This window comes from Dipodomys ordii, unplaced genomic scaffold (assembly GCF_000151885.1).
Source record: "Dipodomys ordii isolate 6190 unplaced genomic scaffold, Dord_2.0 Scaffold58, whole genome shotgun sequence".
NCBI lineage: Eukaryota > Metazoa > Chordata > Mammalia > Rodentia > Heteromyidae > Dipodomys > Dipodomys ordii.
In genome coordinates, this window is record NW_012267274.1 from 7,261,686 (window position 1) to 7,322,641 (window position 60,956).

At 38.0% G+C, this 60,956-nt stretch overlaps 1 protein-coding gene across 8 annotated transcripts; it reads right to left on the bottom strand.

Moving 5' to 3' along the window:
* Positions 1-12,002: 12,002 nt before the first annotated feature.
* Plekha1 (pleckstrin homology domain containing, family A (phosphoinositide binding specific) member 1) lies at positions 12,003-60,711 on the bottom strand. Of its 8 annotated transcripts, none has more exons than XM_013021960.1 (13): positions 60,465-60,638; positions 48,919-49,079; positions 44,757-44,813; positions 42,023-42,068; positions 36,470-36,567; positions 29,558-29,683; positions 25,639-25,782; positions 23,271-23,339; positions 18,822-18,886; positions 18,055-18,118; positions 16,214-16,303; positions 14,879-15,027; positions 12,003-13,593 (listed from the first exon to the last, which is right to left on the bottom strand). In XM_013021960.1, the coding sequence occupies exons 2-12, from the start codon at positions 49,057-49,059 to the stop codon at positions 14,923-14,925; spliced, it is 1,005 nt and encodes a 334-aa protein (XP_012877414.1). In that variant the 5' UTR covers positions 49,060-49,079; positions 60,465-60,638; the 3' UTR covers positions 12,003-13,593; positions 14,879-14,922. The 8 variants fall into 8 exon arrangements, with proteins under 8 accessions (XP_012877414.1, XP_012877407.1, XP_012877408.1 ...); XM_013021957.1 differs by having other exon boundaries at positions 13,288-13,593; positions 14,957-15,027; positions 60,465-60,637; XM_013021958.1 differs by having other exon boundaries at positions 13,288-13,593; positions 14,987-15,027; positions 16,193-16,303; positions 60,465-60,637.
* Between the last annotated feature and the right edge of the window lie 245 nt (positions 60,712-60,956).

Below are 60,956 nucleotides of genomic sequence, written 5' to 3' on the forward strand. Positions count from 1 at the left end.
AAGAGGTGGGCCGCACCTCATCATCACACACCCGTGTCAGCCAGACTCTTACTGTGACAAATACCTGAGAGAATAGTGGAAAGGAATGAAGGTTCCTTGTGGCTCACCAGAGGTTTCAGTCCATGATGGGGTGCTCCCATTGCTGGGGGCCTAGACAACACTGAACATCATGGGCGGGAGGCCTGTTGTGGAAGACATAGAGTACACGTCATGGAATACGGGAACCAGAGAGAAAGAAGGGGCCAGTGATCAGGTATAACACGTGTGTGTGTGTGTGTGTGTGTGTGTGTGTGTGTGTGTGTGTGTGCGCGCGCATGCGCGCCTCTGCCAGGGCTTGAGCTCAAGGCCTTACACTCGCACTTAACTTTTTTGGTTAAGCCTGGGACTCTACCACTTGAGCCATATCTCTACTTCTGGCTTTTTACTGGTTAGTTGAAGCATCTCAGAGATCTGGGCTGACTTTAAACCATTGGTCCTCAGATGTCAGCCTTCTGAGTAGTTAAGATTACAGGTGTGAGCCACCAGCACCTGGCAAAGGTGTAACCTTGAAAAGCAGGCTACCAGTGACCTACTGTCTCCAGCTAAGCCCAACCTCCTAAAGTGTCAATCACTTCTCACCCTAGGACCACCGTGTAGGGAATAAAGTTTCAATACTAGAGCCTGTGGGAAATATTTCAGATTTAAATGTCACAATACTGGACAGGATTCAATAGCGCTAAGTAAACTCAAGAACACAGACAGTTCTAAGAAGTAGTAAAAAAAAAAAAAAAAGGAAGTAATGAGTTGGAGTATTTCTTACCTTTTCTAAAACAAGTTGTTTAAGGATTCAGGTGGACCTGTTGCAACAATGAGAAGTACAAATTGTCATGTCAAAAACAAGCTTTACAATGTCGGTGGGGGGGAGGGGGAAGGATTGGGTGGGGGGTAGGCTGGGAAGGGAGGTAAAGGGTAAACAAAGGAGGAGGTTGCAATGCTTGGTAAGAAATGTATGCATTATCCTGCCCATGTAATTGTAACCCCTCTGTACAGTATGTTCACAAATAAAATAAAAAAAGATAATAGCACCTCGAAAAAAAAAGTGGATAGAATTTAAATTTTGATAATGTGTTCAACAGCCAACCTACACATTTCCTGAAAGTTTAACAATTGGCTGTTCCAAGCCAGTACCTCAATGACTTGGAGTGCCAGGATGTCAGTCCTCGTGGCTCTTGTTCACACCAAGCCCTACCTACAGGGGGTGAACACCCTTCTCTGTGCCCTGCTCTGCCTCTGTGGTCCTCACCAGCCCTACGTCTTGCCACCCTACTTCATTTTATTTTTGGTGCCAGCCTGGGACTTGAACTCAGGGCCCGCATGTTGTCCCTGATCTCTGTTGCTCAAGGCTAATGTTCTACCACTCAAGCCACAGCTCCACTTCAGGCTTTTTGGTGGTTAATCAGAGATAAGAGTTTCACAGGGCTGGGAAGGTGGCTCAGTGGTAGAGCCCTTGCCTTGCATGCCTGAGGTCCTGGGTTCAATTCCTCAGCACCACATAAACAAAAAGAAAAAAGCCGGAAGTGGCACTGTGGCTCCAGTGGTAGAGCGCTAGCCTTGAGCTGAAGAGCTGAGGGACAGCTCCCAGGCCCAGAGTTCAGGAAAGAGTTTCACAGACTTTCCTGCCTGAGCTGGCTTTGAACCACAATCCTCAGATCTCAGCCTCCTAAGTAACTTGGATCATAGGCATGAGCCACCTGAGACTTGTACCACCCCACTTTGAACTGCAGATCATTAACAGCCATGTTCAGAGCCCTGAACCAGTCTTCCTCTCTCACCATGCCCACACCAACTGGAGGAAAACTCCCTGAAAGAAACACCTGGGAGACCCCAAGTTGGGAAAATCATCTGTCTAATCATGAGATGCAGCAAAGGGTTTGATGAGAGAATTCAATCTCCCTCTTACATTGGATTCTTAATATCCACCATGAAGGTACTAAGAGGCAGGGCCCTTGGGAAGTGAGCAAGCTATAATGGCACCATGCTCATGCATGAGATTAGTATATTCTGAAGAGAGGCCCGAGGAAGCTCCTCCTTGACACCTATAGGGACAAAGTAACAATGAGCACAGAGCCAGCCCTTACCAGATGCAATCTGCTGCCAACTTCATCCTGGCCTTTCTGGCCTCCAAAACTGGAAGCAATAAATTCCTGTTGTCTTAAACATTTCCCAGTCTGAAACATTCCATCATAGTAACCTCCAATGAGTAAAAGGCTACAAACAGCACATATAGCATGGGCCTCAATATCTGTTAACTATGTGTCCCCGTGAGCACAGGGACACCCAGAGCAAGGTGATGTAGTGTGAAATTGAGAGGTTTTCATTTTTATGGTTTTGTATGGTGTATGATGTGTGGCTTACTTACAAAGACCAGGACGATCCAAGTTCTGTCTGAACTGATTGTGGTCTGGATGACTTTGTTCTTTGCTTCTTGTGTGTTTGTTTCCTGTAATAATATGTACTTCAAATACAAAAGGGTATTTCAAATCCTGAAAAAAGAGGTGGAGACATTTTTACACACATGCGCGCGCGCGCACACACACACACACACACACACACACACAGAGTTATTTACATTCACATGTACTGAAAGACTTGTGGTAGAGCCACTGTGTGCCAACCCAGGTTACTTTCGGTGATGAGATGACAAGTCATTTTCACTTCTGTTCACATAGATGTTCTGCATTAATGTGTTCACTTTAAAATCAGAAATCAAAATGAGAGTTATTTTTTAAACAAAACAAATATTCTTTCCTTTTTTTCTTTTTCTTTTGACCAGTACTAGGGTTTGAACTCAGGACCTCATGCTTTCTTGACTGGTACACTATTACTAGAACCACACCTCCAGCCTGGCTTTTTGCTCATTATTTTGGAGATGAAACCTCTCAGACTTTTCTGCCCAGGCTAGATTCAAATCATGATCCTCTCGATCTCATGCTCTTCAGTAGCTAAGATTACAGGCGTGAGCCATTGCTGCTGGCCAAAAGAAATATTTTTGTCTGAAGGAACTTAGAGCCTTGCAAAAGAAGAGCACAAATGACACATAAGACAATATGACCACAGCAGTCTGAGGAGCATGGAGTCCTAAGGAAGGAATGGTCAGTCACATGAGCAAGAGGAGGCTTCCCAAAGGATGTCACACGATGTCACACTGAGTCACCTCACCACAGCAAGGTGTTTACAAATGGACAAGAGGGAAGGAATTATGTACAATGAGCTGCTCTTGGCTCTAAAGAATTTTTCCACCAGGCGCCAGTGGCTCACACCTGTAATCCTAGCTACTCAGGAGGCTGGGATCTGAAGATCACGGTTCAAAGCCAGCCCAGGCAAGGAAAGTCCATGAGCTCTTATCTCCAATTAACCACCAGAAAACCAGAAGTGGTGTTGTGGCTCAAGTGGTAGAATGCTTGCCTTGAGCTGAAGAGCTGAGGGACAGTGCCCAGGTCCAGAGTTCAAGTCCCACAACTGACAAAAAAGAAAGATAAGAAAGAAAGAAAGAAAGAAAGAAAGAAAGAAAGAAAGAAAGAAAGAAAGAAAGAAAGAAAGAAAGAAAGAAAGAAAAAAATAAGGAAGGAAGAAATTTTTCATATTCTACAAAGCTGGTCTCTATGTTGCTCCATCTCTTGTAGCCCACACTCTGAGTTTCTAGTTCATGCCTGGAAGATTCCCTGGATTAAAAAGACTAAATCTCCATCAAAAAACAGAGGCCATTACAGAATCCAATGCTTCCCTCCCCCACCTCCATTTGTTTTTTCATCGCCAGGAAGTTCAGAGTCAAACTGATGCTTATAGGTACTAACACACCTTTCCTCAGTTCCTGATAAAAATTCTTTCTATAGGGACTATCAAATAAAGAGCACTCACAAGTTGCACTGGTCAGAGTAGGTCCACACCCAACAGCCTTTCTCCATGGGGTTCCTCCTTTGAATCACAATGATTGGGGTGACTTTTCTGTGCTCTCCTAGGATGCTATAGAACACTGTCATTCTAGATGTGTAGGAAAGAAGCTCAATCATTATGTGCAATATGTACTGGGAAGTCTGCCCTGGGAGGGGAGGGCTGACTCCTCCCTCCTCTTGGTTAAGTCTCTACCCAGTACCTGTGTTACCTAGGTAACTCTTGGAGGCAGTCACCTCTTCCTCCTCCAAGGTCACATCCTGGGCAACCTGTCATGCCTCCCATAGGACCAAGGGAGGGTCCTAGGCCCTGAGGTCACATCTGCATCCAGTGTGGCCACACCTCCCCCCCAACTGGCCACACCTCCCAGCCCCTTCCCTACTTAAACCTGGGTGGGTTTCAGCTTGTCCCTTTCGGCCATGTGGTCTCTACCATGCATGGCGGGGTAGCAGTTCAGTTAATAAAGTGAACTCTTCCTACCTAATTAAACCTACCTATTTAGTTTACCTTACAGCCCCTTAGGTCAGAGGGGTATAAGACTCCACTGAAGGACTTGATAAAATGTCTATTGCTGGCCTCATTTCCAGAAATAGAATAGGGTGGGCCAATAATCTTCAATAGTGAGCTTGTGGGTCACCCTGGAAGGCTTTGAGAAGCACTGCCTTAGGGTATTAGGTATAATTTCCCTCATTGAGGTGACTGGGGACCCTGGAAACTGAAAGCTAAGGGAAAACAGTAAAGGGCGAAAGGGGTGCGTGTGGGGATGCTGCCAGAGGATCTTTCTGGATTCTGCTCCCTATTTTATTTACCTCACCTTTAGGCCAATTTAATTAACAAAGAGCTGGACTTGGGCTGTTTCCATTCTGTAATCTCTTCCAAAGTTTGAAGTCCTTTGGCTTTTAAAAGGGACTGCAGTGGAAAGAGGAAAACGATTCAGTCAGCCCAGAGTTCAAGTGCCAGCTCCCATGAGGTGAACACTGGCTTGGAAACAGCCACGTGACTGGGTGTCCGCAAGGCCTCCAGGAGAAAGCTGTGTTTTGGTCAGAATTGAAGCCTAAGTGGAGTGAGAAGGCAGTGATTTATTAGGAAAGTGGGATTCCAGGCAGAAGGAACAGCAGGGATGGCTGGGAGGGAGGTGGGAAATTAGGAAACAAAGAACAGTTCAGTAGAATGAGGCCAGTATTGGATATACACAGAAGCCCTCCCTGTGGGAGGGAGTGGAATTGGAAGGTCAGGAAATGTAAACTAGAAGTTTAAATGTCAATCAGTAGTGTTTTTCAAGCAGGAGCCTAGAACGTTCTCCAGGGATCACAGGTCCTCTAGGAGAAGTTAGGCCTTTTCACGTGGAACTTCATTGTAAGACAAACTTAGATGGCTTTCTCTGCTGAGCACTACACTGTTACTCCGGTGCCCTGCTGCCGTCATTCTGCAGGGCGTCACCATCTGCCAAGCGAAAAGTCTCCACGGTGGTTTGTATATTCATGCTGAAGACAAAGGAAGGTCTGTGACAAAATGATTCTCTTTCAGTAGGTCTGAATATGTTGCTCGGCTTTGTGCAAATATTTCTGAAAATATAAATAAAATGTTTCATTTTCTAGAAATCATTTATCACAGCATGTCCCCAAAAGAGCCCAGGGGTCCATCGGGTTCCAGAGAAAAAGGGAGGGCCCCCACCTGCAAGAGCAGATGATCTGCTCTGGAACAATGCAGAAAATATCTCCCCAGTGAAGTTGGTAAACTACCACAAAACTGACAAGGACCAGACCCACACAAAAGATACCACACCCAAATCCCCAATAAATAATAACAAACATAATCAAGCAGTATGTTAGTGCTGCTGACCAAATGTCAGAATGTTTTAGAAAGCATATCAATAAAATTCACCAAATTAATTCATCTAAAGAAGGGGGGAAAAGATTATTTTCACAGATACTGAAGATATAGTTGACAAAATTTACTAGTCTGCCTTTAAAACAGCTCATTAAGCCCAGAGTGGAGGTGCACATGTACAGTACCACCTACTCCAGCAGCAGAGGGAGGACTGAGGGACAGGACTTGACCTGGGCAAAAGCCCAGTAACCTAGCTGAAAAATAACCGGAAGCAAAAAATGGTGGAGGGGAGGTGGTGGGTACATAGTTTAAGTAACAGGCATGAGGCTCTGAGTTCAATTCCCAATACTAAAAAACATGTAATAGTTAATTTTTCCAAATCCTCAATAATGGATGTACAGTTTGGATGTTGAACTATTTGGCTTAATCTAAAACCAGAATTGTATGTAACTATAATCCCTCTGTACAATAGCAATTAAAAATTATTAAAGCCAGAATGGTGTCCCGTGCGAAGCCAGCATGACCCCTCCACTGAGCCCACGGGCATGGCAAAAATGACTAACTAGGCTAACCCAACACTAATTCATGACCATGGAGGTCAAGTGGGCTTCTGTGTACCCCAATTTCCCCAATTCTGGAAATTCCTTGTCTTCTCAAACCTTTTCTACCTCGTTCCCTATCTCCGGGGTGGAGAATTCTGCTTCCTAATTCATTGAAATTAAGGCAAATAATACCCCGGACGTTCACCCCCACATCTACTCTCTTATCCAAAGGCTGTGACTAGACTGTGCCTTTTCACCCCAGAGAAACAAATGTGACAGAATAAAGCCATCTTGTTGTACATAACTTTCCATTTTATCTCACTTTCTTCTGTGTCTGACCTCATCAATTTTTCTTTTGCTAGTGGGTAATTCCATTCACCAATGTTAGTTCTCCAACCCCACTTTTGACCCCAGCAATTTTTCCACTGCTCTTCTTGCTGCATAACACTTTTACTTGCCCCCAATATTCTGCCAGCTCTCACTCCTGTCAAGACCATCAGCCCCTGGGCATTTGTCTGTTAACTTGGTCCATATGCAGGGCTGGACACAGCCTGGCTGGACACAGGGCTGGACACAGTTGCTCCTACTTTCTAGATGCATTTCCTTTCCAAATCAGCACATACTGTTGGCAGCCTATGGACTCATGGACTCAGTGGTCAGGTCTTCTCTTCTTTAGAGCTTTTAATGGTGGAACACCTCCGGCTCACTCTGGTTCTTTCTCTTCACTCATCTTCTCCTTCCCCAGTTACAATTTCATCCAGTGTCATAGCGCTGAGTAGAAGCTAATACGTTGAAGACTCTGAATTCCCTGTTTCCAATGATTTCTCACATTCCAGACTGCTTGCTTGACATTCCTACTTAGATCTGAAACAGGCATCTCAAATCTAACACAGTACTATGTTCATCATCCTCCCCCTGAGCTTGCCTACCACAGCTCATGGCTTCCCTATGCATCTCTACGAGTTGGTTGGGGAAAAAACAAAACAACTTTCACCATTCCTGACCCACTAGAAAATCTTCCACCTTCGAAACACAAACAGACAAAAAAAAAAAAAAAGAGGCGGGCAGGAACAAAGACTTCTAATTTCCTAATGGGAAATAATCGTAACTCAGTGTTCACAGGTCACAGATTATATTACTATCACAAAGGTACCAAAGACAGGCAAAGATTAGTGAGGGAGGGGGTGTGCTGGATTGGGCAAGTTCTGGCTCATTGGGCATTCCCCACACCTGCCACCTCACTCTTACTCTACCCCTACAGCCAATTATGGTGAGAGCTGTTAGTACTACGGCTTGAAAGGCCAATAAAATCTTCAAGAGAATGATTTAAATTTTCCGTGCCAGTGTGGAGCCTTCAGATCCCAAATGAACATTTCCAAGAGTGTTGTCAGGTCACTCAGCTGCTACTTATTTTCTGTTAATCTCACCACCATTCTTTGACCACCAGTCTCTGGATGCACAGATTCTCAGGTGACGTCTTCCATGCTAGATTTGATCATGTGTTGCATTTTGTATTTCTTTTGGCAAATTCCTTGTGGATGTTTTCATCATCTTCTTGCTGTGCAGCCTGCTGTACCCTGAAGAGACAGAGTTGTCTTAAGGTAGAGAGGTATTTCACACACACACTCATTCTTCCTTACTGTATTGCAACTGGTTATCTTTATACCCAGTCTGTAACTATTTCCAATCTAAGAATTTGGTATATTAATCTGGTTGTCTTATTTATACTTTATACTGGTAATCTTACTAGTCGTAACATCAAATGTCAGAGCTTGAAATCTTTCGGGGAGGTTTTCATCAGGATACCTATTACTGTTTCTCAAAAGTCAAGTTTAGAGAATGTCTAAAGAAATGTTAACTTGGTAAGTGGTTCTGGAAATGTTGAAAACAAGCTGAAAACTCAGCTCAGTAACTAACTGAAGAGCAGTTTTCCAGATTACTCTCAAGACAGTAAAACCACAGGGGTTAAAGGTTAAACCTTGGTATTAAAAGATTGCACTTTAAAGGTAATGTGACTGAGCAAGTGACTAAAAATGTGACTTTGAGCAAGTGATTAAATCTGTTCCTAAGCAGATGAATGTGACAACCAAGGATCCTTGCAATGATTAAACTGTTCCATATTTTCACAGTTTTCACTATCAATATCCTGGTTAAAATGCTGTATTATTTTTCAAGCTGAGCACTGGTAGCACCCTGGGTTCGATTCCTCAGTACCACATAAACAGAAAAAGCCAGTTCAAGTGGTTGAGTGCTAGCCTTAAGCAAAAGAAGCCCAGGGACAGTGCCCATGTCCTGAGTTCTGAGTTCAGGCATCAGGACTGAGGACTGGCAAAAAAAAAGTAAAGAAAAAAGAAAAAAAAGATATACAAGTTCATGCTCATTTCTTTTCTGAGCAGGAAACTGTCTTGCTCTCTTCCTTTTCTTTTGCCCTCCTTCCCTTTCTTTTCTTAGAAATGCTTTATTCTGTAAGACATAAAGTTAAGAAACACTTTGTTGGAAATGTCCTTCTATACTTAATTTCTCATACATTTTCTTAAAGTATTTATTTTTTAAGTACAAAGGTTCAAACTCTGGGCTTTGCACTTACTAGGTGGGTGTTCTACCACTTGATTCATGCCCCCAGATCTTTTTTGCCTTATTTTTTGAAAAGGATCTCATGTCTATGTGTCAGCCAACCTGGACGGCAAGCCTCCTAATTATGTTTCCAGCATAACCAGAATGCCATGTACATGTGAAGCTACAATCAACTCCAAATAAAAAGTTTAATTGGAAAGTTGTTGCTTTAAAATGGTTTAAGTAAGACATTGAGGTACCAAGCTTGGTGGTACACACCTGTAATCACAACTACTTGATAAGCAGAGACAGGAGTACCACAGCCAGCCTACTGAAAAATAAAAGTGAAAAGGGGGGAGATAGGATCATGATTCAAGTGGAAAACCTTGCCTAGCAAGTGCAAGGCTCTGAGTGCAAGTCCTGGTACTACATGAATATATATGTAAGTATTAATTTCAAAGCTACCCTAGGGAGTCACATACCTAATTTTCTGTTAGATGCAATAGATGTCAAATTACTTTCAGTGTAGCAGAGATATCCAGAAGGTGGCGCTATTATCACACTAACATAAATAGTAAGTCACCTGTGGGTGGGGAAGGAAGAAAAACTAGGAGGAAAGGCAGGACATTGTCAAAAAAAAAAAAAAAATGTACTCATTACCCTCTGTACATCAGATTTATAGTAACAACTAAAAAATAAAAAGTTTAAAAATTGAATAGGATTTCTACAAATAACAATAACCTCAGATCAGATTTTCAATGCATGTCTTTGTTTGGAAAAGTATTATAAACCACTTTAAAATGATTAATTTGTTGTGATTCCCTACAATAAGGAATGTAGCAAATGGAAAACCAACTCATTTAATTAAGTGTACTTTCAATTATGTTCTATATTTGTCAAACCCTTCCAAACAAAAGCAAGTTCTGGTATTGTTGGTATACAAAATCTGGTATTAAGCCACTAGTTTTAAACAGCTGTCAGGTGGTCTTTATATTTTTCTTAACTATTTCCTGTCTCACCACCAATATTTTTGTTGCTGTTGATTTGTTTCTGAGACAGTGTTTCACTATGATCTTTAACTCTTGAGATCAAGTGATCCTGACTCAGCCTCTTGAGTGCATACTACCACACCTAACTTTTGATAATAGTTTGAGTACCACAGAAACAAAATAACTACAACTAAAAGTAGTAGGAAAGCTGAGAGCAAAAATCTTGAGGCTTTCCCTCCTTGGTTTTCTTTAAAGTGGAAACATTTGATAGTGTGTGCAAGCACATGATTATGTATGTGTGTGTGTGTGTGTGTGAGTGACAGAGACAGTTTCTTTGTAAAAACAGTATTCCAGAATTTCAATTGAATGATTTGTATTTAAAAGTTTAAGTATAAGGTTCAATAATTTATTATGAGTGCTCGGTCCTCATTTGCTGAAGAGGTATATTTGAGTTTCATTTGGGTTCTAATAACAGGTTGACAGACTGGCCAGGGTTTCCCATGGCAGTAAAAGAACACTTTCTATCAAAAAGCAAAAGGAGCCTAGAAGGCTTGGCGGGATGTGGGGGAGAGGGGGGAAGAAAGGCTGGGGAATGGAAGCACATGTGCCAGTACTGAGGCTTAAACACAGGGCCTTGAGTTCTCTGTCAGCTTTTTCCATGCATGGCTGGTAAGGCACACCTCCAGTCCCAGCTTAGCTTTTTGCTACTTAATTGGAGATAAATCTCAAATCTGTCTGCCTGGCCTGACTTTAAATCAGGATTCTCAGATCTCAGCCTGCTAAAGAGCCAGGATTATAGCTATGAGCCGTGAGCACCCAGCTTGGATATGGAGACTTACTGGTATACCTCAAGAGCCCAGCCGGAGATCCAGTCCCCTCTAAATTGAGCAGATTCTGCATCTCATCCACCAATAACCAAGCACACAGAAAGCAGCTCAAACAACTGAAATGTGTTCCACAGGTAACACCTTTAACTGTGCTTCTGACAACATGGTTTTTAATTAGCAAAATAACTTTTTTTCCAAGAGAAAAAATTTTCCTTGTACAATTTACATGAAAATGCCTTTAATATATACTCAGACTTGCAGTTTCCTATTCTTTCAGAAATTACCAAATAATTACCACCATTCAGTCTGTAAATTCATGTCAGTCAAGCAAAATTATTCTGTCCTTATTCCATTGACTTTCCCACACAGAGACCAAGTAAAATGAGAAATAAATAGAAGGAATTCTGAGCAGTTTATTCTCAAGTCATTACAGTGTTCAACCAGTTTGACACATACAGGTAACAGAGGTAACAGTGAACATTGGGACGTGCACACTCCCACTGTGAAAGAAGACATGTTATACACACAGGAAAAATGCAGCACATAGTAAGGGATGTCAGATTTTGTGACACTTCAGATGTGACATATTTACAGGAAAAGTGTAAGTTTTAAAATAATTAAATAATTTCCATAGAGTTATAAAAGAATTGAGATAAATATTAAGAGACCCTGACAATCACAAAAACATTTCCCTATGCTATTAAGTAAGGGTAGTTCTATCTAAAAAAGTTCCAAAATAGAGCTAGTATTTTGCCACCATGAAATATATCAAATTACCAATACCAAAATATGCTAGCATGGCATGCAATGTGGAAGCTGTACCAAAGAAAATGCTATGAGGTTCTTAGGTACTACGAAAGGTCTACACAAGATTTTAGATGTGTTCATGAAAAAGAAACTCAAAAGAACCATTACAATGGCTATGTCAGCAGAAAAAGTGGCAATTACCTAAACCTTTTCATTCTACCCTTTCAAATGAAGGTGCAAAAGAGAAAAATCTAAATATAGCTTTTAAAAAATTAGCTTATGAATAAAAAGTTGAGCGGGCATTCTTAGGCATATGGACTTTTAAACCAATAGATACTGTGTAATTCTAGTATAATATATCTTATAACCTCTGGACCCTACTACCTACCACTGTAGTAGCAACTTCTCTCTTAGACAAGAAGTCATCTTAGAAAATAAAAAGAAACAAGTGGTGCTGTGGCTCAAAGTGATAGAGCATTAGCCTTGAGCGTAAAAGCTCAGGGACAGTGCCCAGGCCCTGAGTTCAAGCTCCACGACTGACAGAAAAAAAGAAAGAAAGAAAAAAAAAAGAACAGTGATATGCATGAATTCAAAACAAAACAGTACTGTAAAATGGTAAAATATCATAAAAATAGCAGCATGTGAAATTCAAGACTTCTTTTCTTAAAGCAAATATTCAAGACTGAACCACAAAATGGTACTTGCTCAAACTGGTCTATCATTCAACTCTTGAAACTAAGACTTCTTTAGAGAGGTGCTAATATTTATGATATCCCCAAGATTAAATGTATACTCAAATTTGCTTTTAAAAAACATATATTGCACAGATAGAAGAATACCAGCATTCCGGTATATCTAACATAAAATGCTATCTTATTTAACACATTAAACTATTCTACTGAAAATTAATTTTATCTCAATGTTTAAAGCCAATCATATAGGACTTTTGAGCATACTCCTAGACAAGATGAAAAACACAGGCACTTGAATATAGGTTATTAATGACAGAAAAGTAGAGGCCACACCTTTTTGTGACTGGGGCAGTCCTGACTTTACATATAAACTTGAGGTCTTTCACTGATTCAAATATCAAAATAAGAACTATATAGAAAACTTTGATAAGAAAATCAGATCTCCAAACATTTCTGACCAAGTAATTTTCACTGAATAAAGCACTGACAGCTCCAAGTCCTGACAAATCTTTTCAAACAAGCATCTCGGATACAGTCACTTGAATGTTCATTTTCCCCTCTTCTACAGCTCGCTATCTTTAACCATGGTCTAACCATATCCTATCCTCTATGCAAAACCTAGCAGTCACCTTGAGATCCAGAATATCAAAAATGTATCATTCAAAACAGTCCACCCCGCAGTATACATCTGGCAGCACCACAGACACCATGAGTTTTAGATCTTAATCTGGTGGTATTCCGTTTGATAATAGTAACCAATAAGAAAAATATTGAACATTTAATAGGAAGTCATAGTAGCATTTTTAAATGACCAAAATAATTAGTAAGCATTTTTCATGTTTTAAGTTGTTAAAACATTTAAACTGTCCAAGTCACTAGGAAAAAAATACCACATACAACTTTTTACCACCCAAATGAGAACACAGAAAGCCTCAGACAAATGATACTGAAACCATTAGGCATTTTTCTCTCATTCTTAAAGAAATGACATTCCCTTTGGCTACTCCCTAGATTCTTGGTTTATCAGCTTACATATAGACAGTGCACATCTAGGAGGCAGTCCACCATGAGCACTAACCCATCTCACTATCATCTTTGGCTACAGCCTCATGAAAGGACACTGAGGGATTGGGATGCGTGGGGCCAAGAGGCCCCACACGCCTCCATTTTACACGTCGCTCACTGGAAGGCTTGCGTCATCCAAGTCCACTGGGTCGTGATCTATTTCCTGAGGGCCATTTTTACTTTGATGTTTTAGCAGAGCTTGCTCAGTCACTTTGGAAGCTGGTTCTCTTGAAGAGACAGTCTGGACCTTGAAGTTCCCTGGCTTGACCTTGGCAAGAGATTCGTAAAATCCTCGCTTCTCCATGGTAAAGCTTGAGACCAGAGAGTGGCTGCGACAGGCTGCGGAATGTGAGGTGGCTGCTGCTGCACCGGCAGGGCGGGGAGTGTACTTGGATTCGGAAGGACAGCTGGAATGCTCCTGGAAAGAGTAGCGGTGGTCAAACCCAGTCAATCATTAATAATAAAGTTAGTAACTCAGTAAGACTTGATTCTCTGAAAAACAAACACACATAGACACACACACTCAAAGCAGAAGCATGAACCATGCAGCATAAACGTGCCAAGCTCTTTCCCAAAGCAATGCATTTTTAGAAGTGAGTTCAAAGCAATGACAGCCAACAACCATTTCCACTAAGAAGCTAGTTCTGTCACCAAAGCTGAATTCAGTACTTTATGACCCTGTAAGACAGCTTATACTGGGAAACAGTGTTCCAACTGCAACCGGACTATGTTTAAAAGTAGGCTACCAGCTTCACCCTTTGATCTACGAGTATATTCTCAACTGACAATGGGAATTGATGCGTTTTAAAAAGATAAAAATAAAATGAACATCAATAATGGAATACGTGTTTTGGAGTACTGAGGTTCGAACTCAAGGCTGGTACTTTACCAATTGAGCCACACCTCCAGCCCTAGTTTTTACTGATTATTTTCAAGACAGGTTCTCTGTCTAGGCTGGCTTCAAATGTTTCATCAATAAGAATCAAGATTTTTCAAACATTATTTTGTCTAGCAGTTTTTTGCTTTCTTGAATTTCACTGCAGTCAAAAATAGCAAAGTCTTTTCACTTTTTAATTTAGTGTATTTAGTTGTACGCATGTGGTTTATTCACAGGGTCTAAGATTTTAAAGGTAAGGGTGCAATTGAGTCTTTACTTTGGTGAGTATCAGTTGTGAATATTCTAATATGCTTCTAACTAGATCAAATCTGAAGATACCATTAAATATGACCATTCTAAATGCACTGCACTATGCAGTTCCAAGCAGAGTATGTTGATTTATGATACTAGTAGCTTTGAAAACAAAGTGCTTGAAAACACTATGAAGTCTTATTACATGGCTAAATTTCACTAGAGATTTAAAATGTCATGCAAAACATAACAATATACAGCCTATGCAATATATCTGCATGCAAAGTTTGCATGTAATTTCCTTAAATTGCACGCGTTTCCTTAAAATAAAGGTGCATTTAAAATGTTATCTAAAATATCTCAAAGTATATAAACTATAAAAACCAAAACACTCTTGCAGCAATTTGGTCAATTAATTTTTAGAAGCTACTTTAATGTCTCTTTCCATTAGTAAAGTTGTATTTCTTTAATTTTAAGTGCACATACTCAACTTGATGTCTCTAATGAAGTAGTTTGTGTTAGTGTTGACAAAGTCAGTTATGACAACTGCGAAAGGCAGTTTGGTTAACTCAACTTTCTAAGATCAGTTGTCAGTAGTAAGTAAGTCCGGGCCCTCTACTAAGAAGGCACGTTTGCGTGAGCGCCCACATACGTGCTGCATTCACCAGTTCTTGATGTATACCTCTGTATACAAGGGTTCGACAGCCTTCTGGCCTGCCGCATCTGGAACACAGTGCAAAGCTACGATTAGAGTTAACCTATACTCAGGAGAGGGAGGGAGAGAGAAAGTTCCGCTGATAGTCATAGCTAGTCCAATTTGCCCCACCACAAAGCACAAAACACAAACACCCTTCTCCACCTTTTCCTCTTCCCAACAGACACTGTTTTTGCAGAGAATCTCATACTTGATTACTGAAAAAGTCACATGAAATAGGTGCAGTTACAAAATTAACACCTAGGAAGGTGGCTTCTTAGATATCCCAAAAGATAAATAGGTAGAATTAAGAACTGAGAAAACAATTAAGAAATGAGAAAAACTACTATCTATAGATAGTACTATCAGGAAAAGACAATACTATCCAGGGAAACCTACAATGCATGGAATAGCTAGCACATATAGTGAATCTAGATAATAAAGGCTATTATATTACATGTTAGACCAGTTCTGCTGGTGATACCATACATTTTCATTTTTCATCAGGATTTGCATTTTTAGATCAAAGTTGCTAGAGTTGCTAAAGTATTCCAAGCAAAACCTAATTCTATAAGCCTCAACATAATAGAAAATATTTTCTTACTATTTCTAAGTAGAACATTTCTTTTCAATTTTATTATTATCATACATGCACAAAGATAATCACAGTAGTTTTCAGAAGCAAACTTTTATATTAACATACTAAATTAGAATAAAAGCATGAAATAGAAAATACTAAACAAGAGCACAAAACTACATTTAAGACTCCTACTTGGTCAGGAGCCTTTGGTACTATTAAGCCAAATAAAACTTAACTGAAATTAAGGAAGTAAAGAGGAAATGGGATGTCACAAAAGTGTAACACTAGAATTGAAGGTCGTTTGCATAATTAGGCCACATACTATACTAAGTGTCAAACTACTAAGGAGTAAGTAAGAATTGCTAAAACAAAGCAAGGAAACATTTATTCCTTAGTTGTCCTGCTTGTGCATTTAACACAATACAGTGCACACAGAAAGTTATGTATATGGAACACTACAAGGAAGCATTACATTAGAAATGCATTATTTTTTGCAAGTCCAATTTGTATGAAAGTCAACATGCAAATAAATTTCAACAAAGGAAGAAAAGAGGGATTAAGGGTCAAAGGAAGGAAAACAATTCAACAGGATGGAGGACCCTCGGGAGTCTCACCCCAGAGAGCAGGAAACCTACAGAAGAGGCTGATCGGCCAGGTCCCCGCTGTGCTACAATGGCACCAGAGATGGCTTTGATCCAACTGTGCATCTCTTCAGGACTATCAGCCTAAAAGAAAGAAAGGGCTCATTCAGTCAACGTTTCCTCAAAACTACCTTGTACGTCTATAAATCCAATGTATGTATTTTGGTAACATACCGTTACTGACAAAATTATTCTAGGGCAATGGTATACAAACAATATTGTAGAAGCATTTTCTCAGTAAGTTACTATACTAAGACACAAGTTCGGCACTTAATATTTCAAGATCAGACACATCAAAAAATGTTAATAATGCACACTTCTGGAAAGAAAATGAGAGAGGAAGAAATAAAGCCATTTTTTGTTCTACCGGTTACACCACTGAATCAACTACAAACACACACACACACACACACACACACCTCGTTATATATTTAAAACTATGATTAAAAAAACATTTTGACATCTTTTTTATTTCTTGAAATAACTTCCTGAACTATTAAAAAACTACTGATGACCATATACCAAAGAACTCTATTTCCAGAAAAGGACAGGCTACCAACATGAATTTAAAATCTTATGAAATTACTCTAATTAAAAAAGGGCCTGAAAGGGTGCAGATACAACTTCTTGCTTCTAAAAGTTCTTGTATCTAAAAGTTCAAAAATGTTAAAGATACAGAATGTTTATTGAATCAATGACATTGTAACAAAGACATTTTAAAGGAAAAATTTAAGAAGCACAATTCTAGAAATCAATCTGACAAAATTAAGACTCTTGCTGATGGTTAAAACTTCACCTAGAAACATATCCTTTAAAAAAAATTGGAAAAAAATTCAGGCATATTGTCCAAAGATACAATATATATGGTAGAAGATATATGAAACAATGTACATGAACAGTTCAGACACAGAATATGGAGAAACAATTTACTTGTAGAACATCCATACACTCAAGTATGGTTTTCAGGCCATTTTTAACATATGGGAAAAAGATAACAATATGCAAAACAGGATTTAACTCTACAGCTAGTATCACCTTACTAGCTCAGATTTGTAATCCTAGCTACTCAGGAGGCTGAGATCTGAGGACCACAGTTCAAAGCCATACTGAGTAGGAAAGTCTGTGAAACTCTAATTTCCAATAAGCTACTCTGAAAAGGCTGGAAGTGGCGCTGTGGCTCAAGTGGTAAAGCGCCAGCTTTGAGCAAAAAAGCTCAGGGACAGCGCCTAGGCCCTTAGTTCAAGGCCCAGGACAGGCAAAAAAAAAATAGAAAGCAGGAAAAAAAAAAAGGTTCTCAAGATGGAATTGTGTATGAACTACCACTTTCTTCATTTCTCTGTAATAATAAGCATAGGTAACGTTCATGAAACAATTAACTGACCTTTTAAATATTCTATTTAAATAATTCAAACAAAAACCACATTTTAAATTTAAATACAGATGCCTACTAACAGAATATAATAATATCTACCAACTATTTTGATAGTGGGTACTGAGCCTCTCATTTTATAAAATGACCAAAAATGACATAATTGAAAAACAAAGTTCCAAAACATGTAAAGATAATCTAATCTGAAGGTATACACTTAAAATGTGAGTTAAAATATCATTTCCTTTCCTCCATATACCATTTAGTTCCATTTCATTAATTCATCATAGATAACCCATTCCTGAGCATATAACCTACCAATAACCCTTCATGCACAATGATCTTAATTAAGTTAATGAACTGTAGTTTCTTTTAATATCAAAAGCTACACGCTTTATTTACATTTATTTCACTTCTAAAGTTGTAGATTCCTTATGAGAAGATCTAGTCTCCAATTAAGTCTTACCTGAACATAGAAAGTTCGAGATGTTGTTACAATTTCAAATAAGTTGTCCCTCATCATTATGTCACTGTTGAAAAAAAAATTATCCAATTGCACTTAAACAGCAGTTGTTTGATTAGTCTTTCACTTGTTTACTCAGTGCCAAGTTATGAATCAAGTAAAATATTGACTTAATTTACCAAAAACCCAATTACTTTCCCATTTTTTTGGTATTAAAATGTATCTATTATGTGTAGTTAACTGGTTTTAGAAAAGGTTCATAAGGCAACTTTGAAGTCCAAAGCTTCTAAATGTAAAAAACTAGTTTATTCAAGTCAACCACAGCCCAGCAAATATAGTTTTTCTTCCTTTTTTTTTTTTTTTTGTCTGAGAACAAGATTTGAACTCCTGATCTGATACTTTTGCCAACTGGCTGACACTCTACCACCTAAACCACACCTGCAACTTCTTTTAATTTTATATTTTTTGCTAATTTATTTTTTATAATGCTCTATTCTGCAACATATTTTACGCACAAAAATTAGTACAAAATCTGATAGGGTCATTCCATTAAATTTTTCCTTTTCATTTCTGAGTTTTGTCTTCATTTTTACAAACAAAATATTTGAATAATGGTTTTGAAAATTTTAACATATCCCAACTATGAGGAACTAAAGATAACACTAAAACCAAAATGGAAAATACATGCTATAACAAGCACATAAATGAAATTAAGGCATGGTTCTGTATTACTGAGTGTGCCAAATGTATAGTCAAGAGCAGTTCCTTACCTTTGTTTACATTCCTGGACTTTATGAACCTCTTTAAGTGGTATTACTCGGAGAGGTTCCTTTTCCTGGCCAGAAAAAAAATAAAAGTAAACAGATTCAGGACTTTTATTCTTAAAATCCTTTCAAGGGTTAGCTGTCCTATCTGGAATTGCATCCTCTCTTGAAGTACATCTAAAACTTAACCATTTGAACCATTCAGATTTAAAACAGCTCAAATTCTATTCTCTTAGCAGCACTGTTGTTCCAAGAGTTTTGTGCAGCTTAGTAACACCAATTAATTAGCCAGCAAGCTAGGTCCTAGGTGAACTGGGTGACTCAGTTACTACAAACACTTCCTCTCTCGGAATGCCATTTTGGCATCTGTGATCCAGCTTGACTCAAATCTGTCACATTACAAACACATCACTTTCTTATGAAAACAAGCACCACTTATCAAATGCATGTTTAATAAATGCTGAGACACCTACTACACTTTAAATGTTTTAATCTCCTACCTTCCACAGCCTACAATCTAGGTTTATGTTGCAACTTAACTTATTCTCATAAAGAAACTGATGATTTGACATTAAACATAATTAAATATAAGAAACAAATATAGCCAGACGCCGGTGGCTCACACCTGAGATCCTAGCTACTCAGGAGGCTGAGATCTGAGGATCACGGTTCAAAGCCAGCCTGGGCAGGAAAGTTCGTGAGACTCATCTCCAATTAACCACTAGAAAACCAGAAGTGATGCTGTGGCTCAAGTGGTAGAGCACCCCCCTTGAGCTGAAGAGCTGAGGGACAGTGCCCAGGCCCAGTAGTTCAAGCCCCACAACCAATAACAACAACAAAAAAGAAATATAAAACACATTTATTCTTAGTAGCATAGCAATAATTTTCAAAAATCCATTAAACACTAATTTGTATTTCACTAAAACTGCTCTCATGAGATTAAGATATGCCTCATTTTATGCAGCACCAAGGGGAAAAAAAGTAAACCATGACAGAACATTTGTTCTTTTAATCGTAAGTTTTTAGAGCTTTACAAAGTAAGTTTTATTCTGAACTTCTGACCACAAGTGACTTACAAAAGTAGTACAAATTATTTCTACATACCTTGCAATTGTTTTATGTCAGTACACCTATGCATTTGTGTATAAAATATATTTGTGGGTATATAGATTTTTTTCCTGAAATGTCTTAAGACAGGTTGTAGATAATGGTACATCTTACTACTAACTACTTGGTTATACATCGTCTAAAACATACACATACTCTTATGTGATCATGGTACAATTAGGGAACCCAGAAACTTGACAGTCACAATACTGTTATCTAATTACTATATTCTGATTTCACTAATTACCTGACAAATATCCTTTTATAGCAAAAGAAAAATGACCTCTTTTCTGTCCAAGGTTCAATACAGGCTTATATCTTATTTTTGGCTGTCATGTCTCTTAACTCTCCTTTACTGTGGAATAGTTCTTTGGTCTTTTTTCTTTTCTTTTTAGTTTTAAAATTTCTAGGCCAGTTATTTCACAGAATGTCTCCCAATTGGGTTTGTCTGATTATTCACTCAGATTCAAGTAATACATTTTGACAGGAAACCACAGATATGACGCTATGTTCTCAGCATATCACATTAGCAGGCGCATGTATGGGGGCTGGCCAGATATTGGTGTGTTACAAATGATCTCATGCTTACTGATAGTAACTGTTGTCAGTTGCTGTAAAGTTACTTTTTCCTCTCATCACTGTTATGTTTTGGGCAAATAACTGGAGTTCATGTAGTACACAGTTTCTCACTATAATTTTGCCCACAAGTTTCATCAAACATGGAACAAATCTTTATTGGTGTAGTAGCTTCCAAATGGTGGTTTCTCTAGCCCTGAAAATCCATGCAACATGTTTTAAGATGGAACTGGGCTCTGAGGAGACACCTTTCTTTCTGCATATATTTATTCACGGCTCATGGATTCTCTGGGTTATAATCCATAGTTATATTTACTTTGCTGCTCAAATCTGAGTGCAGTCACTCGGAGCACCTCCATGTTGGCTACCATGTCTTTCTAACTCACAGCCGTCAGTATCTGAGACTCTAATTTCTGGCACCACTAGTTGTTCTGGGCTCAGCATGTACTTTTTTTGTCCAAGCACTGAAACCAGACAGTTCTCTAGGGATCCTGGTTCTTCTGCTTACACAATGGCATTTGTAATTGTTTGTGGAAGACAGTTTATGGAGCTCTTCGAGCAGTCACAACCTTCTCATGACAGATGAAAAGTAATAGTGCTGTTTTAATTGCATTTCTTTCATTATGAGTGATGTTGACTATCTTTTCACAATTTTTTTTTGGCCCAGGATTTGAACTCAGAGCCTAGGCACTATCCCTGAGCATCTCTGTGCTCAAGGTTAGTGCTCTACCACTTGAGCCACAGTGCCATTTCCAACTTAGTTTCTTAGCAATTTATTGGAGTTAAGAGTCTCGTGGACTTTCCTGCCTGGGCTGACTTCAAACAGCAACTCAGAGCTCAGCCTCCTGATGAGCTAGGATATACAGGTATGAGCCACCAGCACCTGGCTTCTTTTCACGTTTGTAAGACCATTTTACTTTTATTTTTTAGTACTAAGGGTTGCACCAAAGGCTTTGCACTAAGTGTTCTACCACTGAATTACATCCTCAGCCCAGTTCCTTCTTAAATAAATTCTTCTTTGTTCATTCTTCTCCTACATATTTGTCCTTCTATCCCTGCTTAAAACTTCGAAACATAGGCTAAATACTAATATTAAGAAACTAATTTAGCGGGGCCACTGGAGAGTGAGTTGCTGACCTGGTCACACAATCCCTGAATACTTCAGTGTGCTTTTCCTGTAAAGCCATCCTTTCACACGATCACAACCACCAGTCAGCAAACTACCCCCAAACTGTCTTTTATTAAGGCAAACAGATTCAGCTAGTCACAGGTTCCATTCCTTCCATTAGTATAGGAGAGTTGCCCACCCGTTCCTCAACTAATAATCTTGAAGACACAACAAGATACCTTGTTTGGTAGTATGTCCCTCATTTTCTGTGTCTGATGTTCCTTTAGGATTAAACTCAGATTATGTACCTTCAGCCAGTGAAGGGACTGAAGTAATGTTGCACTTAGTGCCATAATTCCTGTCAGGTGGCTTTAATTTCTCACCATCAATGAAGTTCTTCTGAAAAGGCTGACTGCCTGCCAAGGAAGTGACTACCAGCCAAGTCACTGAATGTTACTTTTTGTGCTCAGTTTTCGACTTTGTCTGTAGGTATTTTGTAACTATGTAAACAGCTCTTCCCTCAACATATACATACATACATTCACCATTCTACTATTTACTTACACTGGTTTGGGCTCCTGAAGTCCTATTTCATTTAGAGGGCTATAATCTGTATTATAGAATTTTGTATTTTGATGCTCTGCTCCTAATTTGGTGAGGGGAATGTTTTCAAAGTGACCTTATCATTCCATAAAGATCACAGTCCAGGCCATTCTGAGAAAAAAGCAAGACCCTATCTCAAAAATAACCAGAGAAAAATGATTGAGGGCATGGATGAAGCAATAGAAAATCTACCTAGCAAGATGGAAGCCCTCAGCAAAAAGCCCTACTAGACAATGTCACCTTGATCCCTTCATTTAAATAATGTACATGGTTCTTCTCTCAATACCATGTAACTACATTAATTTATAGAACCATCTATTATTGAAATCATGTCACCTGACAATTTTTACAATTTTTTTTTTTGTCAGTCATGGGGCTTGAACTCTGGTCTTGGACGCTGTCCCTCAGCTCTTCAGCTCAAGGCAAGCACTCTACCACTTGAGCTACAGCGCCACTTCCGGTTTTCTGGTGGTTTATTGGAGATAAAGAGTTTCATGGGCTTTCCTGCCCAGGCTGGCTTTGAACCGCGATCCTCAGATCTCAGCCTCCTGATTAGCTAAGATTACAGGTGTGAGCCACTGGAGCCCGGCTCACCTGACAATTTTTAATAATGCTACTTGGACCAGTGGAAGAGAATTCTTATTTTCTGAGTCTACCTTCAGATAGGTCAAACCGTCTCATGTAATCCAATTTAGGAGTCAATCTGATCTAGGAAAAGAAAATATCAAGAGAGGGCTGAGAAGAAAAGCAGAAATACAAAGGTTTAAATACTGACCTTCCAACTATGCTTCCAATACCCCTACAGAGGAAATTTACAGATGAGGAGGTACTAGTAATTTTAGATCTTTCAAGACAGAATGCTTCTTTGAAATCAAAACAGTTTTATGTAAGATATGTTTAAGAATATTCTATTAGCCAAAGAAATCACAACAAAGTAAAATGAACTATCAGTGCCTCAAAACCAGAATTGGATTATTCTAAAAATAGAGAATGGCATAAATCATACAATTACTACATTTCTTAAACATTTGTAAAGCAATATTTGAGACACAGCAACATACCAGTTCTGATTTGAAGTAGCCTATTGTATTTTCATCCAACTGAAAGTATCTTCTTTTCCAGTTTTTCATCTACCAGAGATGAATACAGATGTGAGACTTCTAAGAATGCCAAATGTTAATGACTACTTAGTTCCATTATGAACCCACAGTCAGAAGTGCCAAGTTCTCAGAAGCCTTGCAATCTTCCCTTTGTGAGGTGGTAAATAAAACAGTTTCCTTTGGTAATGAGGCCTTCAAACTTTTGGTTATTGGTTTTCATATTTGATTAATGGCACTATGATATTTCATAATTTTTTGGATTTTTTTTTTTGCCAATCCTGAAGTTTGAACTCAGGGTGTGTTCACTGTCCCTGAGCTTCTTTTGCTCAAGGCTACCACTCTACCACTTGAGCCACGGAGCAAGGCTACCACTCTACCACTTGAGCCACAGAGCCACTCTGAGCTTTTTCTGTTCATGTGGTACTGAGGAATCGAACCCGGGAGTTCATGTATGCTAGGCAAGCACTCTACCACTGAGCCACATTCCTAGCCCAATATTTCATAGTTTTAATGCTCAGGTAAAAAAAGATAAAAGTATTTCCTTTCCTTCCTACCACCTAACCCCCACAAAGCAAAGAGCAAGCACAGGAAATGTTATTTAACCACATCAGGTTTTTCCATTTATAAAACTTACAAATCTTTCTTCAAGTAGTTTATACATAGGAATAAAGCAGTAAGTACATAATAAAATGAATCTAGAAAGGAAACATTTAAGGAACATCTTACACAAGTTTTTTTGTCACTGAACTAAAATATCTCAAAGTTACTGATATTGTAGACTTGGTAAACAAAAGGGGCTATCTCCCTAAAAACTCCAATTAGCATACACACAGTGTGCATCAAAGAATTTTGTGAGAGAATTCTGACTCTAGTGCCCCGTAAATACTCCACAGTGAAAATCCTCAGGTGCTTGCCTTCAATTTCTGAGACTGGAAGCATCACTTTTTGGACTGCCAGACATTGATGAGCAGCCAAATAGGAGAGTTTGATGCATTTTACTCATGACATTTGAAAGATTTAGTTCACATAGAAAAAATAAATTTTTAAGTACTTTTTTTTTTTCTAAGACAAGGTCTTCCTATTCAGTCTAAGCTGGTCTGGAACTCGTGAATCTCCCAAGTGCTGAAGAATGTGCTACAATACTAGATTACAGGCATATACTCTACCAGGCAGAAAAGTACCTTAGGTCTTTAATAACTTCGTCATAGAGCTGTCTGTGTAGGAATAGCTAGGCTAACTTGTAGCACTCTCACTAGGGAGTACCAGGTACTATCTCAATGTATACACTGGTCATTTACATCTTTCAAAAAACACTAGGCTGTAGGTTTTATAAAATAGTTTTCTTTTCAACTGGACATCAGTTATCCTAGCTACTCAAGGAGGCTGAGAGCTGAGGACTGTGGTTCAAAGCCAGCTCTGACAGGAAAGTCTATGAGTCTCTTATTTCTAATTAACCACCCCTCCCCCAAAAGGCCAGAAGTAGCACTATGGCTCAAGTGATAGAGCCCTGGCATTGAGCAAAAAAAAGGCTCAGGGACAAGTGCCCAGGCCCTGAGTTCAAGCCCCAGAACCAGCACCAAAATTTTAAATATATATATAAATATTTATATATTATATAATAGATAACATATTATACATAATATCAAATAGTATATTATATTGAATATTATCTCATATAATATATAACATATATATTTAAAATGTATAATTTCTTGTAATTATAATTTCTATATTATATTCATATGTGTAAATATATTTAAATTGTTTAAAATATACAAATATATTATATATGTGTGTTACATATACATATTATATATGTATATAATTATAAATACATATAAATTTGTTGTATATTATATATACATATATGTATATATGCATATATATGTGTATATATATTTGTTTTTTTTCTTCTCAAAAGAATCTAGAAGCCTACAAGTTTAAGAAGTTTAAGTAACACCACTCACAACAGCTTTCCATGGAACTCAGTCAAACAATAGCAGGTCCTGAGCCCTGGGCCTACCATCTTCCCTACTGTAGGCACAGTGAGCTCTTTCCCTGACCTATTATTGGGGAATGGTAATGGTGGTGTGAAATCAACAGAAAAACTTTCTGAAAGCTGTTAAGAAAGCTCAGTGGAAACAGGAAAGAAGAGCACTGCATTCATTACAAACACAGAACAAGACCCTCCCTATGTCCCAACTCTTTCTGGCATTCTAGTCTCCACTGTAGGTGTTTCATAAAATAAAGCAAACACTTTAATGTTAACTTGCAAGCTTCCCTGGCATGTGCTCATCTGTGATCCCTTCACATTTGTTCAGCTACTCACCACTGCTCCTTGTTTTACACAATATCCAGCTTTGATAACAGCACTGTCTGGAGGTGGTTTAGGAGGAAAGTAGGTAAGATGGCTTTGTGACCGCTTCAAATTATTTCTGTCAATACTTTCACCACATTCATTTACATCTTCTTTCTAAAATAAAACACAACAAAAAGATTATTGTCTTGCTTATTTAGCATTCAAAACCTTCTTTCACTTCATGTTAACCTGGCAGAAAATCTCTCTCAGGGAAGTAAGGAACAGAGATTTTAAAGTAAGAATTTTTTTAATTAACTGGAAATACTTCATAACCTTTCTGCCATTCATCAGTGCAAATTTCTACTTCTTTGCTTCTACTAATTCCTACATCTAGTACTTTTTCTTGAAGGGAGGGGCTTTTTATTTTGAAATAATTATAAAAGATTCATAAGAAGCACCAAAAAGTGGGGGAAACCATTAAACTAGCCAGGTGCTGGTAGCTCACGCCTGTAATCCTAGCTACTTGGGAGGCTGAGATCTGAGGATCACTGGTTCAACGCCAGCCCAGGCAGGAAAGTCCCTGAGACTCTTATCTCCAATTAACCACCAGAAAATTGGAAGTGGTGCTGTGGCTCAAGTGGGAGAGCACTAGCCTTAAGCAAAAGAGTTCAAGGACAGCATCCAGGCCATAAGTTCAAATGCCATGACTGACAATTTTTTTTTTTAAATCATAAAACTACACCAAACTAAACAACCATATCAGAGTCCTTCAATCAGAGTCCCCCAACAGGAACATTATATCTACAGAACACATTACCAAAACCAAGAAGCTGCTATTGGTACATTCCACAAACTGCATTCAGATTTTAATAGTTTACAAGGACTTATTTGTTGTGGGTACATGTACAGATCTGTGCCACCATTACCACAATCAAGACACAGAACTGTTTACCATCACCAGGTTTTCTTATGCAACCTTACCCCTAATTCTTCAAAACCATTCATTCTCTAGTTCTGTAATTCTGATGTAAGTAGAACCATATAAAAGGCAATCTTTTGAGTCTTTTTTTTGCCATTCAACATGACTCATTCAGGTTGTTCCTTCTACCAATCACTATTTCTTTTTAGTGCCACATCTCATGTAAGGACATACACACACCATTAAAGGGCACGGGAATTGTTTCCAGCTTTTGACTACTAGGAATAAAGCTTCTATGAACATTCATGTACAAGGTTTCACATGGATATAATTAGCCATTTCTTTAAGATGATGGATTAGGAATGCAAATGTTGGGTTGACAACTGCAAATTTACTTTAATAAAAATATATTTACCAAACCTTTATAGAGTAGCTGAACTATTTTACATTTCCCCCAGCAACAAATGGGAGATAAGGTTTCTCTTCGTCTTTGTTAGTACTTGCACTGATTTCTGACAGGTTGTGTTTTATGTTTTATGTCCCAAAAAGTACTGGCTTCCTGTTTGTTTATACCAGCCAATAATCTAGAATCCTACAAATAAAGCAAATGAATATTTTTTTTTGGCAAATGAATATTTTTAAGAAGTCCTAAAACTCAAGAGAAAAGTTAAGTGTTAGCTGTCATACACATCTTGAGGAATTTTTAACCTGTTTTATACTTAGGTGAACAATAGTAGGTACTTAACTTTTAATCCCAGTACTGAACTATTTACCCAATACTTGACAAATAAATTAATCATGCAAATGATAGTTAACATTTTTTGATTCTAAATTACCTAAATGCTTTCAGAATGAGCAAATAAAACTTTATGATTTTTTTTTTTTTTTGGTTGTGGGGCCTGAACTCTGGGCCTGGGCGCTATCCCTCAGCTCTTCTGCTCAAGGCTAGCGCCCTACCACTTGAGCCACAGTGTCACTTCCGGCTTTTCCTGCTTATGTGGTGCTAAGGAATCGAACCCAAGGTCTCATGCACACAAGGCAAACACTCTACCACTGAGCCACCTTCTTAGCCCAAAACTTTATAATTTTTAAAAATTGTATTATAAAATAAGAAAGCAATAAATTTGTTTGTAATTCTTTAAGGCTATCTCCCAAAGAATCCAAATTATTAAACAACATTAACTACTGTAGTATCTTAATACAAGTACAGATAAACAGAATTATCCTTAATATTAATGCAATATAACATAGGGAATGCTTAATTTAGCTATATATCAACAGGTTAAAACCATTACCTTTGGAAAAAGCAAACATCCATTTTATTTTTTAAAAATCTAAGATTGGTAATAACTAAAAGTTCTTGCTAGAGCAAGGATTTTTATTAATATGTCCCTTGCCAAATATAAAAAAAGCTTTTCATAATTAATGTAAGATTTCTTTCCATTAATCATTTTTCCCTGGCAAAAGACCTGGAAGATAAAATATATAACTTTAAGGTCTACAATATTAGTCTTTAAAGTTCAAGAGACATAAAAATAATAAAAATACCCAATGATTTCTTTTAAAATGTTGATTTCTCAACTACTAAGAATATAATTTGCATTACAAATTCTCACACAAACATTAAATTCATAGAAATTTGAATTTCACTTAAGAAAGTATATATTAGTATTTTGTTCCTACTACCTGAGCAATACTTAATTTAGCTATAGGTACTTCTGAGATAAAATTAAGTCAAAGTTCCACTTCTCTGTTTGTTTGGCTTATGACTTCAGGTTGTAGGAAAAAACAGGCTTTAAAAAATGGCATGTATTTACAAACTGTAATTCAGCAATTTCATTTCCAGGAACTTATTCTTTAGAAAAATCATCTGTAGCTAGGTGCCAGGGACTTATGTCTATAATCCTTGCTACTTGTAGGCTGATCACAGTTTGAGCTAACCTCAGCAGACTTCGCCTCAATGAAGAGAAGTTGGATGGTACCACCTGACATCCCAGATGACAGGAATCCTAAAATGGGCAAAGAGAGGTGCAGGCATGCACTTGGACAGGAAGTGAGACTACCTTAAAAATAACAAGTATACAAAAGAGGTGGAGCTGTGGCTCAGCGGCAGAGCACCTGTCTACCAAGTGCAATGCTCTGAGTTCAAACACAATACCACCATCAAAACAAGACAAAACAACAACAAAAAACTAACCTGTGTCTCTAAAATTTAAGACATCAAGAATGTTCATTGAAGTATTATTTATATAAGAAAAATGAAAGAAAAAGAGGGGAATAAACTTCTACATTTCTAATCACAGAAGATTTGTAAATTATGTAACTCCATGGCAGAACTAATTCTTGGAGGCCTGGCACTCACACCTGTAATTGTAGCTACTCAGGAAGCTGAGATCTAAGGATCGCAGTTCATAGTCAGCCTGGGCAAGAAAATCCCAGAGCTTATCTCCAATTAACTACCAGAAAACCAGAAGTGGCACTGTGGCTCGAAAGAGCTAAAGGTACAGCTTCCAAGGCCCAAGGCAGGCCCCAGGACTGACAAAATAAATAAATAAATAAATAAATGATGCAGAATAACTTGATCACTAGGAACTTGTTCGTAATGTAAGTGAAAAACACCAAAAAAATTTACAATCAACATACGTTTTTGAAAATAAAAGACTTTTTAGTAATTTAGTAATGAACTAACTAGGTAAAATCCATCGATTTAGGGTTTTGTATTGTTTGTCAGTTGTTTGGCTTGACCTCAGGACACCTGGGAGCTATTCCTGAGCAATTTTGCTCAAAGCTAGTGCTCTACCATTTTAAGCAACAACTCTACCTCTGGTTATCTGATAGATAACTGAAGACAAGACTTTCAGGGACTTTGCTGCCTGGGCTGGCTTTAAACTGTGATCATCAGATCTTAGCTTCCTGAGTAGCTAGGATTACAGGCTTTAGCCATCGGAGCCTGGCTGTTTTAGTTTTGATGACAATATAAACATCAATGTGCAATGAGCCCCTCACATAATAGGAGAATGAATTTATTACCTGAGTTGGAGTAATGATGGGTACACCACCAACAATATCAGTTCTATAAGACACCTGCTTCTTCCCACCTTCACCCTGGCGATTCAGGTTGTCAGAATTAGGCTGTGAGTCTGACTGCTTTGGTACCTGAAATAGTAACATGATTCATTTTGTAAACAGAATTATTTATGAAACTGTCTTTTTCTGTTCTTAACTGTTTATATATAACTGATAGGTATGTATAAGACATTTACAATGTTGTACATGTGCTTCAAGCTCTCCCATGTTATTTTCTGCTCCAGTCTGCTTTACAATAGTACAGCATCCCTCATCAAATGCTTACTTGTACAGGTACCATTCCAAACATGTTCTCATTCCTCCAGTTGCTAACCCTATGCACAGGGCAATACATCCATTTGAGAAATAAGGAAACAGTTAGGCACGGTGGCTCAAATCTACAATCCCAGATACTTAGGAGACAGATGCTGAGAGAATCATGGTTTAAGGCTAGCCTGGACAAAAATTTGCAATGCCCAATCAACAAATAAGCTGGATGTGGTGATACACAGGAAGGATAGGTAGAAGAATTGTGGTCTAGGGTTGACCGCAGCAAAAAATTATCCCAATCTAAAAGATAACCTAAAGGATTGGAAGCGTGTCTCAAATGACAGAGCACTTGCCCAGCAAATGAAGGGCCATGAGTCAGTCCAACACTGTACTGCCAATAACTAATTAATCAATTAATTACATGGAAGCTGAGAGCCATTAGGAAATACAGGTCTCCCAAGTTGTGAAAACTTGTTCAAAACTCAAACACCATCATCTAGATCCTGCTGATTAGAGCACTTAACTTTGGGTCACAGAATATATTAAAAAAAATCAGTGAGGGGAAAAAACCAAAAATCTTTAACATATATCAAAAATCAAAATGTTTTAACTAGCAAAAAACCATTTAAGAATTTAAAGGGAGTTCCAATACTTTAGATGATAAATCATTCAATATAAACCAATTACGACTATGATAATAGTAGGATATGAATAGCTCACTAAACATGAATCAAAGAATCAAGAGTTTCATTAAGTATTTAAAATAACATTTTAGATTAATAAAGTGACTTATAGGGAACACAATACTTATAAGTACCAGCCAATCAGTATTTTTTGTCTATAGACTGTTAACCATGAAGACTGCATTTGAGTAGTTTTTGCTGTTCACTTACTTTGTTTTGTTTGAGACAGGGCCTTGCTATGTAGCCCAGGCTGGCCTTAAATTGGCTATGTAGGTTTCAGGCTAGCCTCAAAGTTTTGATCCTCTGTCTCAGTTGCCTGGGTGCTAGGATTCCAGGCATGAACCACAATGCCCAGCCTGAATGACAAATTGTCAAGGTAAGTAAGAGTGAGTAAGGTAAGAGGTAAAAAAACACAATTCGGTACCAATTATGATGTTGAACATGATTTAGTTTCTCTCCAGTGAAGTCTTTCAGAAACACTATGAACACTACTACTGGCAATCACCATAATGGCACAAAATATTTTATTTAAAGTAAAATACAGGTTACTCAAAGAACTACAGAGGACATCACTCATACAGTATCCAAAGATCCTCCCATTTTACTAGGTCATTCCAAAACACAGTGTGTTCTCAAAGCTGTAATGTGCATCAAGTGTCACCAGGAACATTGTTAAAATCCATAGACTCCCAGGCTACACATCCAGAAACTCTGATTCCACAAATCTATAGAATAGCCCTCCCAATTTGCACTTTAAAGTAGAACAACAGGTATTTTTTAATAAGGTAGTTCACAAAACATACTTTAAGCAACACTGTTCTAAAACCTGAACTCCTACTTTATGAACCTTTATAAAGGTCTATGGATAAGAATGGTTTATTTTTTGCATGAATTCTAAGTCGTAGTCTTCCCCTTCCTTTCCCTGCCCCCCACTAGTGATGCTTCCTTGCAGGCCTCTGACAGAGCCCTCCAAACTCTCAGGCATACTTAAGCTGCACTGTCAGTCACGACTAGGGAGACAGGGAGAAGGAAGAAGAAAAACCACTAGTAAGGAAGAAGTGACTCCTTAATGCCCTGGAGCTCTTCTCAGAAGTTATATATTTTGGAGTATTTTTAAAAGAGTACAATAATGGACAACATTTTACTTGGTAAGTAATATTAATATATCATACCCTGGGACAATTTGCTGAGGAAGCCTACTATATTTTCTAACAAACAGCATCCTGTATTTAAATTATTTTGACAATGAAAAATGTGGTGCTATTATGTCAATAAATAGAAACTTGGAAGTGGTGCTGTGGCTCAAGTGGTAGAGTGCGCTCCTTGAGCTGAAGAGCTAAGGGACAGCGCCCAGGCCCAGAGTTCAAACCCCATGACCAACAACAACAACAACAAAAAATAGAAACTAGCATTAAGACAACTTGGAAACAGAGTGAATAATTATTTGACTACATTATAGGAGAGGTCTTAAGAAAAGTAGCATTCTTTTAGCTATACATGGGAATTTCAGGGAAAATTATTTAATATAACCCTAAAAGTACACTGAAATTTCTATTAGTTTTTCCACTTTTTTTCTGGGAGCAACAGTATATTTAAAACCCTGCCTATGCTATTAAACCAAATGCTTCCACTTTATCATTATAATAAAATCATATTAAATATCACATATCAATGTTAAAGTTCAATATTCACTTAGAATTACATTTTTACAATAAAAATTATCTAAATTGTAATCATCTCACTCCTTAAAAAAGGAGAACATTCAAGCAAGATATCATAAATACAGTCAACTCCCTCAAAAACTATAAACAACTGAATGAAAAGTTAACTAAATTTAGATGTGTAATCATTTTCAGCACAACCACACATGCACAGTGCCCGTAAATCAGCCAACTGTTAATGAGAATCCGAAAAGTAATACATCCCCCATGGCAGAAACCATGTCAGGAACTGAATAGGCTTGGTTTTTTCTGACTGTTGTCTTTCCTAGTTTTCTATCTTTTTTTTTTAACAAGACTGTTTCTCATAAGAGATCCAAATGTATTTTTAGCAGGTATTTGTTTGTTTGTTTGTTTTTCTTTTTTTTGCTTATATGGTGCTGAGGAATCAAACCCAGGGCCTCATGCATGCAAGGCAAGCGCTCTACCATTGAGCCACTTTCCTAGCCCTAGCAGGTATTTGTATACAGTAGAAAATTCTAATACTAAAAAAAAGGCTGAAATGACTAAAGAATATGGAGATGACTTTAACAAGACTTCAATATTTATGACCAAAAAAAGTTAAAATGCTGCAGATTTCTCAAAAATTAAAGGGGAAATTAGTGTTCATTTCATCAAGAATAATGAGAGTAAATAAAGATGGAAACTGAAAATGGTTAGATACAAACTCCCAGCTAATAAGATCTTTTAATGTCATATCCTACACCTAACCAGATCGGCTAACACTTTTGCGCAGGTAGGGCATCTTGTTAAAACCAAACTCTTATATTTAGCTTAACTCTTCTACTTGTTCCCCATTACTATTTTTTAAAAAAAGAAAGAAAAAGGTTCATGAGTTTTGTCCCAATTTCAAAAAAACTAATTTTTACATTAAAATTTGTATCCTTTTTTATTTTTTTGGTCAGTCATGGGGCTTGAACTCTGGGTCTGAATGCTCGCTGTCCCTCAGCTCTTCAGCTCAAGGCTAGCGCTCTACCACTTGAGCCACTGCACCACTTCTGGTTTTCTGAGTGGTTTATTGAAGATAGAGTCTCACAGACTTTCCTGCTGGGCTGGCTTTGAACCGTGATCCTCAGATCGAGTAGCTAGGTTCAGTAGCTAGAAGCCTGGCTGGAAAAATACACTTTAGAAACAATGGAAGGCTGAGTGCCAGTTCATGCCTATAAGCCTAGCTACTCAGGAAGCTAGGATCAAAGTCAGTCTGTGCCAGAAAGTTGAGATTCTTATCTCCAATTAACCACCAAAAAGCCAGAAGTAGAGCTGTGGTTCACATGGTATAGCACTAGCTTTGATCTCACCCTACATAAAAATAACTAACTAAAACCTATGGATTTCTGTTTAGGATTAATCATAAGCCATCTTGAATATTCTTTTTTTTTTTGGGGGGGGGTCCGGTCATGGGGCCTGAACTCGGGGCCTGGGCACTGTCCCTCAGCTCTTCAGCTCAAGGCTAGCGCTCTGCCACTTGTGCCACAGCGCCACTTCCAGCTTTTTTCTTTTTGCTTATGTGGTACTGAGGAATCGAACCCAGGGCCTCACACATGCAAGGCAAGCGCCCTACCACTGAGCCACCTTCCCAGCCCTTGAATATTCCTTAATATCAAAACAGGACCTAACACTCTGAGAACAAATAAACAGATGCAAATATACCTTAAATATTGTTTTTTCCAGACTTCAGTCACAGATACTCCCTTTAGGACGAGTTCCTCTAAGCCTGGCACTGGTGGCTCACACCTGTAATCCTAGCTACTCAGGAGGTTGAGATCTGAGGATTGTGGTTCAAAGCCAGCCTGAGCAGGAAAGTCCGTCAGATTCTTCTCTCCAATAAACCACCAGAAAACTGGAAGTGGCACTATGGCTCAAATGGCAGTGTGCTAGCCTTGAGCTGAAGAGCTGAGGGACAGGGCAGGCCCAGAGTTCAAGCTCAACGACCAACCAAAAAAAAAAAGATTGGTTCCTCTATTTTTGCTCCTTTTTTATAATAATAGGAATAGGAAAAGAATTTAAAATGCTGATCCACATTCACACAGACTTTGGTAAAGTAAGGAAATGCAGGCCGTGGTGCTGGAGGACAGTTCACTAAGATGACAATAACTACTGGAAGTACAAGGTAATAGCTAACCACCATTCTCTCACCCATTCCCCTCTAACAATCTCTATGTTGAAACCACTAATTCTCAAACTCTAATTTTGGATTTCTAAAAATTTTCACTCAACAGACCACCAATTACAGTTGACCAAAATGTTATTTGGAGTGATTCCATAGGAAAGCAAGCTGCACATGTATTAAAATAGAAACTAATTTTTCAAAGAATTTAAATATAAACCATCAGCCATTGGTTAAAAAAAAGGTGATCACTACTTTTTTCTTAGAATACTAAGAAACCATTGTTTATTATTACAAATTATAAAAACTGGATTTAATAAAGTTACTACATACTATCTTTCTACAGAAATTTTCCAAGTAGCGAATAGTTATTAAGAGAGTTAAGGATCAACTAAAATTTTTGAAGAATATATACTTCTGAACCATTTCAAAACATTGCTTTCCTGAAACTGCACAAACCCAAAATAACTTCTGCTTCATGTACAGATCAGATGTGGTGTGTGGGCGTTTTCTGTCATGTGGTAACAAGCTGTTCTGCTGCAAGACAGAAAACTCAACCTAACTCTGAAAACAGATTTAATTATATTAACCCTTTATTGTGTTATACAAACAGGGACTCATACATTTCAGATAGACACTAGCCGTGACTAATATATGCTGAATTTCAAGGCACAGGTTTAGGGACAGTAAATACGTACATTTTAGTAAACACACATCAACTGATCCCATACAGGAACTCCTTCCCAAGCTGTTCCAGGCAGCCTACGACATGTTTTTCTATGTGTATAAGGAAAATGCCTAGCAAGGCTCAGGGAGTAGATCCATGTACTTGCTCAGTAGCAGCAGTAGGAAACTTGCTTTGGTTTTACCAACAAAAGTTATCGGGTGAAGGCTTTTTCTTCACTGCACTTCAGAGTGCAGGCTCCAGAGCCTGGTAGGCTAGCCTAGGCTCCCCATCTCCTTGTTACAAGTAACTCAATCTTTCTATACCTTGCAGTTTTGTTTGTTTTGGAGGTTGACAGTCATGGGCTTCTACTCAAGGCCTGAGTGCTGTTCCTAAGCCTTTTTGCTCAAGGTTAGCACTCTACCACCTTGAGCCATAGTACCACTTCCAGTTTTCTGGTGGATAAGTGGAGACAAGAGTCTCACAGACTTTCCTGTATGAGCTGGCTTTCAACCATGATCCTCAGATCTCAGCCTCCCAAGGAGCTAGGATCACAGCACCCAGCTTAAACCTCACTTTCTTCCAGTGTTTGCACAATAAAACCATTAGTCCAAAGCCTGGAGTATGATGTAAAGCCTCAGGAAATGCTAATGTTCATTAGAAAACCAAATAGAAAAAAAAGGCTAGAAGGGTATAGGTTATAATGTTGAAAAGAGTGCAAAGGTACCAACCCCTGGAACTCAAGGAAGAAGTTGGGAGCTTGACACAACTCCTCAGGGCCACAGGGCCGTGTGCTACCTAGTCCTGTACTTAATCTTTCAGCCATTCAACTCCACTGTCCTGCTCCCACATTCATGGCTTCAAAGACAAGAATGCTTATGCCCATCACCCAAGTAGTGGCAGGACTCCAGAAGTAAAACTCATGCCCTTCAGGCAAGACTCTCCATGCTACTAGAATCTTCCCCACAAACATTACTTAAATCTACAATAATATATTTTTTATTTTTTTTCTGTCAGTCATGGGGCTTGAACTCTGGGCCTGAGCGCTGTTCCTGAGCATTTCAGCTCAAGGCTAGCACTCTACCACCTGAGTCACAGTGCCACTTCCTGTTTTCTGGTAGTTAATTGGAGATAAACGTCCTATGGACTTTCCTGCCCAGGCTGGCTTTGAACCTTGCTCCTCAGATCTCAGCTAGGAATACAAGCGGAGCCACTGGTGCCTGGCAATAATATTCATCTTTATAAGGCACTTGATAGGTGAAAACATTTACAGGCCAATGAAAGGGCTGAGAGTCTCCAAGAAATTGTCTTCACTTTCATCTTTTTAAGGAAGCTGAAGTATGAAATCTGTGGCAAGCTGATGACATTCAGTAGAGCTATTTTCAAAGTGCGAAGATTACTTCCATATAGTAAAAACTTTAAAAAAAAACTTACTGTAATTTTTATAGCTTTGTTCAAGACGTTTACCCATTCTACTAGGTCTTGCTGATCATTGGCTTGTAGAAAATACTTCCTCATTCCAGCATTCATCACTGTGGAGAAAAAAGAAACATGAGATATTGTACTTGTTACTTCCAAATTCATGCTTGCAGCAGCTGAAAAGTCTTGCTAGATTTAACATGACACACACTTTGGCTATCTCCAGTTTTTGAAATTAGATAAAACATCAAACAATGAAACATCACATATGCAGCTCCATAGCTTGACTAACATTTCTATAGGATAATTTTCCTGACAGTTTTACTGAGTCACGGAGAATTCACATTTGCAATTTTTGTAGGTATTAGCAAACTGTCTTCCAAATTGCATATGAAAAGTCATTCACTTAATACCCTTAACCAGGCCTGGTTACTAGCACTTAGGCTAATTATATAGCTCTTGTTCTCAACTCCAACGCTCTGGACAGTGGGTCTAGGAATCTGCAAACACCAATCCCTAGGTTTCATGTTCTGCCAGTAGTAAGTAGTGACAGGGTCACAGAAAGTAGAATTGAGGAGGGTGAGATTGGCTGGCTCTAATCTTGATGATCTTCCTCCAACAGCAGCACAGAACCACCAGTAGCACAGAACCACAGTGCTAGAGCCTTCAGATACCCAACCCAGCCTTGAAGGGTCATGAGCTCAACTTTCTGCTCCTCCACACTACTTCCTCTTTTATCTCTCCACCTCTCGAGAGCTACTTCAGATAGGTTCTAATTTCTGGATTATTTCAACATTCTCTTTATGCTCTCTCAACCTTTCAACATTTAGATTACCAATTCCCCAAGACAATTCTCTTGGAACTGCAGTATCTCATGTTTTCTTGACTGTATCTCCACTGATACAGCACTCTGACACCTTAATCAGTGGACAATTATACCCGTGAAATTTCTTTGATTGCTGCAAAGTCATTTTTTAATGTCTGTCACTTATATTTGTTTTGTGACAGCTGTGTACATCTCATTAATATACCTGCATTGTTTACCACTAATTCATGGGAGCTTTTATAGTCCCTCTTTCTGTTGTATTACAAGCACTGTTCATAGCTGCCACTTTATTTTCACACTGTTCACAGTATCTCTCATCAAGCAGAAACATTTTATCCATGTTTTTTCCTTTAATGCCTCTCCATTCCAAATATTTAGAAAACCCAGCTAAGTTAAGATAATAAAAATTGCAATACATTTGTGGAGTTTTAATGTAATTTGCACTGACCTCTCAAGAACTGGGTCTGTTTACTTTATAAAACAAAGAGCATCTAAATGTACAGTTGTCTGCAAACTACCAGTCAGCTTTTGAATTAAACTTACTTACTATATATCTTATGTATTTATTTGGAAAAACATAAATACTATTCAAGGAGCTAAGGTTTCTAATCAGCTACACTGTTCCTTTTATTCAAATGTAAAAATGACTTCCTGAATCTCCAAAACTTTACTAACTTTAATAACACCGAAATGAACATAACTAAGAGAAGTGGGAAATGAAGATCCTCAAGGAAAAACATTATTTCTCAAACACACAAGATTTTGAAAGTGGGACTATGATCAAAGCACTCTAACCTAGACCTTCCTGGTGAGCTGAAAGTCTCAAAAAGGAAGTCAAGGCCTATCTTGTGAAGTGCTATAGAACGAGGCTGGAAACAAGGAATTTCACACATTGTAAGCTGTTCTTTTACCCTTGTAAGATGGAGAAACTGTAAATACTATAAATATATTTTAAGATTAACAACTCACTAGGACAATACATCTGTCAACAGATAATTTATTTTTAATTCCTAGCAATGCTTTTGCATTCCAGTTTGGACTCAAAGTGAGCTCTCCTCCTAATAGTTTGTTTTTCTCAATGCTGGGCTGCGCATCTATTCAGAACACTATAGTTTGAAAATCTAAACATTTATTAATAAATTACAGCACCTGTTACACAATAAGTGAATATTGCACATATTTCCAAACAAATAATATTTAGATAAGACCCTTTCTTTTAGGAAGAGAGAGGCCAATATGCCTCTACAAAAGACTCTTGATGGATGGAGACGCAGTCCAGTGATAAAGCACTTTCTAGCATGCACAGGTTTGGGGTTTTCCCCCAGGACTGAGAGAGATTATTAACGTATCTTATGATCAAAATAAAAACTCGCTATTATTTCATGACAAAAGTGGCATAGAGATCTACTGTACAAAAATCCAAGTCTGGAATCAGTTTTGGTCTTACAATTACTGCCATCTCATAAATATCATTTGATCTCTCTGCATTGTTTTTCTCATCTACAAAGTGTGAGTGCCATCCATCCCTTCCTTGAGGAGTGATAACAATCTCCCCATCACCATACTCTGTAGATTTCCAAGGGTTATGTAAGTATTGTGGAAAACATACAGCAAATTACTGAAAGTGGTATGTGTGCAATGGAGGAACAGGTAGAAGGAAAGGGAGAAAAAGCTCTGAATAGTAAAAGACAGAACTAGGACACTTGAAGTTGCTACCCTTTTAGCAAGGGTTTCATCAGGAATAATGTGCATCCCCAGAGGCTTGTGCAGTTTCTGCCTCTTCATATGAGTGTTACTTCTAATCTTTACCATGAGATGAAAAGCAAACAGATAAAAACTAAAGCAGAAACATTATCTTAATTGCAAACAAAACTCTTCTCACAGGATAGGATTTACTGGTTATAGCTCAAATGTGGCTACAAATCAAGAAGTAATGAGACCTTTTATCATATTTTCTCTATTATCTATTCTTTATCATCTTTTCTATGAGATGTTGGACTTCAGTGATAAGGGTATAATTTTCTTACTTTTCTCCTATTACCTCTCTTTACCAATGCTCCACTTTTTTTAACTTTCTTGATTTTTACACATTGCTTCATGTTCCTTTCCTATGTATTTGATAACTGTCCTCAAATATTAAATCATCTTTGATTGGCAGTTCATATTTTAAAAGGAGGGACTATAAAGATTCATTGGGCACTTTCTTGGGATGAGGAGTTGCTAACTTGTAGAGTTCACCATACAGCAAATTCTCCTAGTAGAAAGGTCCAGATGGCAGTGCTAGTAGGGTTCTTCTTGAGGGTACCCAGGTTTTATTCCACCTACATCTGGCTGCACATTCTCTGGGCTACCTGCAGGGCACAGGGCTATCTGTGCCATTTCACTTCACTTCTAGTTTCACTTTTCTTATTTCTGTCCCATTTTCTTGTCTCTCTCCTATTTGATGCTTAGCTCCTTCCCTTTTCTGAGACTAGAATCTGCAAGGATATAGCACCTCATTAATTCTATTTCTGGAGATACCACACACCTCATTGCCCACTGGGATAGGGGAAAGGTGACTGCTCACCTAATCCAGATAAAGGTAAGAACTAGGGTTTGTTTTAAATACAGTCATTCAAATAAAATCTGTTTTTCAGATTTTCCTCACTGTTACTTCCCTCAAAAGTGTATTTCATTACCTAAGTGATGTAGAGTCAGGGTGAGGTAGGACCATGAAAATATTAACTTTTTATTAGTGTCTTCCTCTTTCTGCCAAGTCATTTCCCATTCCCCATCCACTCTCCACAATTATATAACGAGGGGCACACAAACATGACTCCTACTTTCATCAAAGACAGTTTGAATGCTTCTTCCCACATGCTTTGTTTTGGGACAAGCTGAGAGGAGATACGTTGCCAATTCCAAAGGAAATCTCTTTCTCTCTCTCTCTCTAAAAGCAAGCATTTTATGAATGTTTTTCCTATTCCCACTAGTATTAGAGGTCTAAGAAACTACAGAAAGACTAATCTTAACCTTTGTTCTAACATCATGTTTTCTAAATAGGAACAATTTGAATGTTGAGTCTACTACTTTATATTATTCCTTCAAACTATGAGATTTGAAATTATACAGAAAAATGTCTGAAGTATGTACATTATCTATTCTAAAATACGAAGTTCTTTGTTACTTGACTTGCCCCAGTAGCCTTCATTTACAAAGCTCTAAGGCATTTTCTCAGCAACCAAAATTAAGACATGTGGTAAACATTTATTTTAAAAAATGGTTTCACAGTAGTGATAAATGCATGATAGAAGATTGTCTGAACAGTCCTATTTTATCCTGCTTATACTTTGCCCAAGTGGATATGTAGAACTGCCATCAGATAAATAGGATTGTCACTTTTTTTCTAAATATAAAAGAATTGGTTTATTATAGATCACATGCATAAAACTGAACATTCAAACAATAAATTTTAAAAGTTTAACATTTAAAGAGATAGTCTATATTTGAGCCATACCACATCTGTATCACTGAAAAGTTCTGTCCTCATCTTTCAGGTGCTGGGCTAGCTTCTGAGCTCTGTTCTGCTGAACATTTTTTTAGAGGGCAATTGGCTTACTCTTCTGTCAAATCTAAGAAACTTTAAAACTTAAGTTGACTCCTACTTGTCAGAAAGACAGTCTTCTACATGCTGCAATAACTATCACTACCTGCTTACAGAGTTAGTGTCACTGGTGGCAAACAGGAAGTGGCCATGTCCTTACTAGTGGAGGGCTCCAAAGGACTGTCATTCTTTTTTTGTTTTTTTTAATTGTGAAAATATCGTACAGAGGGGTTACAATCAATGGGCAAGGTGATGAGTACATTTCTTATCAAGCATTGTTGCCTCCTCCTTTGTTTCCCCTTCACATCCCTTCCCATCTCCCACCCTCCCTCACCCCCACCCCCAGGACTGTCATTCTTATTAACAGCCTGCAAAGGAAAACTGGGAATGCGGCTCAAGTGGCAGAGTGCTAGCCTAGCAACTGCAAGCCCAGAGTTCAAACTCCAAGCATCTAAGAAAAGGACACTCTTTACAACCAAAAGAGAATAAAGAACTTTAACAGTACTTCTATCCCCAAAGTATCTTATATTACTTCAATGTAACATAGTTCCTTCTTATGCCAATTTGGATCTCCTCATTTCTGTCCCTTTCACTGCTAGGACCCACAAACATATTTTAAGAGGGTACTAATTCTTCTGACTTCAACTATCACACACTATCTTAACAGACTCCAACTTTGTAATTATTATAGAATTGTAATTAATGCACACTACTTGTACAAAATAGTGGGCCTCACTGTAATACTTCCATTTGTGCATTTATTGTGCTGATTAAGCCCACCTTCCTACCACCCTACCCCACCCCTACCCGCTGTTTCCTTGGTCCTCTTCCCCTTCCCTAATAGTACTTCTTCTACTTTCACATCAGCTTTATAACCTAGTGTCCCACGTCTATGTTTAATATGGAATAACACAAAGTACACTTCTGGAGGTGATTACAAACACCAAAATCATGGTTACAGATGGATGCAGTGACATAGAACCATGTTTTAAGTAGAATGGGACACAGAGAGGCTTTTAGATAGAGATGAGAGTCAAAAGTTTATTTCTTCATTGGATGGTGGTTGAAAGGGAATCTGCCTTAGAATAATTCACAGAAAAATATGATCTAAGTACATCTGTCTACATTAAAATTTCTAACATAAAATAAGGCTACTTACCAAAACAGAACTCAGCCTTTGGCCTTAGCTTAGTTGCATCACTAACCTTGTGAGAGAGAGAAATGAGTTACTCACTTCTTCAATTGCTGCTAGAACCAAACTCAAATTCTGTGTGAATGTCTACACGTACAATCGCCCATACACATATAGTACATAGATCTGAAACTAAACTTTAAAAACTGAAAAAGAACAGCTAATTAAATATAGGATCTGCATCCTAATTGTAATATGCTTAAAACAAATGATATTTCCAATGTTTTCTATGAAGAAATTTTTCTACTCCAAAGGAAATGTGAGGAAGTTGAAAGTGCAACAGTGGGTTTGGGGCCACACAGAAATATTTTAGCTTAAAAAAATCTTCAAAATGTCCTCAATGAACATAGAAACTATTGACTATTCCCAAACTGTAGGCAAAATGGTGGTGGGCAAGCATGACATTGCCCAATGTTGTGGTAAAATCCCAAACACTAAAAGGCATTGCTCTGAGGAGTCAACATGGTACTCCATCTACTCTTAACAATACCCCAGAGAAAGGGCGTTACTTTGGAAGTGAAGCAACTAGAAAAGCCCACTTGTGACCAGACATGCTGCCATGCTGCTGTCCACCGACAGGACATACAACTGTACCATCTTATACCTTTTAAAAGAAATTCAAGTCTGGGGGTCCTGATTCTAACTATAAAATTCACAGCTGAGTCACACTGCAGTTAGTTCTAGAAATAAATTTTAAGGGGAAAAAATGGCCTATTCAAAGTAAAGTACAAACTGTACAAGTCAAACTTCAATAAGCTAGACGCTAGAGACAAAAAGTTAACTGCACAAAAAGGAAGCTTGTATTTTAAAAGACAGAAGGAAAGCAGCTGGTCAGTCTTTCTACTTATTTTATTAAATCAATACTATACTTCAAGCATGATCTCCCATTTTAAAAAAGACTAGGTTAACAACTGAAAAGATATAAGTAGAGAAGCCATCTCTCTCATTTTCAACTGCTTATTCCAATAAAGTAGGCCTTTCCACATTAATTCTTTGGTGTAAAAATGTGGGGCAGTACATTTACATTACAGTATACAAGAACTGTGGGCACTCAAGCAAACAATTTATTTTACAATAAAATCCTATCTTTCTTAGTAACAGTCTCTGTAGAAGCTGGGCTACAAGCTACCTGAAGTATTTTTTAAATACCTTAATTTATAGGAACATTTGGGTTATCCAGTATTTGTCTTTTGTAAATTTATACAATATGACTTAAACAGAAAATATTTTAAATATGTAACCTATATTATTCAAAGGCTAGAATGATATTTTGTCAATGAGTGAATGTCTCTATTGTAACACTGGTCACAAATTACTTCATTCATAAAAATATGTCTTCTAAACACAATGATATCCAACTAATATTAAGTTGATATCCTGTTAAGATGATTTGCCTTTGTTAAAAGACCACAACATATGCATAACAGTACCTGCACAATTAATAGCACTCTGTTGCTACCTCTTATATGTGTTTTAAGTTACTGACAAAGTTTTATGGCTTCTGTGGAAAACAAAGAAAAAGAACAACAAAATCCCCAAAAGGCTATCAATATTTCTGTTTTCAAAATAAAAGAAAGGAAAACTATGTGACCAATAAAAAAATCTAAAGTTTTGAAATTAAAAAAAAAACTATTTCAAAAATATCAAATCAACAAGAAAATAGAAATTAAAAGAGTCAGAGTAAAAAAGAAGTGAAAAGAATCATTCTTTCAAGATAAAAATGGTTCAAATTTTCACTAAGATAAAATATAGAAGCCCAGTAAGACTGGCTTATGTGTATAATCCCCCCTTTTTTTTGGGGGGGGGTCTGGTTGTGGGGACTGAACTCTGGGCCTGGGTGCTGTCCCTCAGCTCTTCAGCTCAAGGCTAGCACTCTACCACTTGAGCCACAGTGCCACTTCTGGATTTTTTTCTTTTTGCTTATGTGGTACTGAGGAATCAAACCCAGGGCCTCAGTCATGCAAGGCAAGCACTCTACCACTGAGCTACCTTCCCAGCCCTCACGTGTATAATCCTTAAAAGCTGAGATCTGGAGGATTATAGTTCAAAGCCAGCTTAGGTTTTAAATAAAGTCTTGGAGACTATCTCCAAATAGCAAGCAAAAACTAGGGTGAAGATGTGGCTCAAGTGGTAGAGTGGCAGCTGTGAACAAGCAAGTTGAGTGACTCATGAGGTACCAAAGTTCAAACCCTGGTACCACCAAAAATAAACAAAAAGCCAAAAAAAGTCAAAACTGGACTTAAGTAAAAAACAATCTAAAAATAGATAATACATATTTCATCTCTAGAACTTCTCAAGATAAAGCTTCCTTTTTGGATTTTTCCTTTATTTTTTTCTTTTTTCTTTAGTGTCTCACTATTGTAGTTTAGGCCTCTTAACTCACAATTTTCTAGTTTCAGCCTCTGTAGTACCAGGATTACAGGCACATACCATCATACCTGTGACTGCTTTCTTTTCTGATATTCGTGTACTTGATCATAAAAGTCAAGCCATTAACTTGTACAATTCACCAAATCCTTTGAGTTCATTTCATATTCTCAATTTTATCAATTAAGGAACTTCTAACCATAGTAATTAGGTCTGTATCACTTTCATCATAAAACCTGAACATCACCAAGTAATATAGCAAGGTATCTACTGCTACTGCTCACTTTCATCTAGAGGGATTGTAATAGAAAGTAACACAATGTATAAAGACTACCTTTGAAATGTAGGTAAGTTTAATGGCTCCAACACGTGATGATCCTGAAGGTAAGTTCTAAAAACAAATTATTAATACATAATTAATTTCCAAACATCATGAATTCCACATATTCTAAAAATGGTTAAGAAATTCAATTTTTAATATTATATTTTACGAATCAACTTTACTCAGTTTAAGTATCTACTTGCCTAGCATTTGTAAAGTCCTGACTTACACATATACACACAGAACAAAAGATAACTTGGATAGCAAAGCTAAACCTTACTGTTTCATCATGATACATGATGAAACTAAAAGGCTACATTAATCTTTGGAACTAAACACTCAAATTTTTCATGAGAGTCAAAAACAAGATCATATTTTGTCCTGAAAGCAATGGGAAAAAATACTTAAAGACATAAAATAAACATAATTCTAACAAGTTTTAAAAGGCTTTGTCCTAGTAAAACTTTAACAAATACATCCCATAAAAAGTATACTTTCATCTCATTTAAATGGTTTAGTGTTATGTTACCATACTTAATCTACCCTGATATTTCTTCAAAAGTATTAACTGATTCTCTTTAAATCTCATGCAGAGTGTGGGTAATTGTAACTTTCATAGAAAATATTCTTATTTCTTAACAAGTTTGGATGGGGATTGTGTGACAAGGAGCTTAAGCTAAGGACTTAGGAAGAGGGAATAATTTCTGGCTGAAGCTATCAGGGCTGTGAAGGAATAATCAGCAATTAAGCTGGACATAACTTTGAAACACAAAGAGCAGGAGACAGAACATTCCAGGCTAAAAACAAGCTTTTCAGCAAGCAGCTGAGAAAACTCAGAATCTCTGTACTAGCTTGACAAAGCTCTGGTGCTGGGCTGTTGGAGAAATGATCATATGGGAGCTGGAGATATAGCTCATTGGTAGAGTACTTGCCTAGGGTGCTTAAGGCCCAAGGTTCCATGATGCACACAAAACAAAGAAAAAAAAAAAGGTGGTTTGGAAATTTGAGCTGAGAAGCTACATAGACAATCTAACTAAAAACAAAGACATAAGAAATTTAAAATCAGGGCTGGGAAGGTGGCTCAGTGGTAGAGCGCTTGCCTTGCATGCCTGAGGCCCTGGGTTCGATTCCTCAGCACCACATAAGCAAAAAGAAAAAAGCCGGTAGTGGCGCTTGTGGCTCAAGTGGTAGAGCACTAGCCTTGAGCTGAAGAGCTGAGGGACAGCGCCAGGCCCAGAGTACAAGCACCACGACTGGACCCAAAAAAAAAAAAAGAAATTTAAAATCAGATATATAAGCAGATCTATAATCAAAATCAATTTTCAATATATCTTGAAATATAATAAACTAGATGGACTATAGAAGTGGAAGATGGAAGTAGTAAACCCAAATTTAAAAATCTATGAGAAAGTAATAATATATCAATGAAAGGACTGATAGAAGCCAGGCACAAGTGGCTCATGTCTCTAACCCTCACTACTCAGAAGGCTGAGATCAGAGAATCCTGGTTCAAAGCCAGCCCAGGCAAAAACGTCCCCTAGACTCCATCCCCAAAATAATCAGCAAAGGCCAACCTGTAGATGTGACTCAAGTGGTAGAGCCAGCGTAGCAAGTATAAGGTGCTCAGTATGGGGGGAGGGGAAGAACACAGAGGTACACACTTGTCATTCCCCAACAAATGAGGAAACACATGTAAAAGATCACAGTTCAAGCTAGCCTGGCATAAAGCAAGACTCTACCTCAAAAATAACCAAAGCATAAAAGGCTAAAGGCATGGTTAAATTTTAGAGCACCTACCTAGCAAATGTAATGCCCTAAGTTCAACTTAAAATACCAGTTTCTATGAATGGAGTGATATAAATATTGTCAAGCCCATTTTTTTAAAAGGGGGAGGACTTTAAAATGTGTTATTTGACAACAAGAAATAATAAATTAATCATACATTTAAAAGAGAAACAAGCTATATGTTACCTAGGAGTTCAATTCATTTTGCCAAATTCACTTCCTAGAAAACTATTTAATTCTTTACCATTTCCAACTTCCAACACATAAAGCTGCAACTGATCCCTTATAATACACCTGAATGGGTTTTCAAACCAATGGTCAGTGGTGTACAAAGCAGTGAAAAGGAAACGGCTCCCTAAGGACAGGCAGGTCAAGCGAGCTACCTTTCACAGGGTTACTACACTCAATATAACCCCACCACTGCACCTTGACAAGAACAGCAAATTGAACTGTTTAAAATAATTTTTCAGTAATTAAAAAATGGCTATAAATTGCCAATTTGATATTACTTAACCAAATAATCTTAGCAAGAGGTTTGCCAGGAGAGGTATACACTGATCATGACATTTAAAGGTAAAACAAGGCTAAAGCTATCACTTGGCTAATATAATCGATGGCAGAATCAAGATTTTTAAGGATTTCTGTAAGAGGAAATAAAAATAGTAAGAAGTGGGGGGAAAAAAAGTTTAAAATCCTGCACTACCAATGCACTAACTACAACAGAATCATTTGGCCATGTGAAAGTTCCTATGAGAATACATGAGGCTACGGGGTGTAGCTAAGCATGCTCAATGCCCTGCATTCAATGTGAAAAAGACATAGCTGAGCTCATACTTTAACAGGTTCCCTCCCTGCCAAAGTGAATTACTGCGAAGGCGTAAAATTCAGAAGAAACCATTTCTGTCATCCAGACCCTGGAAAGACAGAAGCCTGCAGGGAGAAACCTGTGCCCTGCCTGTGGAAGAATCACAAGCTGGGATCTGGAAAACAGATCAGAGGGAGTCAAGTAAGATACAGTTTATCTTGAAAAAAGAAGTCAGTGTGGGGACTGTGCCCCAGATAGACAAAGGGACAAAGAAGGGAAGAATCGGATTGACATGTTTAGAAGGAAAAAAAAGTAAAAAGTTTTAATTTTTGCTAACCTGTTTTTTATTTCACTGTAAATAAAGATAATAAAGGTAATAATCATGTGGTTGTACAACCAGGTATCTACCTTCCAAAAAAGATGACTGCACATAGAGATACAGTAGTACAAGGTGTCAAAAGCCTGGCAAGGATGCTGACCGAGAGCAATGAGTTCCAAGCAAAAAAGTAGGAAATACGTAATACCCAAATAATATAAACTAAGTTAAAATAGAACCTACCTAAAATTTGAAAGGCTACCTATAAGTAAAGGACTAAACTTACATTATGAAGAATCAGAGGGCAGAACACTAACAAGCAGAAGATGTAAGGAACCAGATTTTTTTTATTCACAGCCAAAAATAATAATTGATACTATGCTAAGTATAAAAAGTACTTTTTAGATATGTGTAAGTCAAACAACATCTAAAATGAACTTGAGAACCTTGATTGAGGAGACTGAACTAAGATCCCTTATAACTCCAATTCCACATAAACATTTATATACTAGAACATATCTAATCTGAAATTTGTATAGGACAGTGAAGAATACTACCAGTTACTGGGGAAACAAAACAGAACCTCCTACAAGTCCCTACTTATCCCTAGACCTCATGTTCCCTACCTACATAAGAAGCACTTGCTTTCTATATACTTTATGATGTATAAAATCTCCATTTTTAACCTTTATAACAATTTTTATTTTAAGAGTTCCACAGGAGGGAAAGTTTAAAATTACTTAATAGATGATTTCTAACTTCAAGTCTCTCACATATATTAAAACCAGGATTCTTGTTTTTAATTTATGACATTGTTCCCCAGTCATTTGTAAGGAACAATAAAGTCAAACTGCATTTCAGTTCACTATGGCATAACAAGGACTAAAGCTCAAGTCTGACCAAAACAACAACAACAAAAACTACATTATGTTCAAGAGTTCCAACTAGATATCAAACACTAGCATTTTCTATTCTAGACATAGCATCATAAATCTGTATGGGTTAGAAATTTTCTAACATAGTATTTCTCTCCCAATGGAAATATGTTTATACAGGCATAAAGTATAATCAAATAAATCTAGTTTCATTTTCTAAAATTTAAACAAGACAGTAGGGGTCAGGGGTACAGGGCAGAAAAAGATAATGGAGATAAGTCTAAATAATATACTGTTTAGAAAGACAAATCCTAAATCTATATAGCATGTCAAATGCTTTAAGAAATAGAACTTTTATGTGCTTTTAAGAGGCAATCTGTGGCTTTTACAAACCTGTGGATTATCCATGTACCATACAAAACTATCTTCTCTGGTATCCAATATGAAGTACCTTCGAAGAAACTTCCCACTATTTTCATTTTCTTCAATATCTAGAAAACCACAAATGCGGTTCTGACGATCCACATAAGGCATTTCTGGGCTTGAACATTACACTGCAAAATAAAGACATTAACAGTAAACTCCCTAAGAATAAGATAAGCATTTCCCAGAGGACATAGAGGTTCACTTTGTACAGTACTGGCACAATCTGTTCAAGAAGCCTAAACAAAAAGCCCCTGTTAAGTGAGGCTACATAATATAAACTCACACTGATATCTGAAGCATCCAGAAAAATCACTTAAGGAAGTAAATTTAGTATGAATGTTCACCTGTTGACACTGACCAAAACAAAGAAGGGCCTGGAACTCAACACTGTTGAATGGTTTAGTTACTCTTTCCCCTAAAATAAACCTATATGAGCCAAACTAACTTACAAATCAAGATATGCTACATTTTTCAGTTGTTTCAGAATATTTTTTAATTCAAAAGACTCTAACAATACAAGCTAGTATTTACTGACCACCTATCTATATTTAGGTTCTTTTTTATGCATCATATATTTCATCTTCCTAACAACCTTTGAGCAGGCTTCATCTCCACTTCACAGATAAAGAAATTAACACTGCCGGGGAGACTTGTCCTGACTACAAAACTAGTAAGGGGAAAAAATCAATACTTAAACCTAGAGTCTTAGGTTCTAGGGCTCTTAAATTCTTCATCATCCTGTCTCTCTAAAACCCTTTAGATTTCTGTAAACTAAAGTTAGCTACCAAAATAAAAAGAGGGCTAAGTAGGTACCTCCAAATAGAAGCCATTCAAAAGTCACCTATGCAGTGAATTTAACAAAATCCAGGCTTATCTAATTCTGATCAACTACCACATTACGAAAATACAGAGCATAGAGGAACCTATTGAACACACCACAGGATGAAGTCAGCAAAGCCACACTATGGAAAGTAAAAGGACAAACAATATAACCCACAATACACAAAGAAAAGGAAGTTGGGAGGTGGAAAGCAAAAGAAGGGAGGAAAGAAAGGAAGGCTTTTACTTAAAAAAAAAAGTATCTAAATCAGTAAGATGATATTCCACCTAAAAGGCTAGTAAAAATAGAGTTAAAAGTTAACGAAACTAGAAAAGAAATATTTAAAAAATTAACTAAAATCAAAAGCTGGTTCTTTAAAAAGATAAATAAGGGAGGGAAAAACAGAGCAAGGGAAGGGGTGATATTGTCCAAAAAGAAATGCACTCTTCCCAGCCAGGCACAGGTGTCTCATGCCTGTAATCCTAGCTCCTCAGGAGGTTGAGATCTGATGGTGGCAGTTGGAAACCAGCCGGAGAAAAGTCCATGAGACTCTTATCTCCAATTAACAACAAGAAAACCAGAAGTAGTGCTGTGGCTAAAAAGTGGTAGAAAGCTAGCCTTGAGCAAAAAAGCTGAGGGAAAGTGCCCACAGCCCCACAGACAACAAAAACAAAAAGCCACCAAGGAAATGTACTCTTCCCCTGACTTATGTATGTAACCCCCTCTGTAAGTCATCTTTATAATAACAATACAAAAATGTTTTTAAAAAGATCAATAGAACTAGTAAAACCTAAAATGCAGCTATGTGGATAGACCATGCAGAGCAAACAACAGCCATTATGAGGAACTTCAGAGAGGTTCTATATTGTACAGTTTGCAGACATTAAATGGATATGACTGTACACTTTTATGCAAACAAATTTGGCAATTTACAGGAAATAGACAAATTACTCAAAAAATAGATTTTTGAAAAAGTCTGACACAAGATGAAAAACAAACTCTGAATTATCCTGTATCATTTTCTTTTTTCTTTTTGGAGCAGGGAAAGAGCTGGTCCTGGGGCTTGAACTCAGGGTCTGGGTGCTTGTCCCTAAGCTGCTTTTGCTCAAGGCTAGTGTTCTACCACTTGAGTCACAGCACGACTTCTGGCTTTTTCTGTTTATGTGGTGCTAAGGAATGGAACACAGGGCCTCATGCATGGAAGGCAAGCACTTTACCTCCGAGCTACATTCCCAGGCCCTTCCCACATCATTCACTATCCATAAGTGGCAAAAAAAAAAAAAAAAAACAGAAGCAACCTTCAACTGTAAATGAATCTCAACTGTAGTATTTCTAATACTTCTTGGAAAAACAAACTTTTGATATACAAAACATCACAGATAAATCTCAAATTTATTTTGCTAAGTGAAAGAAAGAAGACTAAAGGACTATGGAGACAGAGAACAGATTACAGGGAAGAGGAAGATTTTTAGAGAGGTGCTTCAGGAGGTAACACAGATGTTCTCAACATTGACTGTGGTGTGAGCTACAAGACTATGTACTTCAGAAAACAATTTCTAATGCTGTGAATAGGTGAAAAGCTGATGATAGAGGACATAAGGGAACTCCATGTATATATGCTGGAATTGTGTAACATGATTGTGGTGGTAGTTTACGTACATGCAAAACCTTATAGAATCTATACGTTAAAATAGGTAAAATTTATTGTATGTAAACAATATCCCAATTATCCTGAGTTTAAACAACAAAAAAACATACACACCAGATCAATAAAAGCAAAGAGATCATTAAAGTGTGAAACATCTATAATTTATACACTGTTGATCGAAATATAAAATGATACACCCACTTCAGAAATAGTTCTGACAATAAAACAAAAAAAATACTATTCCATCCCAGGTATCCATGCAAAAGCAATGAAAACATACGCACACAAGGACTGGCAGCTTTATTTGTAACTCTCAAGCTAGAAACAACCCAAAATGTCCATCAATAGGTGAACAGGATAAATAAAATGCTGTATATACAATGGAGTACTAGTTTACAGTACAAAGGTATTATTAACAAAGGCAACAATATGAACAGCTCTCCAAATCATTACACTAAGTAATAAAAGGAAGACATGAAGAGCCATATGATTCTATTTCTAAAAATCTCTAAAACCTACAAATCAATCTATAGAGACAGAATGCAGATCAGTGATTGCTTGGAGCATAAGGAGAAGGACTGACTTGAAAAAGTAAATTAAGGATATGGTAGCAACTGAAAATCACTGAATTATTACAAATAATACTCCCCCCGTTTTTCTCTATCATCTATCCCTAGGGTTTGAACTCACAACCTTCTGCTTTCTAGGCAGGTTTTCTACCACTTACGCAGTGCTCCTAACTCTTTTTTGGGTTTAGCCTTGGACTACAAGCTTCTCACCTATTCTTCCCATAGCCAGCCCGACTTTAATCCTTCCTATGCCTCTCATATAGCTGGGCTTGCTGGCTCAGAAGGGGTTGCACTAACAGTTTGCCTGGGTTGGCCTTGAACCATTATCCATCTGCTGTCATCCTCCCATGTAGCTCAGATTACAAACGTGCACCATCATACCTGGCTCCTATCATTTTTTTTTAATTTTGCATGGCGAATACCTGAGCAACACACAAAAAAAAACGAAGAGAAAAATATTTGCAATGTACATCGAATAATCTAACTTGAAAAAAATCTCAATGAAAATATATCAAAAGTTTGATAGAAAAAATGAGTAAAAGCAGCCAGGCATGGTAGTTACACACCTGTAATCCCAGCACCCGAAAGCTGAAATGGGAGGGTCAAGAGTTTGAGGCAAGCATGGGCCGTATACTGACTTAAATGCTAATCTGGGCTATATAACAAGACCCTGTTTCAAAAAACAAATTTTTAATGAAAAAAGAAAAATGGTAAAAGACATTAACAGATATTGTTTAGAAAAATAATTTTACCATGGCTTTTAAACAGGTAAGGTGTTCAACATCATTCATAACAGAAATTTTAAAAAAGAATATATACTGTAAAATTCTTAGGACAGACAACTTGCATCTTCAAAACTAAATTAAAAAGCAGTAGAGGAAAGGCACCAAGGAGTAACTTTAAAACTGAAGAGACTATGAAAGACCTATAGACTGATTACAACATGTGGCTCATACTTTTAAGTCTAGAGCTACTTGAGAGCTTAAGAAATACTAGCCAGGACATAGAAGTTGGTGAGAGACCATCCAGACTCAATCAATAAAAAAGCTAAGTGGAACACACCTGTTATCCTTGCTGTGAGAGATTCATACATATAAGGCCAGCCTGGACAAAAATAAAACCTATTTCAAAAAAATAACAAAAGCAACTATGCATCAGTAGCTCATGCCTGTAATCCTAGCTACTCAGGAGGCTGAGATTTGAGGATCAAGGTTTAAAACCAGCCCTGGCAGTAAAGTCCATGAGACTCTCATCTCCAATTAACTACCCCAACCCAGAAATGGTAGAGCACTAGCCTTGAGCACAAAGGCTCAGGAACAGTACCCAAACCTTGGACTAGCATTAAAAAAAAAAAAAAGTAAAAAGTGATGAAGGTGTAGCTCAGATGGTACAATGCAAAGCCCTGAGTTCTAACCACAATAGTGCCAAAAAATAATAATTAAATTAAAAACTGACATATTTAAGAAAACTAGAAATAAAAATATTGCCTGATAATATTAAGGAAATAGACATATATTGGTGTTATAATGATAATATGATTGTTACCAAAGAAAAAAATTAGTCCTTATCATTTTCTGACAGAAAGACAAAATATACAGCATTTGGGACTGGACTTGCTACATAAGAAGGCATTACTTGGACTGATGGTTGTTGGGGCTAAATAAATGGGGCTAAATAATGGTTGCACGAAGTTATTTAGAATACTCTATCTACTTTTGTGGATGTTCACAATTCTCCATAAGAGAAAACTTTAAATACAACTATGCTACACAGAGATACCATTTCTCATCTATCAGATTTGTAAAATTCAACACCTTGACAATACACAGTATTGGTAAGGCTGTAAAAACCAAAGAACTTTCTTACACTGATAGTGAGAATACAAAATCGTGAACCCTATTGAGATGTATACTGAACTTTAATACTATCACACATGTATTTGTCCTATAACCTGGCATCCCTACTTGGTATTAGAATCTAAAACTATTTTATGTTTATGATAGGACATGTAGAGTTATATACATTATAGGATAGTGTATCTATATTGAAATAATTGTTTATATTTAAAAAATTTATTAAGATAGAAAGCATTTATTAGAACTAAGATTTTTATAGCAAAAGAGGTACAGACATAAAAAAAATTCTACACAATGTATCAGAATTTGAAATTCTATATATAATTCATGATCTTTGGAAATACAATAGAAAATCACAACTTTGCAATCCCCAAATAATCACTGATTTAAGCAAACATCTTCAAAGAACACTAAACTCACCAGATGAAAGGTTGTTAGGAAACAGAATACTCAGAGTCTCAAAGTATCACCCCACAATTTTCTTACTAATTATAAAGGAGACAACATATCTTTATAATGGAGATATATTATAGCCCCTACATTTACCAGATGATTTAGAATCTATGAATCTAGAAGATAAGTTCTTATGGATACCATTTTTCTCTCAGGAGACCAAACATTGTATGAGTCCACTAATATGAAGTATTCAAAATGGGCAAATCCCTAACTATGGGTGGAGGATAAGAGAGCAATGAGTTGGTTGCACTCTGCTCAAAACTCTTCGAAGTAGTAGTATCAACCTCAGCTGTTTATCAGAACTGTTTGAAAATCTGATATCCCAGACTGCCTGGTCCTTTCTACCAGATCGATTAAATCTGAAACTCGGGGATAGAATCTAGAAATCAGTACTTTTCTAAGGCTACCTAAGTAATTATCATGTTCAGCCAAGATTGAAAACCATTATTTCAACAGTACCATATCCTATTCAAAATAAAAACCAAAGCATTAAGGCCTATAAGCCTCACCTTTCTGCTCACCTCATCTCAATACAAACAGACTGCTTCTCCTTCATCTAGCCCCCAGACTCAGCAGACTGACAGAGAGACAGACAGACATAGATATAGACATACACAGAGACCCACACACACAAAGTGCCTTAAACTCAACTGTCATTTTATTTAGTGACCATTAAGGTCCTAATCTGATTTGCCAAGTCCTCTCATTAGTATTTATCAGTATCTAAGAAATGATACAGTTTATTCTTTGCTTCTTTCCTGTTTCCCTACACAGCAATGCAGGTACACCGAGAGCTGGGATTTTTTGTTTTTAATGCTATTCACTGTTGTTTCTAAAATACTTAAAACAGTGGCTGATACATGAAAGGCACTCAAAAACTATTGGCTCATTGAAATATTGAGTAACCCATAATTACTGCATTAAATACTAACAATGGAAGTTTCCAGATAAAAGCTAGCTTTTCCTTCACCAGGTAAGAAATTATTTAGCAGATTAAACTGTCTTATTTAGAAGGAAAAAGGCCCAAATATTTCTTTCTCTTTGAATTTATATTCTTAGTAAAACTCACATTAGGCAAGGAAATAAAATTATTAACCCCCTCCCCCCATTTATCCTTATGCCCTCCTTCTGCTCTAAAGCTAATTAGGCCGTACAAATCACTCATATAGTATACCAAAACACAAAATGACAAAATTTTTTAAAAAGGAACAATCAAATTCTGGTTAGTGAGACCTCCTCAGGTCCACAAAACTTCATATAATTAATGAAATGTTGCATGAGCTATCATGTCGCCCCAGAATTTGACAGAAACAAAGTTGAGGAGGCACCGTCATCCCTCCTTATCCAGAGATTGGTCCTAGAATCCCACAGATAACCAAAACTTTGACACTCCAGTCCCTTATATAAAATGGCAGTATTAGCGCATGACCTCTGTGCATCTTCTCTGCATCGTAACACGCCTATTTGTACAATACTTACACAACATTTCACCCAATGTAAATGCTACATAGCTACTGGACTGCATGGCTAGGAAATAATGACAAGAACAAAGTCTGTAGATGATTAGGATACTTTCCATCTCTGATTGGTGGTATCTGCAGACACAGAGGGCAAGCCGTACAGACATCAAGGGTCAGGTATCAGTGGAGTCAGGCATGGCTCACTCACCTCCCTGCCACACCCACCTTGGGGATCTGGCACCTCCTTACCATCCTCACCTTTTATAGAGGCAACTGTCAAAAGTGAGGGGGAAATCACCTATTCAACTCTTCAGAGAGTCAAGTGAAGAGGAAGGTGTTCACTAACAATGCCTAGAGCCTCCAAGAGAAATCATTCACTGAGATCAAGTGTCATGAAGAAGGGGTGACTGGCATCACATTCTCCAACTCAGTGTCTGCATACACAGTGAACTGTGTGACAGACTCAGTACAAGGACAACCAAGGAGAAACAGCAGTTCACAGGAGAGACACAGACAAGCAGCCTGCACACCATTTGGGATCAAAAGGATAATAATTTTCAAACCTTGAATGGCAAGTAGTAGTACTAAACAAGTGGTTTAGTAGGACTAAACTCAAGTGGTCTTGTCATCACCAAAGAATCTGACTACAGAGAGAAAAAAATCCTCCCCTGACTTACCCTAGAACACTCAAGAATATGCTTGCAGTGTGTTGGCTGGAAAGTTTAGCACAGAAAATTTCACATGCAGGAAATGCTCAGTAGGTGGTCTTCCTACAACTCTAACAAGGGAAGAAGGCCAGTCTAGCTATCAGTGGACATCAATGGCGGGCCAATGTTAATCAAAAGAGGGCTTTAGAAGAACCAGATAAAAAACATTTCCCTTTTTTCATTAATCTTCTCAGTACTCCCAGTCTAATTACATCCCTGAAGGGGAACAAGAAAGAGGTATCCCTAGAGCACGTGATTTAGGCAGAAAGTGGCCAGGCCCTGGGGTCAAGGGGAAAACAAGTTCTACAATCAATATAAAATTAATAGTTTTAGTGGTATTCACTAGACACTATGTTGAAAATGAACTAGATACATCCTGTGGGTGTGGATGGGAGGAAAAACTGAGAGAGTGCAAGGCAAGGGGTAACACTGTGGTGACACTGTCCAAAAAGAAGTGTACTTTTTGCCTGACTTATGTAACTGTAACCCCTTTGTACCCCCCTTTATAATAACGATTTTTAAAAATATTTTTAAAAGCCAGGCGCCAGTGGCTCATGCCTATACTCCTAGCTACTCAGGATGCTGAGATCTGAGGATTGTGATTCAAAGCCAGACCCGGCAGGAACATCCTAGAAACTCTTATCTCCAATAAACCACTCAGAAAACTGGAAGTGGTGCTCTGGCTCAAATGGTAGAGCGCTAGCTAGCCTTGAGCTAAAGAGCTCAGGGACAGCACCCAGGCCCAGAGTTCAAGACCCACGACCAACCAAAAAATATATATTTTTTAAAAGATTAATAGATTACACTGGCTAGATTAGACTGGAGTTCTTCAAAATGATGTAAAAGCTATCTCGATATATTGAGGCTGTATGGAGGAAAGGACAGAAAGAACTTACCAAAGCATTGTTGAAGCAGTGAATGGCAATAATTTAACACTGTCTTATATCATACGTTTGTTCTCATCAAGTCTGGACTGCTCAATGACCTGACCTGAGGACATATGCGTTAACACTGCTTGCAAGGGGAGAAAGCACCTGACATGGAGATGCTCAGGGAGGATTTACTGCACTGGGCAAGAAGCCCTGTTAGAAGCCCGCTGTGATAGCTTCCAATTCTAGTGTTTGTTGAATCCAGAATCTAGAGCTCAATGGCTAAACTAAAAAAAGAAAGGCTCCCTGAAGTGGGAAAACCACAACCTTTTGAAGAATAAAGCTAACAACAGACTGACAAGTCTGGTAAGTTTCACTTGGAAAAAGTATTTTAGTCTAAAACATATTTAATTTTTAAAGGAATATCCTAAATGACTCTTATTTTCTTTTACAAAATTCCACAGAAATTTCAGCTCAATAATGAAAGCCTGATATCCTAGCTACTCAGGAGGCTGAGATCTGAGGATTGAGATTTGAAGACAGCCCAAACAGTAAAGTCTATGAAACTCTTATCTCCAATTAACTATGAAAAAAAAGCTGGAAGTGGAGCTGTGGCTCAAGTAGTGGAGCACTCCTAGCCTTGATTACAAGGCTCAAGGACAACACCTAGGCCCTGAGTTCAAGACCCAGAACATCAAGACCCAGAAACACACACAAACACACACACACACACACACAAACACACACAGCTTGATATAAAATCCCTGAAACACTACCTTCCCAAATCAAAGCTATTCAACCAGTCAGGAGGCTTACTAAAATAAACAGCAAACAAATACTTGCTTGGATCTCATTTAGAAGTTACAAATTCACATACTTTATCACATAGTACCTACAAGGAAAAATATTACTTTGTTAAGTGGTTTAAAATTACTAATTTTAACAGAGTCCTACTGCTTAGCAAATATCAACAGAAAGTTTACCTTTCAAACAAAAGCATGTTTCTAAAACTAATTAAGCATTACAGGCAAGCATCTAAAGCTACCAAAAATATCTGAGTCATGAAGTCCTTTCAGATACCAAGTCAATAACCATCCAAATGCTGTGTACTCACGAATGCTCAGAAAACTTAAAATTCAGTATTTATCTCCTACTGAATCCATTTATGATTGCAGATCTCAAGTGATTTCTTAAATTTTGAAACTTAAAAGTCTTCACACTACCAATGAAGGGTTAAAAGTAACTCCATTTCGAAGCAGTAACCATTCTGCTGTTCATATTAACCCAGAGCCCATCCGAATTAAAATAAACTGCTCAAGTAGGTGAGCACCCATGCTCACAGCAATAAGCTAATGAGAAAGTACTTGGGGCAGTCACTGCTACAGTACTTGAAACTTTCTATATCATTAAAGCAATTATGAAAGTTTTGTCCCATCTGAATAGTTACTACATTCTATGAGAAAGCTATCTTCCTCATTTTTACTAATGCCAGGGTTAAACATTAAGAATAGCTAACATCAAGCAATATGTTGACATCAAAGTCTGACTAAAATTATACTAAAAAAATGATTTTTTAGATTTCACTCTGGGCTTTCCAGTACCACACCATCGAAGTGATAGTCTTATAGTCTTATATGACTAAGAATATTCAGCCTTAGGTAAAAACATTCTTTTTTTTTTTTTGCCTGAACTCTGGGCCTGGGTGCTGTCCCTCAGCTCTCCAGCTCAAGGCTAGGGCTCTACCACTTGTGGCATAGCACCACTTCCAGCTTTTTCTGCTTATGTGGTGCTGAGGAATCGAACCCGGGGCCTCATGCATGCAGGGTAAGCACTCTACCACCAAGCCACTTTCCCAGCCCCTTGGCAAAAATATTCTTAAAATTGCTTTTTAAAAGCTCTATCCAATGTGAGTGTTTTTTTTTTTGGGGGGGGGAGACATCTCGATAAAAATACCAAATGTTTCTACCTTCCCCAAGTATGTTCTAGAAGTTTTCAATAGCATCATATCCCATAATGTGTTAGCCAATACTTAAAGATTGGCCACAATGGCTTTCAAAGAAAAGAACCCAATGCTATTCTTAACATCCTTGAACACTTCTAAAAAGGTCCTTCCGGCTTATGAACTCATGGCAGTTTCCTCACAATTGTATACTTATCCTGTTCCACTGTCTCTCCTGGTCTCTGACAAACGCATTTACACACCATCTCTCTTTCCTATTTTGCTTGCTACATTGCTAAAAATATAAAGGAAAAAGTTACAAACCTAATCTCCTCTCTCCCATAGCAACAATAAAATTACTAATTAGCAAGATAAAGAAAGATGGAAAGCAACATGCTCCCTGTGGTAAAAGTAATCCACTGGTTGCCCATAAAGACAAATTCTCAAACCTACATCTTGATATAAAAGGAAAGAAAAACCTGTCAATGAACACACTGTAGAGTTTACAGCTTCTACTAGATTGGCCTTCAGCCTAAATTCTGCCAAGCTTAACACTGTTGTTGAAACGAACCAATAATCTAAAGTGTAATTTCCTTTGCGATGATTTGGCTAAGATGAGGAATATTTGAACAAAATTATTTGGGGAAGTATTTTTTTCACCACAGGTGAAAAAAAAAAAGTATGAAGAATAAGAAGCAGTTTAGTCAAAATAAAACTTACTAATACTGAAATAGTTCCATGTTCTCCAGATTCCAAAGAAAAAGGTTGACTTTTTTTCCCAAAATTTTTCTCTGACTTACACATCATTCACCCAAATATTGCCGCATTTTTTTCCAATGGTGTTAAACATACAAACCACGCAAGCTGGGTACTTGGGGGAAGTAAAGCAAATTGCTCAGTAGTTCTAAGATAAAAGACAATGGTAAGAACCTTAGAGTGCACGATTTGTTCCAGTCATTAAACACACAGGAAATAAGATTTTCTAGTTAGAAAACCAATTCACAAAGGGCAATGACTTCATTACAGCAAAGAAAACCTTATTAAAACACACAACACTCAATTGTAAAGAAAACGAGTACTGCATGGGCTCGGGAGAGGGAAGAGAAGAACGTGGCACGCACGGCTCGAATACGTGCTCCCGACCGTTCCGAGACGTTCTTGGGGTGTAGCACAGCCAGGACCTCCGTACCCAAAGCGGCAGGTGCAAATGCCGAGACCACTTTCCCCGGAGGGGCTACCCCCGGGCCGTCCACACCAAGCGTCGGGAACGAACCACAGGCCGCCCGGGACGGCCCGCCAGCCTCGCGCCCGGGTCCCGCCGCGTGACCTTGGGCGCGGAGTCGCATCCAACTCGCGCCCCGGCCGTCCGCGCCACGAGGATGCGAGCGGACATCACCCGCACGGCGCGAGGCCCACCTGGACGGGCCCGGGGCGGAAGCGCGCTCACGCTCCAGGAGGGGATGCCCGCGGGCACGCGCCCCGGGGTCGCCGCCGGGAATCCCGGACAGCTGGCCGGCACGTCCACAGCGGCACAGGGAGGGGGAGGGCCGGAGAAAAGAGGAGAAGTGGACGGAGAAAAAGAGGGAAGGAGAAAAGGGGAGGAGAGAGAGGGCGAGAGGAGGAGGGAGGGCGGGCAAGAGAGGAGGGAGGGCGCGCCCGCAGTCCCCGGCGGGAACCCCCG

Bases quoted from the DNA above. Each gene is read 5' to 3' on its own strand.
- Plekha1 (XM_013021953.1), bottom strand. From the start codon at position 49,059: ATGCCTTATGTGGATCGTCAGAACCGCATTTGTGGTTTTCTAGATATT. The intron at 36,568-42,022 runs GTAAGTAGCCTT...TTTTCTCCACAG, and splicing joins AAAGGCTGAGTTCTGTTTTG to TGATGAATGCTGGAATGAGG. The intron at 18,119-18,821 runs GTAAGGAACTGC...TTTTTTCAACAG, and splicing joins GTCCAGGAATGTAAACAAAG to TGACATAATGATGAGGGACA.